Here is a 65,042-nt window from a genome sequence, read left to right on the forward strand (position 1 = left end):
GTTAAGGAACATGTTCCACTTTATGTTCTAAAAGCACTACTCTAGATACTGTGTTGGAAATAGAATATAGGAAGTCAAAGCTGGGAGCAAACAGTCCAGTTTAGATGCTATTGCAGTAATCCAAGCAAGAACTGACAATACATGGGCTCACAGCAGAGACAGGGTAAGAAATGCTTAGTATCCAGACCTATTTTGAAGGTGGAATCAATTTGAAGCATTTCCTGATGGGAATATTGATACCTACCCCAAGGGTTTTTATCATAGTTTGCTGATAAATGCCCAATTGAGGCACTAATTATTGGGCTCTCATATAAAACTGGAGTCTCTGCTTCTCCACAACATGGGATTACATGTGCCACATGGGTTTGATCCCTGGGTTGGAAGATAACCTGGAGAAGGGAATGGCTACCCACTTCAGTATTCTTGCCTAGAGAGTCCCATGGACAAAGGAGCCTGACAGGCTACAGTCCATGGAGTCTCAAAGAGTAAGATAAGACTGAAGCCACTTAGCAGGCATGGATGCACAGTTAAGAAATGTCCTTCAGCTTCTATCAACACTTTCTCCCTCCTCAGGCTGTGACATATAGCTCCTTGAACTTTAATCATATTCTTCATTCATCTTTCACCCTTTAACTCCAAATGGCCCTTCTTTCTACTCTCTCCCCTGACCCTAATTCAAATATTATCTTTCTGACTCTGGATCTGGACATGTATGAATCTCTGTTTGGGTCACTGTTCAGTTCAGTTCAGTCACTCAGTTATGTCCAACTCTTTACAACTCCATGGACTGCAGCATGCCAGGCCTCCCTGTCCATCACCAACTCCTGGAGTTTATCGAAACTCATGTCCATTGAGTAGGTGATGCCATTCAACCATCTCATCCTCTGTCATGAAGAGTTCTCCTGCCTTCAATGTTTCCCAGCATCAGGGTCTTTTCAAATGAGTCAGCTATTCACAACAGGTAGCCAAGGTACTGGAGTTTCAACTTCGACATCAGTCCATCCAATGAACACTCAGGAGTGATCTCCTTTAGGATGGACTGGTTGGATCTGCTTGCAGTCCAAGGGACTCTCAAGAGTCTTCTCCAACACTACAGTTCAAAATTATCAATTCTTCGGTGCTCAGCTTTCTTTATAAGTCCAACTCTCACATCCATACATGGCTACTGGAAAAACCATAGCCTTGATTAGATGGACCATTGTTGGCAAAGTAATGTCTCTGCTTTTTAATATGCTGTCTAGGTTATTCATAACTTTCCTTCCAAGGAGTAAGCATCTTTTAATTTCAAGGCTGCAATCACCATCTACAGTGATTCTGGAGCCCCCCAAAATAAAGTCAGCCACCATTTCCACTTTATCCCCAACTATTTGCCATGAAGTGATGGGACCTGATACTATGATCTTAGTTTTCTGAATGTTGAGCTTTAAGCCAACTTTTTCACTCTCCTCTTTCACTTTCATCAGAAGCTCTTTAGTACTTCTTCACTTTCTGCCATAAGGATGGTGTCATCTGCATATCTGAGGTTATTGATATTTCTCCTGGCAATCTTGATTCCAACTTGTGCTTCTTCCAGCCCAGCTTTTCTCATGATGTACTCTACATATAAGTTAAATAAGCAGGGTGACAACATACAGCCTTGACATACTCCTTTTCCTATTTGGAACCAGTCTGTTGTCCCATGTCCAGTTCTAACTGTTGCTTCCTGATCTGCATACAGGTTTCTGAAGAGGCAGGTCTGGTGGTCTGGTATTCCCATCTCTTTAAGAATTTTCCACAGTTTATTGTGGGTCACTGTTAAATGACAATAATTTTATTGACCCCATATCAGGGAAGAGGTCAGGTTAAAACAGAGATTGAGGCAGATAAATCTGTTACATATAATGGAGTGGAACTTAATGGAAGCCACCCCTTATGTTAGTTACTGCCTATTGGAGTGCATCAAGAAACTTGATTAGGAACATAAAATTACAAAGCAACAGTGATATAACAAGGGTCCACTAGTTGACTACAGAAACATCTCCATGCTCAAAATTCTTTTCTTATATTCATTTATTTGTCCTTTTTAAGACTACATTAACTGATTTCCAGGAATTCTCAATGAGAGAATTGTTCCTAAATTGCATATTTTGAAATTTAAAATATTTCTAATCATTTCAATTAGCGATCTAGATCTAAAATCGGCTTGATTTTAGTTTCTTCATATGGAGGCGGGGGGCCTAAAACTCCAAAACAGGGAACACAAAACGGTTCAGGGGTTTGAGTGTGTAGGTGCATTCCAACAGTTGGAGTCACAGCTGCTTCTGTCCCTGGAAAGAGAAAGGTGGAGACATAATCTTTCTAGTCAGCATGAAATAGAAGCACATGAACTGCCTAATAAAATCTGGCATTTCTTGGATCACTGGAGCAACAGAAAATTATTTGTACCCTTGAGAAAAAATTTACAATCATTTCACTCTCTGCTGTGATATTTTAGTCATTACAGCAAGAAAATTTGCTCTCATGCACCGATTAGGCCATCTTTGACTAAGCCATCAAGAAGCATTTACAATTTAACAGCTGAAACTAGAAGAAATATCCCTTTTGGTAGATCAGAAGACAAGATTCCTGTAAACACTAATGGCATTTTAGCTAATGCTCCCATCATGAGATATGCAATCTCACTAGAAACATTAAAGTATTACATCTGAACTTCATTCTTTCATGTGTATGTTCTGTAAACTGAAACTAATGCAATTAATTAATTTCAACATCTGTCGATGATGCATAGTAAAAATATTAAGTTGTGAAAAGTTTGTAATGAAAGTATATGCATACAATAAGCAAAAGGCATTCTCACATTTTAAATTTTAAAATTAAAGGTCTTGACTTTAGATTATGCACACTACAAACCATCCAATATAAAAGACATGCATTTTCTTCCTTAAACTGATCACCTTGAGAGATTATGCACTTATTCCAATAGGTTTTTGGGAAATCTTTTATTAGTATTGGCTTGAAAGACTGCTTTAGAGTCACACAGGAAATCAATAGTAATACTTTATCGTCATTTATCTATACTGTTTTCCTTTTTTCACAAGGTCTTTACCTTTCTGGGAATAATTTGACTGCTTCTTCCCAAAACAATAACATAACATAAATTAATGACAGCCATAAATTCACCTTTAAAGAAGAAATTACACCCTTAAACTAACCTTTGGCTGTTTTTGTGTATTAAATTGAATTGTATCACAATCATGTCCATTCATTTTCATATTGTCTCTGGCTGCTTTTCCTAATAAATCGCAGACGTGAGTAGTCCCGATAGAGATCATATGCTTGCAAAGCCAAACATATTTCTTGCCTGGACTTTAATACAAAAAGTTTAATGACCCCTTCCTTAAAGGATTAAGATTCTATACCATCAAGGAGATTTCAAAGAACAAGCCACAATTATTAAGATGACTCCAAGAGTAGTTACATAAAAGGCAATAGCTGTATCAGTGGAATCTATATGTAAATTAACCAAAATTATTGCTTTGGAGTGCATTTGATTTATTTAGAATCATGAATTTCCATATATTTGTATTTGCTTTATTTTGTATCTCCCTGGTTCATGGGACAAAGTATAATAATTTAAATATTAATGTAATATGTAAAGAGTGCAACCATATGTAGAATATAAATCTCACCTCCTGGTTCAACACTTTCCTTAAGGAGTTAATTTATTTAATTGAATAACCTAATGCTAACTTATTACACAAGTTTTTACACCTCAGCTTGCTGTTGTGCAATATCTGTAAAAGCAAGGCTAAATGAAATGTAACGTGCTTAAAACAAAGCCTGACACGCATTGAAGTTGACTGTCACTATTATCAGTAGTGATATTAGCATTTTGTTGTTGTTCTTGTTCAGTCGCTTAGTCGTGTCCAACTCTTTGTGGACCCCAAGGACTGTAGCACACCAGGCCTCCCTGTCCATCACTATCTCCAGGAGTTTGCTCAAACTCATTGAGTCAGTGATGCCATCCAGCCATCTAATCCTCTGTCACCCCCTTCTCTTTCTGCCCTCGATCTTGTCCAGCATCAGAGTCTTTTCCAATGAGTTGGCTAAAGTATTGTCATTAGCATTATTATTATATAAGAAGAACTGTACTATGCCAGGAGTATGCATGCATTTTCCTCTATTGACAGTAATATTTCCCAAACTTTCTTATTTTAATGTTTAAATAATGATTTAATCATTATCTTTATTAATTTTAATGGCACAGAGATTACTGAATGAAAAATTTCTTATTAAAAAAAAAACTTTCTTGGAGTTAGAGCCTTGAATATTTAAGAAGTTTAGAATGATGTAGGCTAGTCCAAATGTCTTGACAAAAAGAGTTAACACTGGCAAAGTGGACTTGCCTCAGTATTTCCCTCCTTTGTGGGTACAGTTAGTAAGCACTGCCCATTTTCCAGATGAACTGCTTCCAGCAAATCCAATACAGAGTCAGAGGTAACTTGGCTATCATTGTATCTGGAGTGGTTGACCAGATTTATTCAAAATAATTATTAGCTTGAATTTATATCTACCAGGGTCATTATTAATGTCATGCTCCAGGCAGCAAGATATTGACACTTGCTCTTTATGTTAGAAAATATTTATTGTTATTTCCTTACTATAGATTTGCCCATTGCTCTTAAACTTATGAAAACCATACGGTATTCATATGATAAACAGAATTAAGCTCAGAAAGCTTTTGTAAAATTGAACACATGTCACTTCTCAATTTTTTTTTCAAAGCATGTTTACATACAATATCATGGGACTGGGAGGGAAACAAGCATTTTTATCTTTTATTTGTATCTTTTGACAAATTAGGAAACTGAGAGAGCTCAGTTAAAAATGCCTACAAAAATCCTATGATTTTGACAGTTGTTGATGAAGATAACAGTTTGTTTTTGATTTTTAAAACCAATACACTCACTGCTAATTTTTTATACCCAGAGTTCAGATTCCCCAAGTCATTAAGAGTCACTCTAATGGACTTGGTTTATTTGAAAATGCCTTTCTTATTTTTTCTGCTCTGTATCCTTTTTTATATCATTCTGTTCTCTCACATGTGGGTGACTAAGATTGCCTGAATTTGAGTCACCATTCCTCCTTACCCTCCACTGGCGTATCAGAGGAATTAATTCTTTTATTGGTGCACAAAGAGCTTCATCATAACATGTTACGACATGGAAACATTAAACCTTTTCAGAGGGGAAGGAAAACAAATCTGAGCATCGAGTCAGCATAGAATTGTGAAAAGGCATGATTATTGGTCTAGAAGATTCTCTTGAAGCCTTGGTGTTTGGCTGAGATTCCTAAGGACTCTTCCAGACAGAGGTCTCATCACTGTGATGGGTTGAACTGGTAAGGCCTTCCTTAAACACATTTTACAAGGATTCCCGAGCCAAGTATCTCCTTCCTTTTTTAAATATTTCTAATCAAGATAATTGACAACCAGAGTCATGTAATATTGTCAGGAGTTGCCAGCAAGAAATTTTATATATTTTAATATCAGTAAAGTTCACTCCAATCCAGCCTCTGATAGTCAGTCAAAATTCTCCTCTTTGCTCTTCTCATTTGAGGGCAGATTTCATGAGATCTTGAACCTCTGACCCTCAGGTCAGAAGAGCAGAGCTATTTCAACTAATATATTCAGCAGAGTATGGTAATAACGTGAAATAAATTTTGAAGAAATAAAATGAAAGTTTTAGAGGAACCCAGGGCTTATATATAAAATCATGTCTCATCATTGAAAAGCTTTAAATGACTTATTTCCTACATTCTATATTCAGGAGGGAAGTCCTATCTGCCCTCTTTTGATCAAGGGGTGGCAGGGAGTCCAGGAACCTTATTTCATATTCTAATACATCACCAGTAGTTTGCAAACGAGTTCTCATTTTCCTCTCCTGCTTCTGAACAGTGGCTATGGGGAAGACTCAGAAGTACACACTCATAACTGCAGTGTAGACGGGAAAACCCAGATGGAGTGGACTTAGCTCCAACCTGGGAGCACAAAATTTTGTGGGACTGTGGAGGCAGAAGCTGTGGTTTGGCCCTTACTTCCCTCTCAGCAGTAAAAATATCCTTTAGTATTTCCCTCACTTCTCTTTTGGAGAGTACCTCCTTTTAAGGAAATATTAGATAGGGAGGATATTTGTCTGGAGAAGTGAAAGTATAATAAGAATTCAGTGGGAAAAGGAAATTTGGTGTGGGTCTGGGTGTCAGATTGCCTTATAATATTAGCTCCCTGGAGTTTAATTCCAGAAATTACTAGTTAAGAAGAGGTGACCTGGGGCTTTCATGGTGGCTCAGGGGTAAAGAAGCTGCCTGCAATGCAGAAGATGTGGGTTTGATCCCTAGGTTGGAAGGTCCCCTGGAGAAGGAAATGGCAACCTGCTCCAGTGTTCTTGTCTGGGAAACCCCATGGACAGAGGAGACTGGTGGGCTACAGTCCACGGGGTTGCAAGAGTCAGACATGACTTAGTGATTAAACCAACAACCAGTGACTAGAGATCACAGAGAATACCACTTTCTGAACTATTTGTTTGTGTTTTGTTTTGGAGAGGAAAAATAAGAATGGCAAGAAACATAAGTCTGGGAGCCACATCCACATCAAAGACGATGTGAATGGTGATTCTCTACCTATATAGCCACCCTAAACATCCATAGGACAGGATGGGAGACAGGCAGTGGATGGGAAAATCACCATAGGTGAGGATAGAAATAAACCGAAAGAGGCAACTGAACGTGTTCTCTACAATGGACATCAACAGAAGTGAACCTGGTAATGCTATTTAAGTTGAGAAAGAGTTTAAATGTTCTTGCAAAAAACAAGAGTCAAAGCTACACCCAAGGGATTAAGAAGGAAAAGGTAGAATGAGGAAGGAAATGAGGATTCTGGACAGCAAAACCTACCACTGAGGAATCACCCAATGGAAACATCTGGTGGTTCAAGATATAAGGTTCAAGATATAAGTGTCCACGAATGAGGTGACTAGCCATGTGTGTGTGTGTGTTTGTGTGTGTATGTGTGTGAGTGTACTGTTTCTCAGTTATGTTTGATCCTTTGCCATATGTGCCCTATGTAACTTTTCATTGCTCATTATCCTCAATCTTGGAAAATCTGTAGTATATTAGTTGACCTGCAACAGAGATTTATGGGGTATATTTAAACAGCAGAGTGAGAAAAGTAGATAACATCCTCTAAGGGAAGTAATGGCCACTTTTCTGAGTTGGTATTTTAAGAATTAGAGATAGTATCTGTGAAACCCCTGACCTAGTGCCTAGTACTTTGTAGGTATGAATTAAATTGTGAAGCACTGTCTCAGTCTTGACTCCTTTTCTCACATTCATATCTGTCAGGGAAGTTCAGAAAATTCAAAAGCATGTATGGAAACCATCATCCAGGAAATATAAAAATATTAGATAAGTGGGGATTTAACTGTGGCACATGAACTACCTGAAAAGTTATAACAGTATAACTTGGTAGCTTATTTACCAAAAATTAAAACCAGATTTTTTTGTTTGTTTGTTTTAACACTTCAAGGTCATCTAGTGAAAGACTCTTCCTCAGAGTGAGAGAACGGCTAAGAAAGAAGACCAGTGTGGATTCTCCTCTGTAGTAGCTCAAGTCAAGTTGGAAGAAGCATAGTTGTGTTTATTTATTGAGCACCTCTTGTTAGATAAAGAAAAATAGACCAATGTGACCATGTTGATCCCTTTAACCAACATACTTTGCTTGAGGGTCAGTGATCCTATTTTCTATACGCTCAGTGGAAAGTGCTGCTGATTTTAGGAGAAAAGGCTATTTTCATTGGAGACTTTAATTATCCTTTCCCAAATTATCATTTTTCAAATTAACAGTGTGTTTCCCTATTAAATAATAACTTTGGAAAAAGTCAACAGTGAATCCAATCACTAAATCTTAATACTGAATTTTGAGATTAAAACGATTTAGTTTATTTTTATCCCACTTCCTATGTAGCTGTGAGTTTTTCCAGGACATCTCCCACTTTGTCTATTGAAAATCTTATGCTGACCCAAGTTTTTGAAGGGCAGCTGTTAGTTTCTACCAAGCACTCTTGAGGCAACTGTAATATACAATGTAGTGCCTTAGAAGGAAAATCTCATAACAGACAATCTCTGGACGAGGACAATGCTTAACACGAAGACATAAACTGTCAATTGTCACCTCTCAGAAATCACAAAACTGTCATTTTTCTACTTAAAGCTGAGGCTGGCAGTTACAAATAACTCAAGACCACAATTTTCTCCATTTCTTACCTCTTAGTGCACACTAAAAAATAATAGAGAGGACAGGGTTTGGGAGTGGGTGTGGGGAGCAGGGAGGATCAGGAGACTGCCAATGTGTCTGGAGAGAAAGGACATGAGTACTGACACTCGCTCACACAATTCCAAGTATCTCAGGCTCTGCACTGGAAGCAGACAATCTGAAAAGCATTATTCAATATTATTGCAGGTAAGTGAGGCATGGTGAGCTTCTTAAATGAACACAGGGTAGGAAAGATGGACATCAAAAGCCCAGAGATACTCTTCTGTACCTTAAACCCTGCTTTCACCTGGAGTGGCCAGCCCTGTGTACATTTTCTCTTCTGCTTGTTGACGGAATGTTTAGGTTTAGGTTCTATTCCCATACTCAACTCTGAGTCACTTCCCCAGGACACATTTTTTTTTTCTTAATTTGGAGTCTTCTTCTGAAGTTTCCTCCTTTAGACTCTCTCCCCAGTGCATGCCTTGAGTCCTCAGTAAACTATATCTTGTTCTTTGTTTGCAAATTTGTTTTTCATAGATTAACTTTCCAACTCACACAAAACTATAAGGTTTCCAAAGAGGACATCTAGAAGTGTGTAAATAGCTTACCATAAACGGAATCCAAGTCTCCAACAGCAAAAACAGCCATGGTGCGTCTTCGGGGACCATTTTGGAGTCTCCTCAGGCAGCACTGGAGGCAGAAGATCACTGTTCCACAGAGAAGAGCCACCAGGAAAATCAGCAGCAAGAACCTGAAGCCAGAGAAATCAGGGGAGGAGTGAGATGGAACATGCCTCAAAGTTAAGAGCTCCTGCTACTTCCTGGAAAGGTGAAAAAACACAGCAAGCCCGGCTGTAAGGACTCTGAGCGGCCGAATTCCTTAAACAAACCCTCATCATCTCTCACACATTTTCACTGACTCTGGAATCTTCTCTGAGCTCAGAGTGAGGCAGTCTTACCAGGCAATCTTAATTGTTTCCTCTTTAGAAATTGGAGATTTGTTCAAAGAAGTAGCATCTTAATTACTTACATTCATCCATTACTGCTTCCATTCAGTTATCCAGTCATTCACTCAACTAGTGTGTGTGTAAGTATGTGTGTGTGTGTGTGTGTGTGTGTGTGCACTCGCTCAGTCATGTCTGACTCTTCGTGACCCTGCGGACTATAACCCAACATACTCTTCTGTTCATTGAATTTCCCAGGCAAGAATACTAGAGTGGGTTGTCATTTCCTACTCCCGGAGATCTTCTTAACCCAGGGATCAAACCCACATTTCTTGTGTCTCCTGCATTGGCAGGCAGATTCTTTACCACCTTCTTCTAGAATGTAAGTGATCAAATAGATTTTTAGATGTTGGAGGTGGGGATTCAAAGGTTGACAAGACAGGGCTTCTGTCTTTGAGGAACTAACCACTAACTGCAATGTTCAATTTGAAAAATACAGAAGCCAAGATTTAGAAATTTATAACAACTCTTTTTTTGTCTTATCCTGAATGTTTAAGGCAAGAACTAAAATCAGTGGATGGATCATTTTGAAAGATTTCAGGAGAAAGATTTCACCTTTAAAAATATCCAACTTGGGAATAAACTATCATTCTTAAAAATAGTCAGTCGTCACAGGAAGTGTTTAAGTAAACACTGGCCAATGACCTGAAACTGATGTTTCTATATATATTAATCCACATGATTCCTAAAGTTTTCTTAAGCTGTATGATTTCATATGCTATCTCAATTACTTAGGAAAAGGAGTATGTATATACCACCAAAGATTTTATAGCACAAATTGAGGATGTCCTTACCAGATATACCAGCCATTTGTGTAATGATCTTTATAGTTTATGCACCTGGTGATAAAGGAAGAGCAGTTAGTGCTGGATCTCTAGATTGACAAAGCTTATTCTTCTGGACCACAGTATTTGTCCTGACCACACCCGTTTCCCCCACAATCACATGCTCACTGTACCCCCCAGCATAATTAAACAAATATTTACTGTATGTATGTCCACTTCATTTAAGGCACTGAGAATACAGCTAATTGTGAATCTGTCAGACACATAGACAGATAGTTTCACTGTAATAAGGTTGATTCTAGAGTTATGAATACTGTTGTGCATTGAGAAGGTGGTAGTAACTACTTTTCAGGACTAACGTGTCATAGGTATTAAGTATTAGGTAGATAACTGTTCCAGTGTTCTGTTTATTCAGAGACTTATAATTCTTCAGAATGCAAATTCTCCAGGGAAAGTTCATAATCTCTATTAACCATTTATATCTTGGTAAGGAATAGCAGGCCTATAACCTGCTTGAAACTGAAAGTGAAAGTCGCTCAGTCATATACGACTCTTTGCGATCCCATGGACTATACAGTCCATGGAACCTCTCCAGGCCAGAATACTGGAGTGGGTAGCCTTTCCATTCTTCAGGGGATCTTCCCAACCCAGGGATTGAACCCAGGTCTACCACATTGCTGTCAGATTCTTTACCAGCTGAGCCACAAGGAAAGCCCAAGAATACTGGAGTGGGTAGCCTATCTCTTCTCCAGTGGATCTTCCGGACCTAGGAATAGAACCGGTGACTCCTGCATTGCAGGTGGATTCTTTACCAACTGAGCTATGAGGGAAGCCCACCAACTTGATAGGATAAAGAATTTATAATAAAAGGAAAATGAGTGTGTGTGGTCACACATACCATTTACCAAGGAGTTAGAAGTTGATTTTCAGGATGGTCAAACTATTTGTGTATTTAGGAACAACTCAATCATTCTCGGATTAACATTAAAAAGGTAATACAAAGCCAAAGTCCACAGTGCAATTTTCAGGAGGTTTAACTCCCTAGGGATAGCCATTTAAATGCTGTTCATTTTAGAGCCCCTTTCTATGTCAGACACGTGTACTGAATGTATGTTTACTGATGGACCTTTTTCACACCCTGGTGTAGATGCTGCTATTAAAGTAGTCTGAGATTAAACAGTGGAAAATTGTTCATCACAGCCTGATAACTTCTGAGATGAGCTATACTTAATCATCTTTTTAAAAATAACACTCAATACTTTTCAACTTGAAAGCATTCATAAATGTCAGCTAATTTATTGCTCTCAGCATCTCCAAGGAGGCAGTGTGTCATGTTTATCATTATACTATTCAGAAATGACTTTTAACACATGTGAAGTGTCAACTTAAAATTTTTATTGCAAATGTTTAAGACAAAAGTCAAACTTAGACAAGAATTTTTTTTTGGGGGGGGGGCACCTAGAGGGTTTAGCCAAGTACATAAGTTCAAATGGCAGAGAAAAAAAATGGGAACTGATGTATGAGTTTAAAAAGCATCCTAAGATAAGAGATCAATCAAGGATTTTACCAGTAATTAATGGCACATCCTTGTAAAGAAATATTATCCATTCATCAAAGAGAATATAGCTTATATTTACAATGAAAGCTTTGTTAAATAAAATAATGCAAAGATCTCAGTTCTACTTTGTATATTTTCTTTTGCACAAATACACTGATTTCACTAAATAGGTATTATACATTTAGTATGTATAGATATGGGGCTTCCCTGATGGTTCATATGATAAAGAATCTGCCTTCAGTGCAGGAGACTCCAGGTTGAATCCTTGGGTAGGAAAGATACCTGGAAAAGGGAATGGCTACCCACTCCAGTATTCTTGCATGGATAATCCGATCAACAGAGGAGTCTGGCGAGCTACAGTCCACGGGGTCACATATACATCAAGTTACTAATAATGCTTGCTTCTTTTGAAGCACTTTGGTATTGTGAGGCACTTAATATTTCCAACATTTCTATATTCTTTGAATTTTTGTAATGTACATGCATCACTTTTGTAGCCATAAACTTTATATATAGTATATTTTATATATATATATAAATATATATATATAATTAAATGTAGTATCCCACTTTCAAAATGAATGTGGGAAAATTTTCTTGGTGTCCTGATCCAATAAAAGAGCACAAGATTCTTGGTTTTCAATCTTGAAATGTAAGCTTATAACCAGAAAGAATGGATTGTTTAATCTTCCTCTATGTATAAATCTCTGCTTCTCTTCTTACATTTAAAAATAGATCATATATATATTGAAATGCCAATTCTAAATATTAACTACCTCATTTCATTTCTTAGTTCTAATATTTGAGCCAATTAATATTTTTTCAAGTGCTATCAATTATCCAAACTTACTTACTTTACCTCCTCTTTCTGACCCTGTGCACACATTGTTGAAGTTACTAATAGCAATAAAATGGTCAGAAAGCAGTTAGCTGGAGAAATGCAAAGTGAGCATATAATTTCACAATTGCGAGCTCCTTTGGGATCATTTATTTCACTCAGGATTTTTCCATTGTGCTTTGTGATTTTTCACTATGGGAAAATAAGTGGGAAGGTCACCAGCTGACAAAAGAACTTAAATTAGAATACAGGTCTTTTTACTCCCTCCCTACCATCGTTTCCATGTCTTTCTCGAGTTTAATTTTTAAATAGAAATCTTTGAGTTCTTAAAAAATAAAACCATCTGAACAGTAGCAATATTTTAAATACTCAAATTTAGGTGCAAGATCTTCAGTGTAGGAAAAGTTACATTTTCTTAAACAAAGTTGTTACTCAGAGATTTATTTCAGTTCAGTTCAGTCACTCAGTCATGTCCGACTCTTTGTGACCACGTGAACCGCAGCGTGCCTGGCCTCCCTGTCCATCACCAACTCCCGGAGGCCACCCAAACCCATGTCCATTGAGTCAGTGATGCCATCCCACCATCTTATCCTCTGCTGTCCCCTTCTCCTCCTGCCCTCAATCTTTCCCAGCATCAGGGTCTTCTCAAATGAGTCAGCTCTTTGCATCAGGTGGCCAAAGTATTGGGGTTTCAGCTTCAACATCAGTCCTTCCAATGAACACCCAGGACTGATCTCTTTTAGGAGGGACTGGTTGGATCTCCTTGCAAGGAGATTCATTTATGCTTAGTCAAATTCAGATGAGAATATCAAAAAGAAAAAAAAATCCAGAAGTTAGAGCAGATTATAATGTTTAAGGAAGACATTTTCAATAACCAGAACCTTCTAGAAGTAGGTGTCACCACATACAAAAGTAAACTCAAATAGATTAAAGACCCAAATGTGAAACTGGACACTATAAAACTCCTAAGGAGAAACATAGGCAGAATCCTCTCTGACATAAATCACAGCAATATCTTTTTTGATCTGCCTCCAGAATAATAGAAATAAAAACAATAATAAACAAATGAGAACTGCTTAAACTCAAAAGGTTTGCACAGCAAAGGAACAATAAACAAAACAAAAAAAGACAACCCACACATTGGGAGAAAATATTTGAGAATGATGTGACATAAAATGGATGAATCTCCAAAATATACAAACAGTTCATGATGCTTAACAATATCAAAACAGCCCAATCAACAAATGCAGGAAGACCTAAACAGACATTTCTCCAAAGAAGACATACAGGTGGCCAAGAGGCACATGGAAAGATGTTCAACATTCATATTATTAGAGAAATGCAAATCAAAACTACAATATCATCTCATACCAACCAGGATGGTCATCATCAAAAAGTCCACAAACAATAAATGCTAGAGAGGGTGTAGAGAGAAGGGAACCCTTCTACACTGTTTGTGGAAATGTAAATTGGTATAACCATTATGGAGAACAGTATGGAGTTTCCTTAAAAAGCTAAAAATAGAGCTACCATATGACACTGCAATCCCACTCCTGGGCATATATCCAGAGAAAAACACGATTCAAAAGGATATGTGTATCCCAATGCTCATTGAAGCACTATTTACAATAACCAAGACATAGAATCATCCTAAGTATCCATCAAGAGACAAATGGCTTTAGAAGATGTGATTTATATATATAATGGAATATTATTCAGCCATAAAAAAGAATGAAACGATGCCATTTGCAGCAACATGGATGGACTTAGAAACTGTCATACAGAGTGAAGTAAGTCAGGCAGCGAAGGAGAAATATTGGATGACATCCTTTAAACACAGAATCTGAAAAGAAATGATATAAATGAACTTACTTACAAAAGAGAGAGACACAAAGATTTAGAGAATGAACTTATGGTTGCCAGAGGGAAAGATGGGGGAAAGGGGTAGTTATAGAGTTTGGGATAGGCATATTAACTTTGCTATATTTAAAATGCATAACCAACAAAGACCTACTATATAGCACATGGAACTCTGCTCAATGCTATGTGTCAGCCTGGATGGAAAGGAAGCTTGGGGGAGAATGGATACATGTATGTGTATGGCTGAGTCCCTTTTCTATTCACCTGAAGCTATCACAATATTGTTAGTCCGCTCTACCCCCAATACAAAATAAAAAGTTTAAAAAAGAAGTAGGGGTCAAAGGAGATAATTTCTGTCCCTTTCAGAACAACTAGTATCCTACTGTGATGTGTGGAGAGGATTCCTGCTCTGTAAGGACAAAAATTATCTCCTTTGACACCTACTTCTTTTTTAAAATACTTATTTGGGGAGATAGCCAATCTTAATTTTCTTATCAGTGCTGAGAATCTGTGGACCTAAGATTAATTACAAATTCATTAATTTGATAAATAGAAGAAAAGTTCAGAGTTGCTCCATTGGCTCCTCTACTAGAATTATCCCTAATTTCCTATGCTAGGCATTTTTCTAAACCAACAGTTATATAAGTTCATGTGAATTAATTCACTTTCAAACTTAAAATTCTATAAAGTAGCATCACACTATTGCGATTCTCACTTACAATTGAGACAATTCAGTCATAAAGAGGTTAAGTAACTTCTCCATGATAACCCAGTTAGAAGGGCCAGAGGCAGGCTTTAAATCTAAATGGTCTGGCTCTGGAGCCCATGTCTCTCTTACTATGATGCAGCACTGCAACTGGGAATAGTAAAAGTCAGTTCTAGCCTCATATTGCTGTGTGGTGTACTGCCTGAGTGCATTCAATATCCCATGTTACAAAATGTTTCAAGAAAATATTAAAAATAGGAAAAAAAAAGTGAGACCTCAGATAGTATCAGACAAAAGAATAAGACACGAGTGAGATCAGTTTGTAAACTGAATGTAGTAAATCCCATACATAAAATTAGAACTCAGCTTCAGATCTGGTTTAAACTTTCTAGCAGTTAATAGGATAAGAGAGAGAATTGGTAATGTAGTATTCTCTAAAATTAATAAAACAGGCAACATTATTCACCACATGCACAACTATTTCTGATATAGTCATTCCCTTCTCCAGGGGATCCTCTCAACCCAGGGATCAAAGCTGGGTCTCCTGCATTGCAGGCAGATTCTTTACCATCTGAGCCACCAGGGAAGCCCCAGAGAAATGAAAAACAAATTCAAACTATGGGGCTTCATAAATAGGCTGTGTTTAGCAACAAGAACAATGTTTCTCATAGTACTCTTAGAATGTAAACGCAATAGCAAATTTCATGGGTCCTTTTTGTAAAGATCATCCTTAACAAAAAGCTAGAATCCAATTTAGCTACAATAATCTGGGGGAGTGACGGGTGCCTAATCATATCACCCAGAGACTAGTGACCTGACCTAATTAATTTCGGGTGGGTAAATTGTACAGTCACCGAAAGGACGGATGGATTGTGCATCCCTCAGATGTGCCGCCAGGTGTGTAATTTTATCTACATATTGGATACATAGTGTGGTTTGTGGTGAAAATCCCAGGCTCAGGAGTCATTTGTGAGCCCAAATCAAAGTTCTGCCTTTTACTTGCTTACTCTTGAGCAAAATACTTAACTTCCCCAAGCTGGGTAATATGGCAGACTATCATCAGCAATGTATTCATGCAATTAATTTACAGAATCCTGTGAGCATATGATTTTAGTTATGTTTCATAAAATACCCATTTTTGCAAGCACATGCACATCAATATACTTGGTTATTTCTGGGAAAAGGGAAGATTAAAGGTATAATTATGCAGAGGGCCTCTGTCATGTTTTATTCCATACATTAAATTACTTACAATATCTAATTTATATACAAAAGCTTAGCAATGTGCTGTTTCTACTAAAATGCTATTATAAAAATAAATTGAGCAAGTTTGATCAGAAAAAATCAGTCTTGTGTTTGGAAAACAATTTAAATAGAACTAATACTAGATTCCCACAAACATCTTCTTGTGGTGATAAAAGATTTGAGATACTGTGTCTATTTTCAATACATTCAATATGTTTACTTACCTTCTACCAGCTCCCTAAAAAATCAACCACTTTCTTACCTTCTCTGTCTTTATTTTCTGCTAATTTTATAATTATAAAATTATAATTATATCTGCTAATTATATCTGCAAATTATATCTGAAGGGGTGTTTTTGTTTGTTTTCCTTCAAAAGTAGTGATATTAAATAATGGGTGTGTGCTCAGTAGTATCCAACTCTTTGCGACCCCATGGATTGTAGTCCACCAAGCTCCTCTGTTCATAGAATTTTCCAGACAAGAATACTGGAGGGGGTTGCCATGCCATCCTCCCAGGAATCTTCCCTACTCAGAGACTGAATCTACATCTCCTGCATTGACAGGCAGATTCTTTACCACTGTGCCTCTGGGGAGCCACTAAATAATGACAAATATATTAATAACAGACATCCAAATACAAAATGATGTAGCCAAAAGTTTTGTACTTAAGTACCAGTTTAAGTCTTGTAGTTAATTTGTTACTATCTCTCTTTGGGTCTCAGTTCTTCACCTGAAAAAAAAGGCTTAGTAGCCTCAGTGACTCTAAAGTTAGCATTTAAAGTTCTCCAGTACCATATTCTCCTGTCATGTTGATGAGGGAGTTAGATTCAACACTTATGATTTTTCCAATTAAGAATTTCTTTATTCTAATGGGAATTCCTGACTTCTCAGTGGTTAGGACTCCATATGTCCACTGCTGGGGGCCTATGTTCAATCCCTGGTCAGGGAACTAAGATCCTGCAAGCTGTGCAACATGATCAAAAAACAAACAAACAACCATTATTCTAGTACTCTGGGTCAAAAGCAGAAGATGAAACGGCAAGATGAAACAGCCATGAGGTCCAAAATTAAACAAACCAATAGTTAAAAGTCCATTATGTCACCAACCCCAGAAGACAGAGGAAAAAGCAAGTCCAATATCAGTGCAAAGAAACAGCAGTGGAGAAACATGCAGTAACTGAAAAGAGAGGCATGTACTTAACAAGCAGATTATCAATAATGGGATGATCCACCAAAAACAGGTGAAGGATTCCAGGGCCAAGGAAAGCATCCCACCCAGCCTGGCCTCTTAATCTGGAGACAGGGCCTGAAGACCCCAGCCTGGAGGGTAACAATGATAATTAAAACAGCTAGTTGGCAGTGAGGACTGCTCCCAGAAGAAGACAGCACTTGGCAGAAGTGCTTTCTGACACTCGCACCAGTCTCAGTATATTACAGTTATTAATCAATAGCAGCTTTATTAATGACAGCCTCTCCTCATTTCCAGAATAGAATTCTGAGAAGCATTAAGCCTATAGCACAAAAAAATGAGAAAATTGAGTCAATTATTTACATAACTTATATCAAAACACTTTGAAATATAATATAGGTTAGATCATTGTTTGCTTATATTTGAAACCAAATTAGCCAGAAAACTGTCTCCCATCATCTCTGTGTCTTAACACATGTGGATGCAGTCATAAAGGAAGACATGAACTTAAAGGACATCTGAAACCTCCAAGATGGAGAACGCAGTGAGCAAAAATATCTTGAAATCAACTAGGCCCCTTATTTTTATTTAACAAAGCTGACCACAATGAAAGTGCATCCTTTCTGCTTTTAGAAAAACTAAGCCATTTGCATTTAAAAGTAATGTACTTTTTTTCTCTAGTAATTGTAATGATCATTTGAAACTCATTTTGTGCTTCTCAAATGACTTGAGACATTTTTAGTCTTCAGATTTTGAAAAGGCTGAATAAAACCGTGGAGCTTCTAGTTATTTACTTACATTTCATTTTCTTCACATGGTGTGTCCGATAGCACCAACTGAAACACATGTTTAGAACAATAAAATCCAAACATTTCATCAGTCTAATCCTTTAATACAAACACTGCCTAGAGACAATGGGGGTTTATATCATTTCTTTTTTTTTTTTTTTAATTAAAATCTCCATAGCAGAATCTATTGGTGCACAGAATTTTAATTGAAAAAAATCTCTGGGTAGATACTTCAGCTCAGCAATGACAGGAGATATATATTGTGAGCCAGATTCTTATCCAACCCACCACCAGAGGTGGGTGTGAAAACACTTTGCTTTCTCTAAGGAGCTTTTGTGCACCTTGTACTTTTGCTTTGTTTTCACATTTTAGCTAAAGGAAGGAGCATCATTACTTGTAAATATTATTTTCACATGAAGGAATCAAGTTCCCCACGTGAAAACATGTGAACTCCATCCCATTAACATTAGTGGATGTTAAATATGTGCAGGAAGGAGTGATTTTTAACTGCTCTAAGGCTAAGGTCTACCTAAGCTCCATTGACATTCTTGTTGAGATTTACATTTCTCTGTTTATCAAAGAAGAAGGAAAAGCTAATAACCTTGATTGCTTTGCTTTGAAAGACTCAAACCATAAGTATTCTAACACAATTATCTTAGTCCTCTGTGTTGAGTCTTCTAGGTTACAACAACTCACATCACAGAGGAAAGAAAGTACTACTATCTAAAGGATTTGTTTGTATATTTGTTATTCTACTGAACTGAGACCCTTTTCAGGTACAAGGAGAAAAATCATTAAATGTCACTCATAGGCAGCCCCCAAAAGTATGTTAATGAAGTCAATGAAGCTTTTATTTTCCTGGACCCTAATATGCAAATATCAATACAAGTAAGGAGTTAGAAAATTTAAAATCATAGATAAGAATTTCATGTGAGATGTCTTTTTTTTTTTCCCTTAAATCCCAATCTCATCTTCTTTAGCACATCATATTTACTCCACCAAGCTTACCTGGGCAAAGAGATTTGTGGAGTTGCAGATGGAGCCATGAATTGGCCATCAGAGAGCGTGGTAATGAACAATTTATAAGCACAGAAAACGAGTTGTACTCTCTTTTGCTAGAATGCTGCAAATAGACTTGCATACTAACTGAGAGGAAAATAAACATTCCTATTTTGTCCATAAAGAAAATTTATTTATGAGTAGATGAAATGATTTAGGATCTAACTTAACAGATAAATGAGGACAGCATTTCATTCTTAAGTCAATTCCTAGTCTTGTGAGTTGTATCCCAGCAAGAAGTACACAGTGTGACATTATTGCCCCTCACTTCCAATGTTAGGCTTTGGACTCATCATGAAATAGGGAGTGAAGTCTTAATATATTTCAGACCTAAATCTTTCAGATACATTGCATTCAAGTAACACTAATACAGAAATGCAGATTCTAGAATGATAGAGCAAAGGAATCAAAATAAACTCTAAGATGGTTCTATCTGCATTTTTCGGCACTGAAAAGTCATCGAGCCTCAAGTATGGCTTCAGGCAACAGTAAACGTGTCTTAATCCTACCAGAGCATTTTATGTCAATAGCATTGCTGATTTTTAAAAATGTTATGGCATAGCAAAGCTAAATAAAGATTAAATTGCATCATATTATTTCAGTAGCAATCAAATTAAATAAAGAAGACATAGGAATAATGCCATGACCAGCTTTCTTTATCTTTAACCAGTAAATATAATTAGTCATATGATTCTGATAAGGCTTTCTTAAAGGAAATTTCTAAACATCAGAGGGGTTGTTACCCAAATCACAAATCTATTACAAATCAGATCCTTAGACTAGTAGCTTCAACAATTATTCCCCCAAAAAAGAGTTCGTTACCTGGAATAGTGGCAGACACAAGATTCCTGCTTTTGAGATCACTGAAGTGTCACTTAAAAGTCTGGATCTCAACATACTTAAAGGACAAGCAGCTCAAGATAGCGGTTTGCCATCTGTGTTTATCTCCGTCTTACTCAGAACTTGTTAACTTCTCTACAAGTTATGCTTCCTGCCAGAGGAGTCACTAATGCTGGCTCCTTGTGACTGGTTAAGTACATGCCAGGGGCAGGAATTTGAGGTGCAAGTTCACAGGTACTGAGAGTTCAAGGAATTTCAGTTTAAGGTCAGAATCTTGATAATGTTTGTCAAGCCCTTAAAAGCCAGGGTTATCCATGCTGACCTGTAAAACTAGCTGGCTGCAAAAATAAAACATTCAAGCGCGTGTTTTATTCCAGGGTACTTCTGGGTTTTTTGTTTGCTTGTTTTGCAGAACTTTTATTTGGAAAATTTATTTTGTTTTCCTCCCTTTGTTGGCCCTCTTTTCTCTTCTTTTCTTATACATCATTTTCAGGCCCCAACCTTGGGCATAAAGCCTTCGCTGTGCATAATAGTTGCACCTTAGTTTTAAACAGAGCATATTTCAGTATTTATTTAAATGAAACAACTCCAACCCAACCACCAACCAAAAAGTTTACAAAAATATCTAGGGAAGTTCTAAAAAAGAACAATAAAGTGGAACTAAATTACTATATGTTAAGGCATTATAAAACTATAAATATGTACAAAAATTGGTACTGACACATGTAAACAATGAGATAGATATAACAGAATAGCAAAGCATTGATTGTTTAGTGGTAAAATTCTCACCTCTCATGCAGGAGACCAGGGTTTGATTTCCGGCCAGTGTAAAGTACATAATTCCATTCTTTTGGGCTTCCCGATTAGCTCAGTGGTAAAGAATCCACCTGCCAAGGCAGGAGGCATGGCTTTAATCCTTGGGTCAGGAAGGTCCTCTAGAGTAGGAAGCGGCAACCCAACCCAATATTCTTGTCTGGAAAATTCCATGGAGAAGCCTGACAGACTACAGTCCACAGGGTCACAAAGTATCAGACACAAGAATTTAGAACAAGATGTTGCAGTGCAAGCCCCAGCATAGTTCATGAAATTTAGTTCTAATTATAATATATGGATTCATTTATGATCACATACATAAAGAGCACTAGAAACCATTTGGCTGTTTTAGTTATCGAAACTACTACTCTGAATTGGCCATTAAGGTACATGGATTAGTTGAGCTGCATCTGTACTGCTGAGAGTGCATGCACAGAATATGAAACAGAATACAGATTTCAGAAATAAATTATAATAAACACAGAGATTTATCTCAGCTGTCATTTCAAACCAGTGAGGAACAGATACTATTTAGCAAGTGATGAAATACTGAGTGCTTAGGTGGAAAAGATGTCACAGATGACTTTTAAGATGCCAACCACATTCATAAATATAAAATTATATAGATAATTTAAATTATATATATATATAAGTTATATATATACATAAGTTATATAGATAAATATAACTTACCATTATAACCAGATCCCTAAATTCAAAAAGTTAATAATAAAGTGAGAAGAGATAGATGTTGTGGTTCAGTCTCTCAGTCACATCTGACTCTTTGTGACCCCACAGATTGCAGCATGCCCGGATTCCCTGTCTTTCAACATCTCCCGGAGCTTGCTCCAAGTCATGTCCATTGAGTCGATGATGCCATCCAACCATCTCGTCCACTGTTGTCCCCTTCTCCTATTGCTTTCAATCTTTCTGAGCATAAGGATCTTTTCTAATGAGTCATCTCTTCACATCAGGTGACCAAAGTATTGGAGCTGAAGCTTCAGCATTAGTTCTTCCAATGAGTATTCAGGGTTGATTTCCTTTAGGGTTGACTGGTTTGATCTCCTCGCAGTCCAAGGGACTCTCAAGAGTCTTCTCCAACACCACAGTTCAAGAGCATCAAATCTTAGATGCTCAGCCTTCTTTATAGTCCAACTCTTACACCCATACATAACTAGGAAAAACCATAGCTTTGACTAGATGGACCTTTGTCAGCAATGTAATGTCTCTGCTTTTTAATATGCTGTCTAGGTTTGTCATAGCTTTTCTTCCAAGAAGCAAGCGTCTTTTAATTTCATGGCTACAGTCACCATCTGCAGTGATTTTGGAACCCAGGAAAATAAAGTCTGTCACTGTTTCCCTGTTTCTCCATTTATTTGCCATGTAGTGATGGCACCAGGTGTCTATTCAGAGAAGAAGATATGGGAAGTCAAATCCTCTCTTATGTGATTAGGAAAACTGCACAGCTTCTGTGGAAAATAATTAAACAATATCTATTAACCTAAAAACTGAATATATCCTTTGACCAGGAATTACCCTTTCAGCAAAGTACCCTACAGACACTACTTACACATGGCACACATCATCACATGCAATGATGTTCACTGAAGTATTGTTGGCAATAGCAAAATACTGGAAATTGAATGTCCATCAAAATATGACTTTTTAAAAGAAAATTATTTCATCTACATCAGAATACTATTCGGCTGTTTAAAAAGGTGGGGCAAACCATAGATTCTGACATAGGAAGGCTTCTAAGAGGTTTCATTAAATAAAAAGAACCAGCTTAGAATAATGTGTACATCTGCTACGTTTTATGCAACAAACAAGGAAGTGTAACTTATAATGTTTTCTCTATATATAAAATCTGGGTATACATGCTGATACATGGATAGAATGTCTTTGTTTAAAACTAGTCATGGTAATGGGGCTTCCCAGGTTGCGCCAGTGGTAAAGAACCCACCTGCCAGTGCAAGACACATAATAGATGCGAGTTCGACCCCTGGGTTGGGAAGAGCCCCTGGAGAAGGAAATGGCAACCCACTCCAATATCCTTGCCTGGAGAATCCCATGTACAGAGGAGCCTGGCTGGCTACAGTCCACAGGGTCGCAAAGAGTCGAACATGACTGAAGCGTCTTAGCACAGCACACATTAAAGGCAAACATATCTGTATAAGGGAAGTGAGAGTCAGAGGAAGCAAGAGTAGGAGGGAAATTTACTTTTTATTGGCAATTTCTTGTATGTTTGATTTTATTTTTAATTCTTTCATATAAACATTTTATACACACATACATTTCTAAGGGCCAATTTTGAAGCCAATCATCTACTATTCAGAACAAGATGTTGTAATTTAAGCCCTGGGATAGTTCACAACAACCAATTCAAATGATAATATATGGATTCATTTACAATCACATACATTTAGTGCACTAGAAATAATTCGACTGTGTTAGTTACCCAAACTACAATTCTGAATTGGCCATTTAGGTGCGTGGATTAGTTGAGCTGCATCTGCGTGGCCGAGCAGCCCATGTGATGGCCTCAGTTTGTTTAGTATGCAGGCACAGACACAGCCATGAATTTCAAAGCAGAGAAAAAAAGGGCTTGGTGCCAATGCCAATAAGAGATAAGTAAACCCAGCCTACAGTATTATTTGTCCAAAGACACCCTCCATTTTGAGTGTCTTTTAAGCCTGTAATTAAACAGAATGAAAAATAGGCTTTTCACTGGTGAGCTTATTTATTAGGCGATCAGAAGCCTGACTTCCGTCAGCAGAGTCAATGATCTTAAGAATTTCTGGGAAAGAAAGAGAAGGCCAGATAACTAGAAAAGAGATGGGACGGTAACAAGGGCAGCATGTTTAGTTTAGCCTTAGAACTGAAACTATGACCCATCAGATACATAGATTAAATAATTCTTGTTTTTAAACACACATACAAACAGGATCCCATAGCAGGTGGCTGACTGGGAGGCAACTGATCGAAAGTGAAGTCTATCTTCACAAAAAAATGAATACTGCAAGCACAATTACTATATTTGATGCTAAAATAAAATTCATATTCATCACTATCTTTTTCCTCACAGATCATCATTAATCTGTTTACTTCTGTGACTTTCTCACTATACTCTCAACAGCCAGCATGATAGATTTTGCCTAAGACAGTATCTTTTGTAGTACATTCCCTTCCCAACTTCATGATGGTTTGCTGGTCTTGGGAAAGGAAGTTTGCCCTTGAATGTTCTTTTATATGCATAATTTTTAAGCTTTTTATTTTGAGATAATTATAGATTCACATGCATTTTTAAGAAATATACAGAGGTCTCACATATCTTTTACCCAATTTTTCCTGTGGTAATATCTTGCCTAACTTGCACAATATCACAACCAGGAAATTGATACCAATATAATCTGTTGCCTGCATGATTTTTGTAATTTATGTTTTATCATTTAAAAGTTGTGACTAATCTATTTATTTTGTTCAGCTGCATGCTTATGTGCATGAACTTGTGGTAATGAGTGACCATCTCTAGGAATTCATGCTGAAGATGGATGACTGCTATTCCTAACAAAATATTTTTATGTGGCTAAGATTTTGACTCCTTATGTTTATATATAAGGGTGGAAAGAAGTAAAACTCTTAGGAATCAAGAAGAAGAAAAACAAAGAGGATGTGTACTATGATGATATATGAGATTACACTCACAAGATTTACTGAGGCCTTAGATGTTGGCCTATAACTCTTTGTAACAAGAGAGTGGGCAGATATATGTTCAATAATACAGTACTGGTCATTTACCCAACCTTTCGCCTATACTAGAAGGAAGTAAATCCTTCATGAAAGGATGGACAAAAGGGCATATGAAACTATTCTCTGGGTTCAGAGCCTGGCAGAAGTTCAAATTCCCTGAAGCTCTGAAGTCATATCACTGTTTGTCCTTAAAGGTCATGATATGCAACTGTTCAAAAAAACTCTGAAGACCAAAATTCAAGGGATTAAGTAAGAATAAATAGAATGTATGAATAGAAGTGGGCAGTGCATAAAGGAAGTTCCAAAGAATAAGTAAGAAGTCTTTGCTTCTCTCATTATGGAAATTAAAGGAGGAGGATCAGAAGACCTGTGCTGAGTTACCACTTTGCCACTAACCAGAAGCGTGACAATGAACTGTTCATCTTCTCTGAAAACTGTGCTTTCTGCAAAACAATAATAGAAATATTGACATCTCCTTCATATGTTTTTTTTTTAAAAGATCAACTTGAAAATATCAACATGGAATAAGATAAGGCACAGTCATAAGGAACTAATTACTGGAGCATAATAAAATAAAGAATTCCGAAATTAGTTCACTTCATAGAAGCTGTGGGAGTTCGGGTTATACAAAGAGGACTTTAAATGAGGAAGCATGTCTAGTTGTCTACTTTCATCATTTCCTTCTTCTCCCCAGTGAGAAGAAACATTGATCACATTGCTAAATCAATGGTCAATTTTCACTCTTCATTTTATTTGTCTTAATTGGTAGCATTTCACTTATATTATCACTTTCTCCTCCTTTAAATGTTTTCTTCACTTTCCTTCCAAAACAATACATTTCCTGATTGGCCGCCCACTCCAGGGACTGCTTTTCTCCATCTTATTTGCTGATTTCCCACATTTCCCCAGACTTGGAATGCTAGTGGTATCCTAAGGCTGAACCTCAGACCGTTTACTTCTCTATAATATTCACACTTTTGGAAATCTCATTCAATCTCATTGACTATCATCATAAACTGGTATCTCCAAAACTCAGGTGTCCAAACCAGATCTCTTACCTGAACTCATAACCAATAGCCAACATCATGTCGCCATTTGATGTTTACTAGACTTCTGCAAATAAAATTGCTATAAATCTAGTTTCTCATTTCCCATCTTCCCTCTACCCTCATTCCCACAGATCTTCCATGTATCAGTGCATTGCAATTCTTTTCTTTAGATTGTTCGGTCCAAAGGGACTTGTAAACATTTTTGAGTTCTGTCTTTCACATAAAATGTCCAATCAATCAGCAAATACTGTAGTCTCTATTTTTAAGATAAATGCAGAGCCCAACACTTTTCATTACCTCTGCCAGCAACTTTTCACCTGAATTACTTACCAGTCATCATCATTTGTTGCCTGAATTATTTCAATAGCTTCTTTGTAGGCCCTCCTGTTTTTACACTTGCCTGCCCACAATCATCTCTCAATTCAGTGACCACAGTAATGCTCTTAACTATGAGTTAGATCCTGTCATTCTGCTGCACAAAACTCTCAATTGGTTTGAATTTCCCTCAAAGTGAAGGAAAATCCTTGAAATGGGTTACAGAGCCTCTCAAAATCTGTTCTCTCTTCCCTTTCTGGCCTCATATTTACTGTCTTTTTGACCCACTCTGTTCCCAGAACACAGATGGCCTTGCTTTTCTTTGAACTTCCTAGGCATTCCCCTACGTTAGGGTCTCCACATTTACTCTTCCTTCAGCCTGGAAAGGCACTTCCCATTTATTCATATGACTTATTTACCTTCTTCAGCTCTTTGTTCAACTGCCACATTTTCAGTGAGGCTTTATTTAACCTTTATACTTGGTATTATAAAAACCTCCTTCCAGGCCAACACTCCCTATCCTCTTTGTGTAATTCACGTTATCAAAAAAAAAAAAAAACAGAAACTGTCAAATGCCTATTTGTCATACTACATTTGACATTTATTTTTCACTTTCTCCCTTTTCCAGAATAAAAACATTTTGAGGAAAAGAAATTTTGCCTATTTTGTTCACTGTGTATCTCCAGTACTTAAAACAGTGCTTTTCATATATCAAGCACTCACTAAAGATTTGTTGACTATATGAACTAATTGATTAATTAAGGTATGAATGAATGAGCTGGCTTAGGGTCTGGCTAAAGAACATCTCAAACAGGTCACCCAGTTCTATAGAGAACAAGCTGCTTCTGGGAGCAGGAGTCTAGGCATTCTTCTATAGTGAAGATGGTTTCTAGATTGTATGAGAGGGAAAAAATAAGCACAAATTTAATGTCAGTTTTGATGGGATTTTACTGACCATGCTACTGTTACATGAATGTAAGAGGGTGTCAACCAGGAAAAAAAAAATGCAGATGGAGGAAGAGAGTAAGAATTGATTAAGAGGCACTGCAGTCAGATGAATCTAAGATCAGCTTGAAGAGAGTCTCTGCAACTTTTTGAATGGAAAAACTTGACATTGGTTTGTTCTACACTCATTACTAGATTGTACCAGCAACTAAGAGGCCATGTCTGAAATGGACCATTAAATGTAGTCCTTTGCAGATTTAACACAAATTATATCACTCTGAAGAGTGCCTTGACATAACTTAGAGTTAAACATTTGCTGTAAATGCCACTGTTTATGGTAATAATTGACAAACCATTCTTAGGTTAGATGTGAGTAAGAGTTGTTTTATTAACTGGTAACATTATTGAATTCCTTAAAACTGCAAATTTGGTTGTGTTTTAAAAACTATTGGATTAACATTGCAGTTGTTAAATAGTTGAGTTTATTGCTCTGTTAAATATAATGGGAGAGATACTAAAGTTGACCTTAATTCCTTTCACAAATTTCAGTGGAATGTTTTTCTTATCAAGTGTTAAAAGTTTAGGACTCTAACTTCCAATTTTGATTTTATAAAACATTATACAAATCTCTGTGAATGCAAGAGATAAATATTCTTAGCTTTCTTTTATATCTCACATTCTTTCCCTCCCTACTTTCCTTTTAGAGTGATTGATTTTCTCCCTTACAGATAAAAATAGAGTTAATGTTTCTTTCAAAAGAATGATCAAAAAAGAATTTTGAACTGTTTTGTTGTTTTAAATCCAGAAAAGGTAATGGGAGAATTCCCAGTTTATCAATTTTGCTAACTAAGCCGTCATGACAGTAAACGGCAAATACGTCTTGCTTGGCCCAACTGTCCATACAAAAATTGGCTGTTTTGTTTGTAGAAAGAATACATACTCCAAGAGGTTTATTTTATTTCCATAATTTGCAGTGACAAAATAGCCATGACTTTCTGATCCAAAGAGACTGCACCAACTGTGGTTACTAATTACTAAGTCTCCTTCCCCAGGCTAAGTAATTTGCATTGATTTACTTGAGCCTGTTGCCATGCTTTGCTGCTGCTGCTGCTAAGTCGCGTCAGTCGTGTCCGACTCTGTGCGACCCCATAGACGGCAGCCCACTAGGCTCCCCCGTCCCTGGGATTCTCCAGGCAAGAAGACTGGAGTGGGTTGCCATTTCCTTCTCCAATGCATGAAAGTGAACAGTGAAAGTGAAGTTGCTCAGTTATGTCCGACTCTTCGCGACCCCATGGACTGCAGCCTACCAGGCTCCTCCATCCATAGGATTTTCCAGGCAAGAGTACTGGAGTGGGGTGCCATTGCCTTCTCCATGCCATGCTTTATTTTCATGTAAAGTCATCCTAGGTACATATGGAAAAAGTAAAGCTATGAAACTTAGGTTACTTGCCAAAGTTCATACAGCTAGGAAGTAACAGAGGTAGAATTGAAATAGATGACTATGACCATCCTATGTATACACAAATGTTCTTCTTCCATTAACTTCCATTTGTTGCCTTCTAGACAAGAGTACAGAGTCACCACTCTGTGACTGAAGAATATCAGCGATGGTCACTCAATGAGATTTGCTCCCACAGACCCTTGTACTCAATGTGTGCCAGACACGGGGATAAATAAGTGGAATTTTGAGGCTGTTCTTCATTCCTATCAAAGACTGACTGGAGTAAGTTTCTTTGATAACTGTGTAAAGAAAAATCAATTGGAATTTACAGAGCTAGCAATTATTTTTTCATTGGAAAGAGCTGAAAACAGTGATGACTGTCTACCCAACATCTGCTCTGCCTTCTATATCATACTGGCTTTATTGAGCCATTTACCCCTCTCTCAACCCCATGGATGGCTCAAATATTTGTGTTGTCCATTCATTCACCTTGTTAATAATTAGTGTAAGCCTGATATGTGACCCAGTTATAGACAATGAAACATGAGAGAAATATGCTATAGGGACACTGATTATGGGAAACATTTCTCCACACTAATGGAATATTAACCAGAGAATGATAAAAAATAATTCTGACTTTAGATGTTTTGTATTTAAAATATCATTTCTGTTCCATAGCTGGTTTCATGGGAGATGACATAAAAGATAGATCTAAGAAGCACTGTAAAAGATGTATAGAGATAAACTGGACTGCAGTGGCATCTCAGGGGGAAGTATCAGAGTTGGCAGAGGTATAGAGGGAGTCACGATTGTGTAAGATACAGGTGGGGAATGGCAACCAGGGGCTCCAACAGAGCTAGGATGAGAAATGTAGGACTAGATCATGGAGACTTTAAATATCAGAATAAAGAGTCTGGATAAGCCTTTCCCTTTAGGAAACACAAATGATTAGCATATTTGATCAGTATCTAATCTGGAGATGAGACTGGCTGGAGGAAATGTCAAGTGAATTATTTGCAGTCATTAACATCTGAATCCTTAAAAATGACTACATGTACTTTAGCATGTTATTAATAAGTAAGCATGTGTTTACTTGGTTTTTATTCAGATATTAGACACTGTAATAATTAACCACATTTCTAATAGAATGATGAAAATAATTGATTGTAAATATACCAAAGTATCTAAAATACAAAATATTTATTTTCCTATCACATACATTTGCCAGAAATTCTCTTAAATGAAGAATGTGAAAGAAAATAAAAGATTGGCTACTGCTTGCCCTCAGGAAAAATTTATGCTCCATGGAGTCTGCATTCCACTGTGGCTGAGGAAAGGAACACTTTGTCTTTGTAATTTAGACTATAATTTGTGTTCTGATAGGGTGACACTAAGTGGCTGAAAAGGGAAAGGCTTAGTCAATAGAAATCAAAATAAGAACAAAAAATTGTACTCGTGGTGACATTTATGACTCCCAGGAGACAGCACTAGGAAATTATACATATAGTAACTTGAAATCATTAAAAAAAATCAACAGCAAGCAATTTCTCTCCTTCGGAGTAGCTCAACTCTCATCCATTCTTATAAATGGATGACAAAAGACAATGGAAATTGAATCATATAAGATGAATTGGTAAAAAAAGATTTTTTCCTTTTAAATAAAAGATATTAGTATTTTGCTACTGCATTTCGTGTCTCAAAGGTATTTACTAGGTAGCACTTTTTCATTTGTGCTGTTAATTGTTGCTGTTGTTGAGTCACTCAGTCACGTCTGACTCTTTGCAGCCCCGTGGACTGCAGCACACCAGGCTTCCTAGTCCTTCACCGTCTCCTGGAGTTTGCTCAAACTCATGGCCATTGAGTTGGTGATGCCATCCAAACATCTTGTCCTCAATCGTCCCCTTTTCCTGCCTTCAATCTTTCCCAGCATCAGGGTCTTTTCCAATGAATCAGCTCTTTGCATCAGGTGGCCAGAGTACTGGAGCTTCAGCTTTAGTATCAGCCCTTCCAATGAGTATTCAGGGTTGATTTCTTTCAGGATTGACTGGTTTGATCTCCTTGCTGTCCAAGGGACTCTCAAGAGTCTTGCCCAGCACTACCTTTCAAAGGCATCAGTTCTTTGGAACTCAGCCTTTTTTATTTTCCAGCTCTCACATCCATACATGACTACTGGAAAAACCTTAGTTTTGACCACATGGAGCTTTGTTGGAAAACTTTGTGTTTTTTAATATGCTGTCTAGGTTTGTCATAGCTTTTCTCCAAGGAGTGTCTTTTAATTTCACGATTTCTGTTATTAATACCAACAATAAAATATATAATTTTGCCTTTCACCTTATAAAACTTACTGTGGTTTTTCAACTTAATATCTCTGAGTAAATTTATTTCAATATACATATATATATATATATATATATATATATATATAATATTTATCTGAGATATTGCCTTTGGACCCCTTCAAAAATTTATTCCTGAAGGTAGAAAAAAATATGACCTTCTGGCATAATTTATAATTAATTTGTGCTTTTATTTCTGTTAGTGCTTTAAGAACTCTGTTTTTAATAGCAAGTCTATTTTTATTCACTGAAAATCAAAAGAACTTCCTAGTCCAGTATTCATTATTTATTTGTTTTTTCATTCAGTAAATATTAAATCAAACTACATAAAATTATTTTTATTTGTTAAAAGTGGCTAGGACTTCCCTGAACTACCAATGATTAAGACTCCATGCTTACAATGTAGGAGACAGGGGTTTGATCTCTGGTCAGGGAAGTGCTACATGCCACAAGATGCAAACAAAAAAAAAATGTGGCTAAATTTTGACAATTACATTTTATTCAACCTGCCAGCCTGCTAGTTATTAAATTCTTCTAGATGATGGTGATAGATATATGGTGTCTTCTACTCATGGACCTCTGGCCTCTGACATGTAACTCATCACATGCCAAATCACCTATCTAAATACTTAGAAAAATTTTTAATGATGGAAGTAAATGGCTATTTTTATTCTTAACCTGTCCAGTGATCTCCTTCCCACAGGACCATTATTGCCTTGAAATCTGACCAATCTGAATAGATTTCCATTTTGCCTGGGACAAAATTTTTGCTGGATGGAGTGCACTTTTTTCTCTTATTAACTTTCACTTTCCAATTTATCATTATTTTATAAAATTAGGCAAGTGATATGTTACATATCAGCTATTTACATGAAAAACAAATAAAATCAAGAAACTTTATATCACAGACCAAAAGAGACAAAGGGACTATGATAATCAAATGCAATATTGTATCATAGATTGGATCCTAGAGCAAATGAACTAAGTTAGTAAAATTTTTACTAGAGTTTACCTCATAGTAATGTAGCAATATTCATCTCTCCATTTGTGACTTCATAAACTGTAGCCTGCCAGGCTCCTCTTTCCATGGAATTCTCCAGGCAAGAATACTGGAGTGAGTAGCCATCCTCTTCTCTAGGGGATCTCCCCAACACAAGGATCAAACCCATATCTCCTGTGTCTCCTGCACTGCAGTAGATTCTTCACTGTCTGAGCCACCATGGTGACCCGTGTCATGATTCAGTTCAGTTGAGTTCAGTTGCTCAGTCAGGTCCGAATCTTTGCAACCCCATGGACTGCAACACGCCAGGCCTCCTTGAACATCACCAACTCCCAGAGCTTGCTCAAACTCATGTCCATCAAGTCAGTGATGCCATCCAAACATCTCATCCTCCATCATCCCCTTCTCTTCCTGCCTTCAATCTTTCCCAGCATCAAGATCTTTTCCAATGAGTCAGTTCTTCACATCAGGTGGCCAAAGTATTGGAGTTTTAGCTTCAACATCAGTCCTTCTAATGAACACCCAGGACTGATCTCTTTTAGGATGGACTGGTTGGATCTCCTTGCAGTCCAAGGGACTCTCAAGAGTCTTCTCCAACACCACAGTTCAAGAGCATCAATTCTTCAGTGCTCAGCCTTCTTTATTATCCAACTCTTCAAACCATACATGACTACTGGAAAAACCACAGCTTTGACTAGACAGATCTTTGCAGGCAAAGTAATGTATCTGCTTTGTCTTTTTAATATGTTGTCTGAAAAGAAAGTGTAAGTTGCTCAGTTGTGTCTGACTCTTTGTGTCGATACAGTCCATGGAATTCTCCTGGTCAGAATACTGGAGTGGGTAGCCTATCCCTTCTCCAGCAAATCTTCCTAAACCAGGAATCGAACTGCTGCATTGCAGGTGGATTATTTACCAACTGAGCTGTCAGGGAAGCCCTCTGTGTTCTGTCTAGGTTGGTCATTGCTTTTCTTCCAAGGAGCAAGTATCTTTTCATTTCATGCTGCATTCACCATCTGCAGTGATTTTGGAGCCCAAGAAAAGAAAGTTTGTCACTGTTTCCATTGTTTCTCCATCTATTTGCCATGAAGTGATTATGAAAATATAATACCAATGAAGAGCATATATAACTCAATATCTTGTCTTTGAAACTTTTCTACAAATCTAACAGTTTCCAAAAGAAAAACACAATAGGATACCACTAAACACCAAGTTGAGTGACTAAAAAGATTGCCATGCCCAACTGCATTGGAGAGATTGTGGAGCAATAAGAGTCTTCAGATAATGTTAGCTTAAGAGAAAATTTGTGCAACTACCTTAAGAGACCATTTGGCACCATTCTTCAAAGTTGAAAATAAACACATATTTGAAAATAGTGTTATTCACTCAGTCATGTCCTATTCTTTTCAACTCCATGGACTGTAGCCTGCCAGGCTCCTCTGTCCTTGGGATTCTCCAGGCAAGAATACTGGAGTGGGTTGCCATTCCCTTCTCCAGGGGATCTTCCCAACCCAGGGATTGAACTCAGGTCTCCTGCATTGCAGGTAGATCCTTTACCATCTGAGCCACCAGGAAATATGTTTTACATATTCCTGCTGCTGCTGCTGCTAAGTCGCTTCAGTCGTGTCCTACTCTGTGCGACCCCACAGATGGCAGCCCACCAGGCTCCCCCATCCCTGGGATTCTCCAGGCAAGAACACTGAAGTGGGTTGCCATTTCCTTCTCCAATGCATGAAAGTGAAAAGTGAAAGTGAAGTCACTCAGTCGTGTCCGACTCCTAGCGACCCCGTGGACTGCAGCCTACCAGGCTCCTCCATCCATGGGATTTTCCAGGCAAGAGTACTGGAGTGGGGTGCCTTTGCCTTCTCCATTACATTTTCCTGCTTTACCTAAAAGATTATGAGAAAATTTTTGTATGTCCAGATTTACTAAGACTGTTGTATTACAGGGACTTGCTTGGTGGTCCAGTGGCTAAGACTCCAAGCTCCCAATGCAGGAGGTCAGGGTTTGACCTCTGGTTGGGAAACTAGATTCCAAGTGCTGCAGCTAAGAGTTCACATGCTGCAGCTAAAGTTCCCACGCACCATAGCTAAGCCCCAGTGCGGCCAAATAAATAAAGCCTTGGAGAAAGAAAAGGCAACCTACTCCAGTATTCTTGCCTGAGAAAGCCCATAGACACAGGAGTCTGGCAGGCTACAGTCCATGGGGTGACAAAGAGACAAACACAACTTAGTGAGTAAACAACAATAAACATTGTATTGCCGGATCTCATATTCATACACAGTTGTCTGAAAAACTAAATAGTTTGGAAAGAACTTGCTCTTTAAAGAATAGTTCACCTCATTTCACTTTTTTATTTTAAAAATTTTTTTAGACATATTATATTGATACTATGCTTTCCAAGATACTGCCCAAGAGGCCCACTTCTGACCCACCCATCAGAGCGTTGAGAAGACTGGCATGGCTGTAGTTTGGGGATGGGTAAGAGCAGAAAAGGGGTGCAAATAAAGTGTTTATACTTGGCAATACGGTATGATATACTTAAAATATGCTAAGAGAGTCAATCTTATGTTAAGTGTTCTTACCACACATAAGTAAAAATAATAATAATGCTGGAGGTGGAAGGAAACTTTAAGCGGCAATGGATGTATCTATGGCTTTGGTGGTGGTAGTGGTTTCAGTGGTATATACTTACCCTCAAACTCATTGAATTAAATATGTACAGCTTTTTACATGTCAATCTTGCTTCAATAATGTGGTTTTTAAAAAAAGCAAGCATAATTTACTATATAACAGAATAAAGGATAAAAGCCATATAATCATTTCAGTAGTTAGACGTAGAAAAATCTTTTGACAAATTTTAATAGTCATTCTCAACAGAAGTACTAACACAACTCAATGGGGAAAGGAAAATTTTTTCAACAAATTGTCCTGAAAAACCAAATATCTTTATAGAAAAGGATGCTGGCATGTGTGTGTGCTCAGTCACTTTGGTCATGTCCAACTTTTGCAACCCTATGGACTAGAGCCCACCAGGTTCCTCTGTCCATGGGATTCTCCAGACTAGAATACTGGATTGGGTTGCCGTGCCATCCTCCAGGGAATATTCCTGACCCAAGGATTAAACCCAAGTCTCCTGCATCTCCTACATTGCAGGCCAATTCTTTACCACTAGCGCCACCTGGGAAGCCCATAGAAAAGAATAAACATTGACTTTTACCTTACCACATACACAGATGTATAGAACAGACTTTTGGACTCTATGGGAGAAGGCGAGGGTGGGATGATCTGAGAGAATAGCGCTGAAACATGTATATTATCAACTGTGAGGCAGATCGCCAGCCCAGGTTGGATGCATGAGACAAGTGCTCAGGGCTGGTGCACTGGGAAGACCCAGAGGGATGGGATGGGGAGGGAGGTGGTGGGGGGATCAGGATGGGGAACACATGTAAATCCATGGCTGATTCATGTCAATGTATGGCAAAAACCACTACAATATTGTAAAGTAATTAGCCTCCAACTAATAAAAATAAATTTAAAAAAAGAAATATTCAGTGAATTATGGACCTAAATAAAAGAGCCCAAATTACAAAATACCTAGAATAGAAGATAAGGATATGTTTTCACAAAAATGAGGCAAAGGTTTATTACAAAGCATATAAAATATCTGTGTGCCATTTGTGAGGGCTCATGTGTTCTGTCTATGGAGGTATGTGGGGTACTAGCCAAAAGGGAGAAGCCAAAAGCATAGTGTTGGGAGTTAGCTATGTGTGTTTGTAGATGGGGTGTTCCTCGAGATCTGTGGTCTGGGCTCTTGGTAGAGCCCTTGAGGCAGTCGATAGAGATTGTTCAGATCTTCAGGCCATTTACTATAAGTCCTTACCCTCTTTTTCTGCTGTCATTCATCCCCAGACTACAGCCAAGACAGTCTTCTCAAAGTTCTGATGAGTGAGTCAGAAATGGGCCTCTTGGGGAGCATCCTGCAAAGCTGGGGAAGCATAGTCTAATAGGTGCTTTAAAGTCCTAACAGATCATATAAACACCTGCATCATCTTGGTTTGGCATCTTTTGATTGTCTTTATTCTTAGAATGGATTATCTTTCCTAATTCCTTTTACACCGGTTAATTTTGGATCGTGTCAAGCAAATTGTGAATATTGTTTTTGTTTGAGTATTATTCTGCTATAATTCTCTGGAAAACATTCTTACTTTTCTTTCTGTGGTCCATCAATCCAGTTATATTTTGATTGCAAGTTCCAGCTCACCTTCTGAGGATGGTGGCTCAAGTCTCAGTTTAGTTTTTTAAAACTTCATTGTTTCAGTCAGTCCTGTCCATGCAGTTAGGCTGAGACTTGTGTAAGATTCATTCCCAGAATTAAAGCTTCTTCCCTTAGTTTTCTTCCATCCCCTCCCAACACCCAGCCCATTTCTGTTCCTTTTGTTGCTCCCTGTGGCCAGAAAAAATTTGAGTTGTTGGAACATTAGTTTTCCTCACTGCATCACTCTGCAGCTGAGGTTCACTTTCAATACTGCCAAATGAGGAAGAATCCTGAAAATTCACTCTCATATTATTCCTCTTCCATATTGTGACTCCTCTTCATAGCTATTTCCATTTATTTGCTCTCCTTAGTAAACAAAATGTAGTTGTCTTTTTTGTATTTTGTAGATTTGTAGCTGTTATCAGCAGAAGAGTTGGGTTACTAGGGACTCACATAACCAAACAAAAACTAGAACTCACAGTTTTTTGTTGTTGTTGTTGTTAAGTGTTCTCTTCCTTTTTTTTGTCATAAATTCCAGAAAGAATTATACTTTAGAACATAAGGGAGAAAAAAAGGCTGTTACAAAAGAAGCCAGGTTCAATTATTTATGCTAAACCTTCAGTGTATAAGGAAGCTCATGCTATTAGAGGAAGGAATATCTATTTTTTCTTTTTTCTTTTTTTCTGTTTGGAATTAATTGGTTGTTCCTGCTTAAAAAAGTTGCTTTGATTCTTAGAGCTTCAATTTACTTAGCAATATATTACCAGACCTTGGTATAGAATTTCTTTTAAAACTCCATATTTCTATGGAAAATAGGAGTCATTATATTAAAATTTTGGCACAGTTATTTTACAGATAATTTTGTTTATTACTTTTGGTTATTATAAAGTATTTTAGCATTAATGCACCCATCTTGTCAAAGTAAAAGAGAAACCTACAAAGTGTGCAGAGATTGGGTTTTGATCTGTGACTTAATCTACATTGCCATCACCCTTGTTAGTTGAGCCTGAAATAATCATCTGCTGATTCTAAGAATATTTTTCTTTGCCTAGTTTTCAGGCAGGCTTGGAATTGGGAATCTAAATTGGAAATTATCCTATCTGTTTATTAACTTATAGATCGGTTTCATTTTTTAGAGAAAGCAATTAAGAATATGATGAACCACAGTAAGAGAGGCTGTCTGGAATCTCTTTACTGTCCTCATCACTTAGAAGAATAGCTATAGAATAAAATACTGTGACTATAATTTTCACTTTAATAAGCTTTTTGCTGTTCAGTAAATGAATGAGGAGTAATTTTTAAATTAAATTTGACCCTTCATGCAGTTACTTTTATTTCTACCTCCTCACTACATACCCATTTGTTCATTAGAATTTGTATCCAGATATTACTTATAACTGGCATATAGGTAAAAAGCTATGACAAAATTAATTTATTTTGGATTTCAAGCCATAAATTTTACTTCATCCTGGCAAAAAAAAAAAGGTCAGAATGGAAACAATGACTTTTAAACTATAAAAGTTATATTTTCTTGAAATACTGATACCATTTAAGACTGGACTTTGAAATTACATCATAATAGCTAACACTTTTCATAAAGCATTATCAAGTCAATTTCCTTGGCAAAATCGTTTAGCAATGAATACTGAAATATATTCTGCCTTAAGTTATTTTATCATCTAACTCATGCATACTGTGTTTGAAACTTCACATTTGGTTGGCACACATGAATGGAGCATTATAATTTCCAAAAAGTATTCTTGAGAGCCTCTGAATTTCAGTGACTGTGAATAATTTATTTTATTATTTCAGATTTTCAAAGAACTTATCCAAAATTCTCACTTTAATGTAATTCCACCATCTTTATTTGTTACTCATTTTTCTTAGTAACATCCCTGGAACCACAGGGCATGTTTGTATTATTATGACTTGGATATTCCTTTGTGCTCTTTGAAATTGTGTGATATATAAGAAGACCCTTGAAGTGATACCAGAAGAAGTTTCTGGGTGGTTCTAAGTTTTACTAAGCAATTTTTTGATTAACTATCCTTCTGTCTTCCTACCACTTGCAAATGGAGAAATCCTATTGCCATTACTGTAACAGAGGTTTGAATTAAAAGCTCTTTGTAAAGTGTTGTCTTGTTCTCCTAAGATTTCCTGTGCACGGTAAGCCTCTAATATAAAGTGCTGATAATGAGCAAAGTGCTAGCTCATCTGATTCTGATAAATTGGTAGGCTAAAATGGTATAAAATTGGCAACGCCCCTGGTAGTCCAGTGACTAAGACTCTCATTCCCAATACAAAGGGCCAAGGTTCAATTTCTGGTCAGGGAACCAGATCCCACATGCCACAACCATCCTGCATGCTGCAGCTAAAAGATTACACATGAATCAGTGAAGATCCCATGTACAAACTCTAATGAGAATTCCAGGTGATAGAAATTAAGACTAAAGCGTTCATTGGCTAGATCTCTGGAAATCATTGGGCATGCCAAATAGAAGCACTGAGTTTCAGACTTAGTATGCCTCCTGCTTGAATTTTAACAACTTCATCTCAGTAAGAAGCTGCAAAGGGACTGATGCCTGTACCTGGGGCTTTCAGAGAATTGAAACCTTCATAAAAGGGTTTTACCAAAATAAAATCTATTTGCTGACATAGGAAACAGATAGACAACAATGAATCTTATCTCTGCCTAGATTATGGATGGAAAGAATGGGGGGATTTTGTAAACTTGAACCCAAGGTTTTGAATTTTGGAATCTAAAAACTTCAAGATGTAGGAACCTCCATGTTAATAATTGAGATAAACATTGGTCCCAAACCAGTGTGCTCCTCAGTTCAGTCCAGTTCAGTTCAGTTGCTCAGTTGTGTCCTACTCTTTGCGACCCCATGGACTACAACACGCCAGGCCTCCTTGTACATCACCAACTTCTGGAGTTTACTCAAACTCATGTCCATTGAGTCAGTGATGCCATCCAACCATCTCATCCTCTGTCGTCCCCTTCTCCTGCCTTCAATCTTTCTCAGCATCAGGGTCTTTTCAAATGAGTCAGTTCGTTGCATCAGGTGGCCAGAGTATTGGAGTTCAGCCTCAGCATCAGTCCTTCCAATGAATGTTCAGAACTGATTTCCTTTAGGATTGACTGGTTGGATCTCCTTGCAGTCCAAGGGACTCTCAAGACTCTTCTCCAATACCACAGTTCAAAAGCATTGGTTCTTCGATGCTCAGCTTTCTTTATAGTCCAACTCTCACATCCATACATGACCACTGGAAAAACCATAGCCTTGACTAGATGGACCTTTGTTAGCAAAGTAACGTTTCTGCTTTTTAATATGCTGTCTAGGTTATTCATAACTTTCCTTCCAAGGAGTAAGTGTCTTTTAATTTCATGGCTGCAATCACCACCTGCAGTGATTTTGGAGCCCCAAAAAAAGTCTGCCACTGTTTCCACTGTTTCCCCATCTATTTGCCATGAAGCAATGGGAACGGATGCCATGATCTTAGTTTTCTGAATGTCGAGCTTTAAGCCAACTTTTTCACTCTCTTCTTTCACTTTCATCAAGAGGCTCTTTAGTTCTTCTTCATTTTCTGCCATAAGTCTGTTATCATCTGCATATCTGAGATTATTGATATTTCTCCTGGCAATCTTGATGCCAGCTTGTGCTTCTTCCAGCCCAGTGTTTCTCATGATGTACTCTGCATATAAGTTAAATAAGCAGGGTGGCAATATAGACTTGACATACTCTTTTCCTATTTGGAACCAGTCTGTTGTTCCATGTCCAGTTCAAACTGTTCCTAACAAAGGCGAAAGGAAACCAGTCTAAAGTTACATTCCACAATCCAGGTCGAAAGAAAATCTCACAGAAGACCTCCTTAAATGATATCACAATAAAAATATTTTCGTGCATGACCAGCCGTGTCTGATTCTTTGTAATCCCATGGACTGTAGCTCTCCAGGCTCCTCTGTCCATGGTATTTTCCTGACAAGAATACTGGCATGAGTTGTCATTTTTTCCTTCTGGGGGGTCTTCCCGACCCTGAGATGGAATGATTATCACCAATGACTCCTTCATTGGCAGCCAGGTTCCAGGCAGCCGCCTGGGAATCCCATAAAAGTAGTTTACAAGTCGTTATAAGAACTGAAAAGCTAATTAGAGGGTTGGAAGATAAACCAGAGAATATCATCTGTAATGCAACACAAAAATAATGAGATAAAAATATGGAAGATAGGCTCAGAGATAAGGAGAGAAAATAAGAACATCCAATTATGTTTGATAGGAGTTCCACAATAAGAAAATCCAGAAAAAGGGTACCTCTATATTTGAAGACAACATAGTTGAGAATTTTCAGAATTAAAATTCTTCATTTTCAAGAAGTGTAAGTTCTATAAAGAATAAATAATTCTACAGTTAGACATATTTTAATGAAATCTAAAAATATGAAATCAAAGAGAATATGTAAAATCCAACTAAATAGAAAAGATAGATTACACACAAAAGAGTTATAATTAGAATGACTATAGGTAGCTCATCAAAAACCACAGGAGTCAAAATTATGAAATAATATCTTCACAATGTAGAACAAAAATGACTGTCAATCTCCAATTCTCTGCCTAGTTAATTTATAAAGAATAAGCATCATATGAAATGAATTTCAAATAAAGACTCTGGGAGTTGGTGATGGACAGGGAAGCCTGGCATGCTGCAGTCCATGAGGTCACAAAGAGTTGGACACAACTGAATGACTGGACTGAACTGAAAGACTGAGAGTCCCTGACAGACTCCTTCAGGAAAAAGGATTTTAAATCCTGGAAAAATGTGGATACAAGAATCAATGGTGAGCAAAATACTGAGAAATACGTGAATTAATATATTCTTATAATCTCTGTGTTGTTCATATAGAAAGTAAAGCTATTAATTAAACATTAAGTGAAATACAAAAGTTCAAAGCAACCACAGAAAGAATACAAATGAAAATGCAAAACCTGGAAACTAGTAGTGACCAAAAAAGGAAATAAATATTACACTAAGAAGCTCCAATTCTTTGGCCACCTGATTGGAACTCATTGGAAGAGACCCTGATGCTGGGAAAGATTGGCGTCAAAAGGACAAAGCGGGTGACAGAGGATGAGATGGTTGGATGGCTTCACCAACTCAATAGACATGAGTTTGACCAAGCTCCAGGAGACGGTGAAGGACAGGGAAACATGGCATGCTGCAGTCCATGGGGTCACAAAGAGCTGGACACAACTTAGTGATGGAAGAGTAAATCCAATGGAAGAACAGGGAAAAGAGCAAGAAGAAAGCATGATATGGGAAGCCTAAAATTGTATATTCAAATAAAAGTTGAATACATACAGTAATATTAGATAGTATTAGAAGCATACTGGGCTTCTCTGGTGGCTCAGGCTATAACAGTCTTCCTGCAATGCAGGAGAGCTGGGTTTGATCTCTAGTTTGAGAAGATCCCCTAAAGAAAGGAAAGGCTACCCACTTCAGTATACTTGTCTGGAGAATTCCATGGACACAGGAGCCTGGCGGGTTATAGTCCCTGGGGTCGCAAACAGTCAGACACACTTGAGTGACTAATACACACACGTAAGCCTATTAGATGTGTTTTCTCATTTAATATTTACACTGATGTTGAGCAATAAATATAACTGCATGCTTGTTCAGCTGTTCAGTCGTGTCCAACATTTGTCAGTGTCCATAAAGACTCTACACATGGACATCACCAGATGGTCAACACCGAAATCAGATTGATTATATTCTTTGCAGCCAAAGATGGTGAAGCTCTATACAGTCAGCAAAAACAAGACCGGCAGCTGTCTGTGGCTCAGATCATGAACTCCTTATTGCCAAATTCAGATTTAAACTGAAGAAAGTAGGGAAAACCACTAGACTATTCAGGTATGACCTAAATCAAATCCCTTATGACTATACAGTGGAAGTGAGAAATAGATTTAAGGGACTAGATCTGATATACAGAGAGCCTGATGAACTATGGACAGAGGTTCATGACATTGTACAGGAGACAGGGATCAAGACCATCCCCATGGAAAAGAAATGCAAAAAGGCAAAATGGTTGTCTGAGGAGGCCTTACAAATAGCTGTGAAAAGAAGAGAAGCGAAAAGCAAGGGAGAAAAGGAAAGATATACCCATTTGAATGCACAGTTCCAAAGAATAGCAAGGAGAGATAAGAAAGCCTTCCTCAGCAATCAGTGCAAAGAAATAGAGGAAAACAATAGAATGGAAAGACTAGAGATCTCTTCAAGAATATTAGAGATACCAAGGGAACATTTCACGCAAAGATAGGATAATAAAGGACAGAAAGGGTATGGACCTAACAGAAGCAGAAGATATTAAGAAGAGGTGGCAAAAATACACAGAAGAACTGTACAAAAAAGATCTTCACAACCCAGATAATCACGATGGTGTGATCACTCACCTAGAGCCAGACATCCTGGAATGTGAAGTAAAGTGGGCCTTAGGAAGCATCACTACGAACAAAGCTAGTGGAGGTGGTGGAATTCCAGTAGAGCTATTTCAAATACTGAAAGATAATGCTGTGAAAGTGCTACACTCAATATGCCAGCAAATTTGGAAAACTCAGCAGTGGCCACAGGACTGGAAAAGGTCAGTTTTCATTCCAATCCCGAAGAAAGGCAATCCCAAAGAATGCTCAAACTAGTGTACAATTGCACTCATCTCACACACTAGTAAAGTAATGCTCAAAATTCTCCAAGAAAGGCTTCAGCTATACGTGAACCATGAACTTCCAGATGTTCAAGCTGGTTTTAGGAAAGGCAGAGGCATCAGAGATCAAATTGCCAACATCTGCTGGATCGTCGAAAAAGCAAGAGAGTTCCTGAAAACATCTATTTCTGCTTTATTGACTACACCAAAGCCTTCAACTGTGTGGATCACAATAAACTGTGGAAAATTTTGAAAGAGATGGGAATACCATACCACCTGACCTGCCTCTTGAGAAACCTGTATGGTGATCAGGAAACAACCATTAGAACTGGACATGGAACAACAAACTGGTTCCAAATAGGAAAAGGAGTACATCAAGGCGATATATTTTCACCCTGCTTACTTAACTTATATGCAGAGTACATCATGAGAAATGTTGGGCTGGAAGAAGCACAAGCTGGAATCAAGATTGCTGGGTGAAATATCAATAACCTCAGATATGCAAATGACACCACCCTTATGGCAGAAAGTGAAGAGGAACTAAAAAGCCTTTTGATGAAAGTGAAAGAGGAGAGTGAAAAAGTTGGCTTAAAGCTCAACATTCAGAAAACTAAGATCATGGCATCTGGTCCCATTGCTTCATGGCAAATGGATGGGGAAACAGTGGAAACAGTGTCAGACTTTAATTTTTGGGGCTCCAAAATCACTGCAGATGTTGATTTCAGTCATGAAATTAAACGATGCTTACTCCTTGGAAGGACAGTTATGACCAACCTAGATAGCATATTAAAAAGCAGAGACATTACTTTGCCAACAAAGGTCCATCTGGTCAAGGCTATGGTTTTTCCAGTGGTCATGTATGGATGTGAGAGTTGGACTGTGAAGAAAGCTGAGCACCAAAAAATTGATGCTTTTGAACTGTGGTGTTGGAGAAGACTCTTGAGAGTCCCTGAGATCCAACCAGTCCATCCTAAAGGAGATCAGTCCTGGGTGTTCATTGGAAAGACTGATGTTGAAGCTGCAACTCCAGTACTTTGGCCACCTCATGCGAAGAGTTGACTCATTGGAAAAGACCCTGATGCTGGGACGGATTGGGGGCAGGAGGAGAAGGGGACGACAGAGGATGAGATGGTTGGATGGCATCACTGACTTGATTGACATGGGTTTGAGTAAACTCCGGGAGTTGGTGATGGCCAGGGAGGCCTGGCGTGCTACGATTCCTGGGATTGCAAAGAGTCGGACCCAACTGAGCAACTGAACTGAACTGAACTGAAAGATATTTTTGGTTGTCATAACTCAGAGAGTCTTATGGTGGGTAGAGGCCAATGATGATGCAAAATATCCAACAGTACACAGAACAGTTTCCTTCAATAGGCATTTATTTGGCCCAAAATATCAGCATTGCTGAGGTTGACAATAAGAAACCCAGTTTTAATTTGCATTATACCCATTTGATTTTTTACCTTCTCTACTTTCAGTTACATGAAAAGCATGAAGGATGGGGTATCTTACCTACTTGGATTCCATATAACATGTAGTTTTCAAGTCTGCTACATGGGAAGTGAACATTGTAAGTGGACACTTGATCAACTGAATTTTTTATTCAATAGCAATCTTTAATGTTTATTATGTCTTGGATGCTCTCTTCAGAGTTTGTGTGAGTCTAAGTAGGTAGTCTTTATCATGTAGGAATTCTGAACTTAGTGAAGAAGAAGTGAAGTTGCTCAGTCATGTCTGACTCTTTGCGACTCTTTAATAGTGAAAGAGATATATAAATAGATAATTTACAATACACTGTGTACTTCAACAAATTTATGAGGGAAAGCTTGCAGTGGGGAATGAAGATAAGCTGAAGTTAATTCTTCTAGAGGAGAAGCTTTAGTTAAACAAGGGCAGTGAGTAATGGTTTGAAGAAAGAAAAGAATTTGAAAAAAAACATAGAGGAGACATCTTGTGATACAAGATGAGTAAATGAGTTTATTCTAACACTTTGATAACAAGTTTAATAAGAAAAACAATTAATTACTTGTTTTTAAAAGTCATAAAATTTTAAAGCAGAGATTGTTGATAGAGTTTATCTATTGAATCTCCCAGTTTTATAGGTATTGGAAATTGAGTATTAGATAGGTGAAGTGATTATCTGTGTCTTACAGAGGTCCTAGCAGAGACTGACCCAGGCCTCAGGTCTCCTGATGTCTATCTGGTCATTCTTTCTATTATAATCCACCACTCTCCTTCACTTAATGTCCAAGGAACAGCACATTTTCACCAAATTATGGAGACAGAAAGGAGATAAAATCAGTCATTCCTAAATAAAATTAGACCCGAATATTCGACTTTTCTGGTGGCTCAGACAGTAAAGCGTCTACCTACAATGAGGGAGACCTGGGTTCAATCCCTGGGTCAGGAAGATCTCCTGGAGAAGGAAATGGCAGCCCACTCCAGTATTCTTGCCTGGAAAATCCCATGGACAGAGGAGCCTGGTAGGCTACAGTCCATGGGGTCGCAAAGAGTCGGACACGACTGAGCGACTTCACTCACTCATTACCATTCACTCACATTCATTGGAAGGACTGATGCTGAGGCTGAAGTTCCAATATTTTGGCCACCTGATGCAAATAACTGACTCATGGAAAAGACCCTGATGCTGGGAAAGATTGAAGGCAGGAGGAGAAGGGAATAACAGAAGATGAGATGGCTGGATGGCTCAATGGACATGAGTTTGAGCAAGCTCCAGGAGTTGGTGATGGACGGAAGCCTGGCGTGCTGCAGTCCAAGGGATGGCAAAGAGTTGGACACAACTGAGCTACTGAACTGACTGATGGAGACATGGGATGGCTATTTTGCACTATTAGTAATATAGCCAGTTTATTAGTCAGTGTTCTGTAGAGAAACAGAACTTATAAGGTTGTTTCATGCACACACACAGGCATGCACACACACATACGCATACACACATTAAGTATTTGATTCACACAATTATACTGATCAGACAACGTCTGAGCTCTGCAGTTGGCAAGTTGGAGATCAAGAGAGCTAATTGTGTATCTCCAGTCCTAGTGCTGGCAGAGTAAAAATTTAGAAAGAGCAGATATGTCATTTTGAGTCTGAAGGCAGGAAAATAACCAAGAAACTAATGTTCCAGTTTAGCAGCAGGCAGAGGAATTCATTCTTATTAAAAATTTTGTTCTGTTTAGGTCTTCAGTTGATTGGATGAGGGCCACTTTCATTAACGAGGGCAATTTGCTTTACTCAAGCTCTGGATTTAAAAGTTAATTTCATCCAGAAGCTTCCTCAGAGAGACACCCGGAATAATGTTTAATCAAATGTCTGGATACCATGTGGCTCCATCAGGATGACATATAAAATTAACTATCACAGTAAGTAACAAACAAATAACTGATACCATCTATCAACACACTACAAAGTGTTTTGGGGGATTCTGTTTTATTCAGCTTAGATGAACTAAGGACTTCATATGGTAAATCAAAATAACCACAGCCTATTTGGTCTATAGCAGTGCTAGACAGTTGTGTTGACTATTTTAGTTAGGGAAACTAGAATTAGGAAAAACGTGAAAGATATAAAGATATAACACTAACAAAACTGTTTGCTACCAAAATAGAGAATTTTACTAGTTTTGCATAAAAGTGAGAGCTTCCCTTGAATGTATCTTTTAGAATATCTCTTGTTTATCTGAGTAATTATTCTAAATTCCAAGATCTTCTCCTTGTATTCACTTTTGCTTTTCCCTTTACATTCTAGTTTTTGTTTTATTTATGAAATATTTTCTCTAATCTCTCTGAAGCCTCTGATTGGAGTGTTGTTTTTGTTGGAGGATGGAGGGAATGAAAATTACCCACCAAACAGAGGAGACATCTTGAGACCAAAAGATGAGAGACAGATCCATAAAATCAATAGATCAGTTTATTATTGGGGAAATTAATAAGGGCAGGATTGGGCAGAAAATGACCTGTAAGCATTTGTGGTTGCAACCACACTGTTCACCAAAAGGGATCATTTGGGCAATTTTAAAGTTAACCTAGGGTCTGGGGTAGGGGCTTAGAAGTGGAATGTGCATTCCTAAGTCAAAATTCATGAATGGGTAACTAGTTTCATGGGCACCTGGAATAAGTCAGGGAAGGTTTTCATCTTTTTCTGGGGACTAACAGAGCAGGCCACCTGAACCTAATGATTACTAAACAGTATCTATTACCTAGAAAGCTCTTGATAACAGAGAAATGATGCACTGTACAGTGCTCTCCTGGGTAGGGTCAGGTACAAGATGGAGTCAGTTATGCTAACAGCCATACATTTTTATATGAAGTTTTGTTTATATTTTTTTAGAGATCTGTGTTATCCCCAGTGGTATATTTTCTCTGCATATTTATTTTGTTCCTCTCTCTCATTTTGAAAAAATTATTTTATGTCTGATCACTATTTGTGTATCCATATTAAGATCATGACATCAGAATTCAGTAAGGTCTCTGTATACAAAATTATTATACAAAAATAAATATCTCCTACATTCAAATAGTTTCCCTGTGAATACAAGTTTAAAACTATCCAGAAATTAAATAAGACTTGAAAGAACAACAGAGAATGCCAGTTTTTCTAATATAATATGATAAAATATAATATATAAGGATACATATATATTATACAATAGGGAACTGTTATAAAAGTTTAAATCTATATAAAATACAATAATAGAGAATTGAATTAGTATATGAATGGCATTGTGATTTTACAATTATATTAGCTGTTTCTAATATTCACATGAAAAACTAGATAAGCAAAATATCCAGGATATTTTTGAAAAAGTAGAGAAATGAGAGTCAACACTATCATATATGAATTGTATTTTGACAGTGACAGTGTAACTCAAAATGAATATTAAAATATAAAATTAAAAGTGACATCCTATCTCATCTTCTATATGAAAATAAACAACATAGGATTTCATTTAAGTTATTAATGTGAAAATTAAGCCATAAAAGAAACAAGAAGAGATTTTTGAGTTAAACACACCCACATATGCACAAGTGCCCACTTGTAAATGGCACAAGGCTGTCCTTTCTCAGTATGAAAGAAAATTCAAAACCCATGAAAAAAAAAGATTTTTAATTATATAAATATTTTAAAATCTGCGTGACAGTAGTATAAACATGGTGAAAAGTGGAGGGAAGTTATTAACAACATATATGACAGATAATTGATCCGATTTCCTTAAGACAGGGCTCCCAAAAATTAGTAAGCAAAAGATGAACAATGCAACTGAAAAATGATGATTATAAACAGAAGTATAAATATGCTTGCATTAGTCAAGGTTCTCCAGAGAAATAGAATAGTTGGAGATAAATAAATGGATGATAGATAGATAGAAAAATGTTAAATAATGCCCTTACAGGAATTTATTCAACAGTTTTGGAGGTCTAGAGAGCCAGGAAAACTGGTGGTGTAATTCAGTTTGAGTGTGAAGTCCTGAGAGTCAGTGGGCTAGTGGTATAAGTCCCAGTTTGAACTTGAAAGCCTGAGAATCAGTAACACTGATATCTGAGGGCAGAAGATTAATGTGTCAATTCAGTGAATGCATGCATGCTAAGTCGCTTCAGTCGTGTTTGACTCCTGACTCTGTGAGACCCTATGGACTGTAGTCCACAAGGCTCCTCTGTCCATGGGATTCTCCATGCAAGAATTCTGGAGTGGGTTGCCATACCCTACTCCAGGGAATCATCCTGACAAATCCAGGTCTCATGTCTCCTGCATTGGCAGGTGGGTTATTTACCACTAGCGCACCCGGGAAGCCCAAGGAGAGAGCAAATTCACCCTTCCTTCACCTTTGGTCCCACTCGAGCCCTCTGCAGATTGGCTGATGCCCACCAGCACTGTATAGATGATCTTTGCAAGTGGTCTACTGATTAAAATGCTAAACCCTTCTAGAGATACTATCACAGACATACCCAACAACAATGTTCTATCAACTACCTGGGCATCCCTTAGCCTAGTCAAGTTGACACCTAAAATTAACTATCACGAAATAAGGCTTTTAAACACTTGAAAACATGGTTAACTACCATCAGATTGAGAGCAATGCCAATATGTTGAAATATATTTTTTCACCCATCAGAATGGCAATTAATTCCTTTAAAAATCGATAATACACCACATGGGCAAGAATATGGGGAAATAGATAATCTGATATAATCTTGATTAGAAGATATTAATATAACTTTATGGATAAATATTTGACAATATCTACCAACATAAAGGGGCTTCTCTGGTGGCTCAGAGGTTAAAGCGCCTGCCTGCAATGTGGGAGACCTGGGTTCGATCCCTGGGTCGGGAAGATTCCTTGGAGAAGGAAATGGCAACCCACTCCAGTGTTCTTGCCTGGAAAATCCTATGGATGGAGGAGCCTGGTGGGCTACAGTCCATGGGGTCGCAAAGAGTCGGACACTACTGAGCAACTTCACTTTCACTTTCATCAACATAAAGGGCTTCCCCTTGTAGCTCAGTGGTTGAGAATCTGCCTGCAATGCAGGAGACCCCAGTTCTGTTCCTGAGTCAGGAAGTTCCCCTGGAGAAGGGTTAGGCTAACCACTCCAGTAAGCATTGGCTTCCCTGGTGGCTCAGATGGTAAACAATCTGCCCGCAATGCGGGAGACCTGGGTTTGATCCCTGGGTCAGGAAGGAAGAGGGCATGGCAACCCACTCCAGTAGTCTTGCCTGAAGAATCCTCATGGACAAGAGGAGCCTGATGGGCTATAGCCCATGGGGTTGCAGAGTCGGACATGACTGAACGACTAAGCACAGCACAGCAAATCAACATAAAAATTCACATACCATTTTACTCTCAGTTATAATTTTAGGAATGTATCCTTCAGCTATCATCCATGTCTCTCAAAGAGAGACAATATAATGCAATTAAGAGCATGGATGCTGGAGCCACACTGTTTGGGTTTGAATCCTGATTTTGCATTTACTAATTGTGTGGCCTTGGGCAACTAATTTCATATCTCTTATTTCAAAGTTTTCATATTTGTAGACTGGGGATAATAATAGCAAGTATCTCATAGGGTTGCCATGATTATTAAATATTTAATAATAAAATGTTTGGCACATAAATACAATGTAAGTAGAGTGATCATGTATCTCAGTTTGCCTGGGATATAGCCCTGGTTTACACTTGTTCTGTCCTGGTATAAATAGTAATAACCCTGCCCTTTTAATCTCAAAGATAACCTGATTTGGTGACATATAGATACCTTATATTTAAGTGTGAAAGTAATTATAGATAAGAATATTAATTGTGGATATGCTTATAATAACCAAGGTAGGAAATAATGTCCATCAATTGATTACTTGTTTAATACATGTACATATATACATATATATATTACAAATCAAATATATATTCCATATTTTCAGAGGAATACTCTGCATCTATTAAAAAAGAAAATTAAACCTAGCAGTTACTAAAACACTGTTTTTCAAACTTATTGGTCTCAGGATTCCATAAACTATTAAGATATTTTTAAGCTATCAAACACTTTTTGTAGGTTATATTTAGTGATATTTACCATATTAGAAGGAGAAGGCAATGGCACCCCACTCTGGTACTCTTGACTGGAAAATCCCATGGACGGAGGAGCCTGGTGGGCTGCAGTCCATGGGGTCGCAAACAGTCGGACACGACTGAGCAACTTCACTTTCACATTTCACTTTCATGCATTGGAGAAGGAAATGGCAACCCACTCCAATGTTCTTGCCTGGAGAATCTCAGGGATGGGGGAACCTGGTGGGCTGCCCTCTATGGGGTCGCACAGAGTCGAACACGACTGAAGTGACTTAGCAGCAGCAGCAACCATATTAGAACTTAGAATGGGAAAATTTTTAAGTATGTATTTAAGGCTCATTTAAAAATAACAATGATAAACATATTCCATGTTAACATTTTTATTAAAAAAACTACATTAAAATTAGCATGAATGTACATTGTTTTATGTTTTAGCTAATGTAAAACCTGGGTTTTACATTATGAAAAACCTAATGTAAAACCTATTTACTTTAGCATCCAATGTGCTGTACTATCACATTACAGCTTCTGGAAACTTCATTGTACACTAGAAAGAATATGAGAGAAAAAAAAAGTAACCTTTTAGCTTGATTATGAAAATAGTTTTAACCCCACAGCCTCCCTGAAAGGGTCTCTAGTATTCTCAGTAGTCTTATCTCAAAGCATACTCTGAGAATCATTGGTTTAGAATTGGAGCCAAAAACTAATTTTTCCAGGAGGATTATTTTATTATTGACATTTGTTAGAAGTGCCTGCACATGATAGTAATAAAAATAACAATTTTAGTCAGTTTTACTATGGTTTGCAAATCCTCTATCAACAATACATCTTCTTACTGCTGTACTTGAGGTAGACCCCTCTTGCCACATCACCGTTTGTATACCACTGTGTGACTAAGACCAAATTAGACCCAAATCCATCTGATAGATAAAAGCTGACATCCTGCTTGATATAGCATGTTAAAGAATTATGTTGGTACTAAGGTCTAATGATATACTCATTCATGGTCATTTAAATTGGGAATAAAAAAAAATAAACTAGTAAGTTAAGCTTCAGCAGTACATGAACCAAGAAACTCCAGATATACAAGCTGGATTTAGAAAAGGCAGAGAAACCAGAGATCAAATTGCCAGCATATGTTGGATCATAGAAAAAAGCAAGGGAATTCCAGAAAAACATCTACTTCTACTTCTTAGCTACCCTAGAGCCTTTGACTGCGTGGATCACAAAAAACTGTGGAAAATTCTTAAAGAGATGGAAATAGCAGACTACCATACCTGCCTCCTGAGACACGTGAATGCAAGTCAGGAAGCAACAGTTAGAATTGGACATGGAGTGATGGACTGGTTCCAAATTGAGAAAGGAGTAAGTCAAGGCTATATATCTTCACCCTGCTTATTTAAGTTATATGCAGAGTACATCATGTGAAATGCCAGACTGGATGAAGCACAAACTGGAATTAAGATTGCTGGGAGAAATATCAATAACCTCAGATATGCAGGTGACACCACCCTTATGGCATAAAGTGAAGGGGAACTAAAGAACCTCTTCATGAAGGTGAAAGAAAAGAGTGAAAAAGCTGGCTTAAAACTCAACATTCAAAAACCAAAGATCATGGCATCTGGTCCCATCACTTCATGGCAAAAGATGGGAAAACAATGGAAACAGTGACAGGCTTTATTTTTTTGGTCTCCAAAATCACTACAGATGATGACTGCAGCCATGAATGAAATTAAAAGATGCTTGCTCCTTGGAAGAAAAGCTATAATAAACTAGACAGCATACTAAAAACCAGAGACATCACTTTGCCAACAAAGGTCTAGTCAAAGCTATGGTTTTTTCAGTAGTCACATATGGGTGTGAGAGTTGGACCATAAAGACAGCTGAGCGCTGAAGAATTGATGCTTTCGAACTGTGGTGCTGGAGAAGATTCTTGAGAGTCCCTTGGACTGCAAGGAGATCAAAGCAGTCAATCCTAAATGAAATCAATCCTGAATATTCATCGGAAGGACTGATGTTGAAGTTGAAGCTCCAATACTTTGGCCACCTGATGCAAAGAGCCAACTCATTGGAAAAAAAACCCTGATGCTGGGAAAGTTTGAGGGCAGGAGGAGAAGCGGGTTCTAGAGGATTAGATGGTTGGATTGCGTCACTGACTCAATGGACATGAGTTTGAGGAAATTCTGGGAGGCAGTGAAGGACAGGAAAGCCTGGTGTACTACAGCCCGTGGAGTCGCAGGGTTGGACATGGCTGAGCAACTGAACATCAACAACAAAATACACACAAGCAATTCCTGTCATAGACTATGAGACAAAGTGGGGAATGAGGATGAAAATTCTAGGAAGAAAAAGAAAAAAAAAGCTGTTTTAAATCATTCTGTTTTTTTTTTTTTTTTCATTTATTTTTATTAGTTGGAGGCTAATTACTTCACAACATTGCAGTGGGTTTTGTCATACATTGACATGAATCAGCCATGGAGTTACATGTATTCCCCATCCCGATCCCCCCTCCCACCTCCCTCTCCACCCGATTCCTCTGGGTCTTCCCAGTGCACCATTCTCTGGACTCCAAACAGAAAATTCAAACACACTCATACTAAAACAGATACAATAAAGTTTAAGGCATTTAAATCTTTTAAAACTTGAAGATAGTTAATTATCATTCTGAGATAATTGCAGCTTAAATTCAGTCATTCAGCCTCTGTTTTTACAACCTGGCATTTTCCACCAAGAAGAATAATCTGCCCTTCTGAAGAATTTTATTTTCCAGAATCTTGCAAGGGTTCTGCCAGCACAGCCCTGACTCACCAGTTGGGGCTTCCTGACGAGGGGCAGGAGAGGAGCGAATTCCCAATGCATGTGTTCCACCAAAATTCCTGGAAGTCCCTGAGCATTTTGTCGTGAACTAGACTGTGTACCCACACAAAATATTCTAATCATCTTCATTAAGCTAGTTTGAAGGAAACTAAACTAAAAAAGATCTGTGAAAAAGAAATGTGAAATATTTCTTTCAATGTAGCTTGAAATGAGAGAGAAGAGGGTCCATGTGAAAGTCCCTTTAAAACTCAAGGAAGGTGGAGAGCAAGTAGAGTCTGATTAATGCAAATGCAGTGAATTTGGAGGCATAAATCATACATTTTGTGATGAAGAAGTAGAAATAGTGCAAAAATCCCCACAATTTAATGGATGAGGAAATAAAAAGAGAAAAGGAATGACAGGGAATATGAGTAGTATTCATCATAACACATGAAGCTCCTTAGATTACCAGATGTCAGAACTAGAATATATTTTACAGACCATCCAGACCACTCAAACCAACCCCTTTATTTTTTTCAATGGAGGAATTAAGGCCCAGAGTAGATAAAATAAAAAGACATGATATTTATAATGCTGTTACTTTTTTTATCATCTGAAAAACTATAAAAGATACATAATACCTTTTGGAATCTCCACTTTTTTAAAAAGAGCACATATTGATTATAGTTAATGCTTTTGTTACACTTTCTTTTAACAATATTTAAATATTTTAACATTTTGTAAACTGATAGAAGACTTTCCCAGTGGCTCAGTGGTAAAGAATGAGCCCAAAATGCAAGAGACACAGGTGACACAGTTTCAATCTCTGGATTGGGAAGAAAGGGGATGTAGTACTGTCCTAAGTCAAAACCAAAGCCTAATATAGTAAGGTGAGCTTTATAATTTTCCAGTAGCCACATTATTAAATAAAATACAAAAACACTGATGCATTTGATGCTTAATGTTTACAGGTACTGTTCTTAACTCTGCAGAGAAACCATCAATCAGTTCAACAGGGTTCTTGTCCTCCAATAGCTTACAGTTATCCAAATGAGATTAATTACAGGAAAGAATACAAAATTTATAGGCAAAAAATAAAATTGCCTATACATTTTAAAGGGAGGTATTGACAGAATAGGTCAAGGAGAATTTATTTCTATAAAGGGTGGTATTGACAGAATAAGTCAAGGAGAGTTTATTTCTATTTAGAGTTTGGGAACTCTTCAAGAAGTTAATTTGAGAACAGATCTTGAAAGAATAATATGACTTCAGTGGACATAGATGGAGAAAGGAGGTCATTTCAGATCAAAAGAAATATACACACAAAGGCAAAGAGATGAAATTCTGATGTGTTTTTTAGGAAAGACAAGTATATTGGCTATGTGTATTTGGGACAGGAGAAAGAAAGGGCAGTGGGCTTACTGATTGCAATTCTTGCCCAGACACAGCTGTTCTTCGAGGCCACTCAAGTACCCAAACATCACTCAGGACTTTCTCTTAAGTGGCATGATCATTATTACGTGACCATGTCTCTAAATGCCCCTCAATGAATTAGAGCTAAGTGCTTCACAAGTTCATCAAAAACCTATACACCGACTTGACCAAAAAGATGAATGAAGCCAATCAGGTGCCATCTTTGATTAACTTAACAACATAGATTTTCAATGTAAGATAAAGATAAAGAAGACATTCTGAATATATTCTGTAAGAGAAGATATAGAAAGAAGAACTTAAGCTAGAATCAGGACTATAGCACATTCTAATTGTGAGTGGCTCTGTGAAGAGAACCCGTGAACTTAGGAGAGTCAGAGAGCGGTTTGTCTCCAGCCCTACCCCTCCTTTGACAGGCCCTTCTTATAAACCTCACCTGGGAGGAGTTCGGTTTCTCAAACCAAAAGAACCTGGCTAATCCAGAAACTAAGAACTAATGTAGAATTGGGGAACATTTTAGAGTACCTCTTATGGCTAGCTGAGCATTTTAGACTGTACTGTATATATTAATAGCTGCTGGTTCAAGAATTACCAAGAAGATTTGTTAGAAAGGTACACCAGTTCTGACTCACTAGATGGAGGAATCTACCTTTTTGCGCAAATTGCCATCAGGATTCTGAATCAGTGTTCATGGATTACATTGTGAAAAACTCTGACGTAGATTTTTTTTTTAAAGTAAGGAATTCCCATAATAATTTATATTTTAATTTGTGGGACACATGCAAAGGGGTGAGACCAGGAAGTAAGCTATTGAATATTCTAGATTGGAGATAAGTATTGTGGCTATTGATAAAATAATCTTTCATAGGTTTTCTCTACTGTAATTTAGAATTATTATACTATCTCAGTTTCTCATATGTTTCCTTTGCCTTCTTCCATTATCTTCTATCTCTGTCTTATATACTCCAGGGGAATTGAGCATAATTCTATAGACTGATGTGAGAATTAGTACATCTGATATCAGGATCTAGTGATCTAACTAAAACTGGCTCAGCAGATTGCTAAGAAAATTGGAGGTTTAGCCAGAATAAGTAAGATCTCATAGTATACCTGTATACAACATCTTACTGCTGAGAAGTCATTGACATAATTAAGGGATTCTTGAGACTTAAGGTAGAAAATGGAAAAGGATGGGAAAATCTAGATGGTAAACAGACAGCTTTTAAAATAAGAGAGATAAAATCTAGGCACAGGTAATTGTGTATTACAGCTTTACTTAGTAGAGAGAGATCTATCTTTTTGGTTTTATATAACAATAAACTAAAGCATGATTTTGGTGACTGATCAATAATGAGGAGTTGAAAATGTCATCCAAAAATGCAAAGCTCAGAATCCAGTATTTATGCTGTTCAGTTCAGTCGTGTCTGACACTTTGCGGACCCATGTACCACAGCACGCCAGGCTTCCCTGTCCACCACCAACTCCCGGAGCTTACTCAAATTCATGTCCATTGAGTCAGTGATGCCATCCAACCATCTCATCCTCTGTTGTGCCCCTTTCCTCCCAACCTCAATCTTTCCCAGCACCAGGATCTTTTCCAATGAGTCAGTTCTTCACATCAGGTGGCCAAGTATTGGAGTTTCAGCTCCAGCATCAGTCCTTCCAATGAATATTCAGGACTGATTTTCTTTAGAATGGACTGGTTGGATATTCTTGCAGTTCAAGGGACTCTCAAGAGTCTTTTCCAACACCACAGTTCAAAAGAATCAATTCTTGGTGCTCAGCTTTCTTTGTTGTCCAACTCTCACATCCATACGTGACTACTGGAAAAACCAGAGCATTGATTAGATGGACCTTTGTTGACAAAGTAATGTCTCTGTTTTTTAATATGCTGTCTAGGTTGGTCATAGCTTTTCTTCCAAGTAACAAGTGTCTTTTAACTTCATGGCTGCAGTCACCATCTTCAGTGATTATGGAGACCAAAAAAAATAAAGTCTGTCACTGTTTCCATTGTTTCCCCATCTATTTGCCATGAAGTGATGGGACTGGATGCCATGATCTTAGTTTTCTGAATATTGAGTTTAAAGCCAGCTTTTTTGCTCTCCTCTTTAATTTCATCAAGAGGCTCATTAGTTCTTCTTCACTTTCTGCCAAAAGGGTGGTGTTATTTGCATATCTGAGGCTATTGATATTTCTCCCAGCAATCTTGATACCAGCTTATGCTTCATCTAGCTTGGGATTACTTATTAAATGGATTTTTAAATTCAGGTCATTAATACAAGAAACTGATTTTATGATGAGTCATTGACCCAAAAAAGATGTCCTTTTCATTATAGGGGAATGGAATGCAAAAGTAGGAAGTCAAGAAACACCCGGAATAACAGGCAAATTTGGCCTTGGAGTACGAAATGAAGCAGGGCAAAGGCTAATAGAGTTTTCCAATTGAACACACTGGTTATAACAAACACCCTCTTCCAACAACACAAGAGACGACTTTACACGTGGACATCACCAGGTGGCCAACACCGAAATCAGATTGATTATATTCTTTGCAGCCAAAGATGGAGAAGCTCTATACAGCAGCAAAAATAAGACCAGGAGCTGACTGTAGCTCAGATCATGAACTCCTTATTGCCAAAATCAGACTGAAATTGAAGAGAGTGGGGAAAACCACTAGACCATTCAGGTATGACCTAAATCAAATCCCTTATGGCTATACAGTGGAAGTGAGAAATAGATTTAAGGGATTAGACCTGATAGACAGAATACCTAATGAACTTTGGACAAAGGTTCGTGACATTGTACAGGAGACAGGAATCAAAACCATCCTCAAGAAAAAGAAATGCAAAAAGAAAAATGGCTATCTGAGAAGGCCTTACAAATAGCTGTGAAAAGAAGAGAAGCAAAAAACAAAGGAAAAAAGGAAAGATATACCCATTTGAATGCAGACCTCCAAAGGATAGCAAGGAGAGATAAGAAAGCCTTCTTCAGCAATCAATGCACAGAAATCGAGGAAAACAATAGAATGGGAAAGCCTAGAGATTTCTCCAAGAAAATTAGAGATACCAAGGGAACACGTCATGCAAAGGTGGGTTCAATAAAGAACAGAAATGGTATGGGCCTAGTAGAAGCAGAAGATATTAAGAACAGATGGCAAGAATACACAGAAGAAGTGTACAAAAAAGATTTTTGTGACCCTGATAACACGATGGTGTGATCACTCACCTAAAGCCAGACATCCTGGAATGTGAAGGCAAGTGGGCCTTAGGAAGCGCCACTACGAACAAAGCTAGTGGGGGTGATGGAATTCCAGTTGAACTATTTCAAATCCTAAAAGATGATACTGTGAAAGTGCTACACTCAATATGCCAGCAAATTTGGAAAACTCAGCAGTGGCCACAGGACTGGAAAAGGTCAGTTTTCATTCCAAGAAAGGCAATGCCAAAGAATGCTCAAACTACTGCACAATTGCACTCATCTCACACACTAGTAAAGTAATGCTTAAAATTCTCCAAGCCAGGCTTCAGCAATACATGGATCGTGAACTTCCAGATGTTCAAGCTGGTTTTAGAAAAGGCAGAGGAACCAGAGATCAAATTGCCAACATCTGTTGGATCACCAAAAAAGCAAAGAGTTCAAGAAGGCCATCTATTTCTGCTTTATTGACTATGCCAAAGCCTTTGACTGTGTGGATCACAATAAACTGTGGAAAATTCTAAAAGCAATGGGAACACCATACCACCTGACCTGTTCTTGAGAAATCTGTATGCAGGTCAGGAAGCAACAGTTAGAACTGGACATGGAACAACAGACTGGTTCCAAATAGGAAAAGGAGTACATCAAGGCTGTATATTGTCAAACCCTGTTTATTTAACTTATATGCAGAGTACATCATGAGAAACACTGGGCTGGAGGAAGCACAAGCTAGAATCAAGATTTCCGGGAGAAATATCATTAACCTCAGATATGCAGATGACACCACCCTTACAGCATAAAATGAAGTAGAACTAAAGAGCCTCTTGATAAAAGTGAAAGAGTAGAGTGAAAAAGTTGACTTAAAGCTCAACATTCAGAAAACTGAGATCATGGCATAGGGTCCCATCATTTCATGCAAATAGATGGGGAAACAGTGGAAACAGTGGCTGACTTTATTTTTTTGGACTTCAAAATCACTGCAGATGGTGATTGCAGCTATGAAATTAAAAGACACTTACTCCTTGGAAGGAAACTTATGACCAACCTAGATAGCATACTAAAAAGCAGAGACATTACTTTGACAACAAAGGTCCATCTAGTCAAGGCTATGGTTTTTCCAGTAGTCATGTTTGGATGTGAGAGTTGGACTCTAAAGAAAGCTGAACACAGAAGAATTGATGCTTTTGATCTGTGGTGTTGAAGACTCTTGAGAGTCCCTTGGACTGCAAGGAGATCCAACCAGTCCATCCTAAAGAAGATCAGTCCTGGGTGTTCATTGGAAGGACTGATGTTGAAACTGAGACTCCAATACTTGGGCCACCTGATGCAAAGAATTGACTCATTGGAAAAGATCCTGATGCTGGGAGGGATTGTGGGGAGGAGGAGAAGGGGACAACAGAGGCTGAGATGGTTGGATGGCATCGCCAAATCAACGGACATGAGTTTGTGTGAACTCCGGGCATTGTTGATGGACAGGAGCTCTGGCGTGCTGCGATTCATGGGGTCTCAATCGGACATGACTGAGTGACTGAGCTGAACTGACAGAAAGTGATTTTTGAATTATCATTTTGCATTACTTTAGGAATTTACTTTTTAAGAACTCAAGCAGCTTACTCTGTCTCTGAATGTGCCCCCAAAATACCTAAATTATCAGGTTACAAATCATTTCTAATCCAAAAGGAAAGAAAGGAAACTTAGAGGAAAAGGAAAAGACTTGATTAGTTTGAAAAGACTTTATGTTCTGCAATTAGGATTTTAATGATAAAATAGAATACACATAGGAATCTCCCACAGCATTTTTGGCTTAAATTAGCAATATAATTTCCTGAATTCCCTACTTTTATTTCCATCAGTCTACATCATCTGTGTTGTAAATAAGAAACTGAGTAACTAGGCTCAGATGTGCTTTTGAAGGTTCCTTGTAATAGCCAATCTGCACAGGCTTCTAATTGCCTTAACTTAAAAAGGAAGTATATTTTTAAAGAACATAACTCCTTGCAAAACCAAATTGATAGCACTGCAGAACAATTACAGCTTCTGCTGGTTGCTATGACACCTCTTATACCTACGTCATTCTTTATCACAAGTGCTTTTGAGTGTTAGTAAAACAAGAGAATAGTGACATTAGATTAAAAGCATAAGGGGAAAAAAGATCTACTCATTCAAGGTGACATTATGAAATAATTTAATGTCAGTATTCTACTTAATGGAAACATAATTATCTTCATAGCAAATATTAGCACATATATCTTATGATGCAATGACTTTAAGAGCTGGTACTTGAGGGAAGGATCAAAAAAGAGTTTAAAAGTTTCTCGCAAATGTAAAATGTAAAATACAATAAATCTATATATGATAAAACTGGGGAAATGTTTGAGTTTTTCTTTAACTAACCCCTAAGTGATCTGAAGGGCCTTCCCTCGTGGCTCAGTAGTAAAGAACCTGCCTGCCAATGCAGGAGACGTGGGTTCTATCCCTGTGTCGGGAAGATACCCTGGAGAAGGAAATGGCAACCCACTCCAGTATCCTTGCTTGGGAAATCCCATGGACAGAAGAGCCTGGAGGGCTAAAGTCTCTGTGGTTGCGAAAGGGTCAGACACAACTTAGTGACTAAACAACAACAAAGTGGTCTGGAACAAATTAATGATCTTATAAAACAGCCTTGTTTCAAGAGGAAAATTCAATAGTATAGTTCTGTGATGAAGATTTTTGTCCTCTGGCAAACCACCTTTGTGTGGGAGGCTGTCAGAGGAGGGCTTCATCCATTTGGTGGGGAAAAACTGGATGATTCTTGTTGAGGGAAAGGGAAAGGAAAAGATCAGGAAGAGAAAAGCAGTTGAGTGAATGAATGGTAATGAGTTCAGAGGAGCGCCTTAATCATTTTTCTACCATGGGCTTCTATCTGGATAGGATCAAAAGGGCTTCACTTAATGAGAAGATTTATCTTTGGTGTCTATGAAGCGAGAGTTGATCTGACATTGTTTAAACAGACAACATCAGAATGCAAGGATTTAAAGCTAGTGTATTACTAAAATGTTCAAAGAATCTCATAACAAACACATTCAAAATACACAATCTAAATCCTTTTCAAAGGGCACCTCGCATTAATCCCTCAGCTGGGGTTCCTCATTTTTATAGCATCATTTATCACTTTAACGTAACATTAGTTTAGTGGCTAAAAGGCACGGCAGAAAACCTGCACTGAATGTTGGAACATTAACGACTTAAGCAAAAAAGAAACACTTGAAAGACCAGCCAGTGCTCTAGTTCTTCCCCCTAGGTTATAATCACAGATGCAGGAAGCAATTGCTGCTATATAAATAATACTGCAATGTGGCTCATATTGGCAAGACCAGACTTATTTGTGACGCTAAAGGGTAAATAACAAAAGGTTTGACAAACTGACTCAAGGGAGAAATGTGTGTTTATGTGTGTTGGTGGGGAGTGGTAAGGGGGAGAGGAATGAGATCAAACAGTTCTTGGCTTCTAGTGCAGGTTTTTCTAAAGAAAAAAAAGATAGGGGTGGAGATGAGACAGAGGGGGTGGAGGGTGGAAATACCAGGGCATCCTAGCAGCACAGATGGCATTGGGACTTACCGCCTCCCACTACACCTGAGGCTGTGGATGCTGTGGAAAGTCGCGTATGGATGTGGGTGTGGGGAGAGTCGGGGAAGCATTGCAAACTCCATTTAGAAGAGGAATGCCCAGTATTTGTGAATTTAAATTCCCCACATTGCTTCAGCAACTTCTTTTTTGCTTTCCTGAAATACATATATCTGATTCTTTCCCTAACGGGGTCTTGGGGAAGACACTTGTGTTGAATTATTCTATCCACATTTATGAAATGGACCAGAAATGGGAATTGTAAGGATGGGACTATCTAGATAAATTCTTTAAGCCCTTCTTGAATTAATCTTTTATGGATTTGCTTTGTTATTATTAACATAGCTGATAATTTTTCAAATGATAGCCTTAGTGTTTTGATGGCATCATATCAAAAGGCTGAATTCATGGGCATACTTTTCAGAAATTCCAGAATTTCCTAAAGGTGGAGCAATCTAGAAACTTTTGAGCACCTTCAATGTCACATTACTCAGTGACAAATATTTTCTTCTTTGGGCTTCTTCTTGACTAGGCCTTACTATTAGCATATAAACATTCAAACAAAACATTAACATCATTTCTAACAGCTTAAGTGCTTCCCTAGGATGACTCTGAAAACACCTGTCTGAGAAACTCAAGGCTGCCAAGAGAATGTTTTGTTCCTTCCAGCCAACACCTAAAGATAGGGCGTCTGTCTTCCAGGCTCAGCGAGAGACCTGGAGCCTAAATTTGATAAGAGCCACTTAGCAAACACAGATGGGTTTCATAAGGAACCCTCCCTTGCTACTTTCTATAATTTCTCACTTCCCTGACTCTACTGAGCCCTTGTTCCTTATTTGTCCATGCTCCCTTTAAATGCCCAGTCACTTCTGTATAAGTCTAAATTGAATATGGCTCATGCTGCACTCTTTTCCCTATTGTGACAGTATATTACTGATTAAAATCTGTCCCAACCACTTTAACTAGTGTCCAGCTTAATCTTTGGCATTAGACAACTGCCCTCCTCATTTCAAGGTGAGTACTTCCCTAACATCTATTTGGTTCAAAAGGGTAAAATACAAGCAAGTTTCTCATCCTGTGTTTTATATAGCCCATGGTGGGCATTTTCCATCTGCCCCACCTCTTCTGCTGTCTTTGGGGCCCATCTGGCTTTTGTTTTAATCTCAAACACAGCAGATGACATTATCTGCCAATGAGTCCTATTTTCAGCTCCTTTGGGCAAGCTACAGAAGCTGAGCCATGCTCCCAAATTTACTGCCAGTTTTAAAACACTAAAAATCTAGTACTTATTATTTCCCACTGACTTAGGCTAGGGTCTAAAAGAACTGACTCTGATTCTTCTGCAAAGCCTTGAAAGCTCATTTTTAAAGTATCTATATATCAATTGATTGCTTCAGAATGGCCCTGTATGGCTTGTGGGTCTTGGAGGAATTCTTACTAGCTGAATTGAGAGTCTTCTCCATGCCAACTGTCATCTACCAGTGTCTGGAGAGGTAGGTCAAGCTTAGATCTTTCACCCTCTCTCTCTACATTCTAAAGGTAGAGTGATCCCCATCCGCTAGTTCAGACGTGGTGTCTTCAGGATGAATCCTCATCTAAAGCAGCTCTAGGGCCTCTGGCAGCTAATCTGTTGTGACTGTTTGCTACAGAGCATTGCTACTCAGGGATTTCCCCAGGGACTCAGTGGTAAAGTATACACCTGCAATGCAGGAGACACAGGTTCAATTCCTGGTCAGGAATATTCCCTGGAAGAGGGCATCACAAGCCACTCCAGTATTCTTGCCTGAAAAATCCCATGGACAGAGGAGCCTGGTGGGCTACAGTCCATGGAGTTGCAAAGAGTTGGACAAGACTGAAGTGACTGAATGTAGCACAACATTTTGCTACTCAGGAGAAGACCATCACCAACCACAACACCTGAGGACTTATTAGAGATGCAGAATCTCAGGTCCTACCCAAGGCCCAATCAGAAACTGCATTTTTAAAAAGACCCCTTGGTGATTCAAGTGCACCTGAAAGTTTGAGACACATTGCCATTTATAGTGCTCTGACTTCGGCTTTCTCTTGGAATCCTAATTATAATTCCTGACTTCTGTCTTCCTAACATGGCCAGGAAGCTGTGGGTGTAGACTCTTCCTTATTCTTTGCAGAGTCTTCCTATATAGATTATAGTCCTGCTCTGTAACCTGAAATCCACCACAGAGGTGCCTCTCTGCCTGCCTGCTGGCACTCAAGTATCTCATGAGTGTTCTATATTCCCCTCTTAAAATACAAGGTTTACACTTGCAAGATGGTCATGCCTTAGCCCCACTACCCTCCTTACCACCTGATTCATCTTGGTTAACAAACTGGTTCGAGGTCAGCCTGTCCTCACTAGCCCTATACCATAAAGTAGACCCTTTTGTGCTCATAGGATCCAGAATACCAAGAGCAAATGCACTGAAGTGATGATTGGGGGATATAGCAAGAAGAATGGGCCTGGGGGCACAAAACACAGGATTTAGTTCCTTTTGGTAGAAAATATAATTTCACCTATCTCAGAGATTATTGTGATTTGAATAATAGTATGTACAGAAGCACTTGTTAAAGTTAAGCACTAAAGTGCTATTTGACCAAGTGGTAATTATGAGAACAAATGTCTTCTCCATGCTGCATCCCTCTTACAGATATGTTTTAAAAACTATTTCAGGACTATAATAAGTGATGGATAAGAACTTAATGGGAAAATGGGGGGGGGAAAGTCCTTCTCATTGAAAGGACTTGTATTTTTTCTTTAATTTTCATTTTTGTTTAGATTGTTACATGTGTTTAATACATGTTGAAACCTTTTCTAAAAAAGAATAAGGAGGAGAAAAGAGCCTTAGTATGACATTAACTCAAGATTTCTACGATGTGACACAAAATACCCACCTTCCACATTTCTTACTTTTTTCCTCCTTTACTATCATCTCATCCCACCCCACATAACTATTCCTTCACCTACTTATCTTCCCTGAACACACTTGAGTTGCCTTTCTCTCAACCTACATGTTCCCTTCCTGCTTTAATATCTACTGGTGAAAAGATAAATTTTTGTTCATGTGCCAAATACCTCACATTTACTTATTATCCTAAATCAAATATATCTGGATTTTCTTCTACCCAGAACTATTGGCAGGAAATTTACTGCAGTCATTATTTTTAGGAGGGCAGAGGGGTCTCCTCTCTCTCTCAAAATTATGTATGAATCTGGAGGGCTTATAGAGTCCAGAAAACTTAGAAAATAGTTTTTTGGAACTTAGCCATTCATGGTTGTTTCTGCCAGGGCTAAATATACATAAAATTCCATTTTTATGAAAATTTTCTTGACTTTTCAAAGTTGGCAAATAATTTTGCATCCCTAAAAATGATATTTGTGGCCAAATTCAGCCCACAGGCTGCAAGTTGATAACCTTTGTCTTAGATATTAGGATCCAAATTGTTCCCCATCTACTTAGAGTAATGAAAACAGAGAATTTTAAAATCATTTTTATAAATTTCATTTTATAAATTCATTTTTATAAATTTCTTACAACACTGAAAATAACACAAAATTTGAAGATTACTTTGTTACGCATACTAAAACACCATGAAGTCTTCTAAACTTAGCTCAGATACCTTGCATGACTTTCCTGAAGACAACGAGGACTACCTTATGCAATG

General features: G+C 37.9%; 1 protein-coding gene across 1 annotated transcript; it reads right to left on the minus strand.

Annotated features, from left to right (window-relative positions):
* Window positions 1–2,031: 2,031 nt before the first annotated feature.
* TMEM207 (transmembrane protein 207) lies at window positions 2,032–20,293 on the minus strand. Its single transcript, XM_043874680.1, has 5 exons — window positions 20,140–20,293; window positions 18,269–18,306; window positions 10,085–10,129; window positions 8,896–9,038; window positions 2,032–2,306 (listed from the first exon to the last, which is right to left on the minus strand). The coding sequence occupies exons 1-5, from the start codon at window positions 20,212–20,214 to the stop codon at window positions 2,158–2,160; spliced, it is 450 nt and encodes a 149-aa protein (XP_043730615.1). The 5' UTR covers window positions 20,215–20,293; the 3' UTR covers window positions 2,032–2,157.
* Window positions 20,294–65,042: the final 44,749 nt, after the last annotated feature.

Source organism: Cervus elaphus, chromosome 19, assembly GCF_910594005.1.
Source record: "Cervus elaphus chromosome 19, mCerEla1.1, whole genome shotgun sequence".
Lineage (NCBI taxonomy): Eukaryota > Metazoa > Chordata > Mammalia > Artiodactyla > Cervidae > Cervus > Cervus elaphus.

Coding starts and splice junctions, on each gene's coding strand:
- TMEM207 (XM_043874680.1), bottom strand. CDS start 20,214: ATGTTGAGATCCAGACTTTTAAGTGACACTTCAGTGATCTCAAAAGCA. Junction 18,307..20,139: donor TGTGTCTGCCACTATTCCAG/GTAACGAACTCT, acceptor CATGTGTTTCAG/TTGGTGCTATCGGACACACC. Junction 10,130..18,268: donor CCATGTGAAGAAAATGAAAT/GTAAGTAAATAA, acceptor CTTTATCACCAG/GTGCATAAACTATAAAGATC.